Genomic DNA, 72,089 nt, shown 5'->3' with positions numbered 1-72,089 from the left:
GGCTCATTTCCTTTGCTCTAGTCTAATCACTCACCCAGGTTCCACATGCTCATGGTCTCAAGTAGCTGTTAGGACATGTGCTCTTTTCTGCCTCTCTAAACTATAAGCAAAATGTGTCAGGCTGTTACAGTAATTATCACTTGCTCTACCACAGTAGTAAATGTGCTTTGAAATTGCCAATCAAATATCGTTTTCTGCCTAGAATCACACCATGAGTCTGTGTGCACACAGGAATTGTTGTCAGAGATTTAATTTGTGTTGCTCTTGTTCTGTAAGACTTGCACTCGTAGGCAAGGGGCAGCTTGTTTTCTTGAACTGTGATGGTTAGCATTCAGCACAAATCACTATCTCACAGATGAGAGGCAAATGGTAACACATTTGAAAACAGCAGGGTAGATTTTCCTTCCACTCCTGCAATGGGTAAGGTAGTTCCTACATGTTCAAAACTCCAATTAATCCTTACCACAGGTGATCTTACATACATCTCTGCAGTCTTCATGCAGTTGTGCAAGCGTCCATGCAGATCTCTCTTGCACCTGACAATACACAGTCTCCAGAAACACACTCTTAGCACACAGGCAGCTGCTTCTCCTGCATTCCCATGCTTACTATTCAGCACTGTGTGGTATTTCTGATAGCAGTGTGTAACGCTAGCACATTCAACATCACTAAGGCTCATTTCCTTTCCTCTAGTCTAATCACTCACCCAGGTTCCACATGCTCATGGTCTCAAGTAGCTGTTAGGACATGTGCTCTTTTCTGCCTCTCTAAACTATAAGCAAAATGTGTCAGGCTGTTACAGTAATTATCACTTGCTCTACCACAGTAGTAAATGTGCTTTGAAATTGCCAATCAAATATTGTTTTCTGCCTAGAATCACACCATGAGTCTGTGTGCACACAGGAATTGCTGTCAGATATTTAATTTGTGTTGCTCTTGTTCTGTAAGACTTGCACTCGCAGGAAAGGGGCAGCTTGTTTTCTTGAACTGTGATGGTTAACATTCAGCACAAATCACTATCTCACAGATGAGAGGCAAATGGTAACACATTTGAAAACAACAGGGTAGATTTTCCTTCCACTCCTGCAATGGGTGAGGTAGTTCCTACATGTTCAAAACTCCAATTAACCCTTACCACAGGTGATCTTACATACATCTCTGCAGTCTTCATGCAGTTGTATAAGCGTCCATGCAGATCTCTCTTGCACCTGACAATACACAGTCTCCAGAAACACACTCTTAGCACACAGGCAGCTGCTTCTCCTGCATTCCCATGCTTACTATTCAGCACTGTGTGGTATTTCAGATAGCAGTGTGTAACGCTAACACATTCAACATCACCAAGGCTCATTTCCTTTGCTCTAGTCTAATCACTCACCCAGGTTCCACATGCTCATGGTCTCAAGTAGCTGTTAGGACATGTGCTCTTTTCTGCCACTCTAAACTATAAGGAAAATGTGTCAGGCTGTTACACGAATTATCACTTGCTCTACCACAGTGGTAAATGTGATTTAAAATTGCCAATCAAATATCGTTTTCTGCCTAGAATCACACCATGAGTGTGTGTGCACACAGGAATTGTTGTCAGAGATTTAATTCGTGTTGGTCTTGTTCTGTAAGACTTGCACTCGTAGGCAAGGGGCAGCTTGTTTTTTTTTTAACTGTGATGGTTAGCATTCAGCACAAATCACTATCTCACAGATGAGAGGCAAATGGTAACACATTTGAAACCAGCAGGGTAGATTTTCCTTCCACTCCTGCAATGGGTAAGGTAGTTCCTACATGTTCAAAACTCCAATTAATCCTTACCACAGGTGATCTTACATACATCTCTGCAGTCTTCATGCAGTTGTGCAAGCGTCCATGCAGATCTCTCTTGCACCTGACAATACACAGTCTCCAGAAACACACTCTTAGCACACAGGCATCTGCTTCTCCTGCATTCCCATGCTTACTATTCAGCACTGTGTGGTATTTCAGATAGCAGTGTGTAACGCTAACACATTCAACATCACCAAGGCTCATTTCCTTTGCTCTAGTCTAATCACTCACCCAGGTTCCACATGCTCATGGTCTCAAGTAGCTGTTAGGACATGTGCTCTTTTCTGCCTCTCTAAACTATAAGCAAAATGTGTCAGGCTGTTACAGTAATTATCACTTGCTCTACCACAGTAGTAAATGTGCTTTGAAATTGCCAATCAAATATTGTTTTCTGCCTAGAATCACACCATGAGTCTGTGTGCACACAGGAATTGCTGTCAGATATTTAATTCGTGTTGCTCTTGTTCTGTGAGACTTGCACTCGCAGGAAAGGGGCAGCTTGTTTTCTTGAACTGTGATGGTTAGCATTCAGCATAAATCACTGTCTCACAGATGAGAGGCAAATGGTAACACATTTGACAACAGGGTAGATTTTCCTTCCACTCCTGCAATGGGTGAGGTAGTTTCTACATGTTCAAAACTCCAATTAACCCTTACCACAGGTGATCTTACATACATCTCTGCAGTCTTCATGCAGTTGTGTAAGCGTCCATGCAGATCTCTCTTGCACCTGACAATACACAGTCTCCAGAAACACACTCTTAGCACACAGGCAGCTGCTTCTCCTGCATTCCCATGCTTACTATTTAGCACTGTGTGGTATTTCAGATAGCAGTGTGTAACGCTAACACATTCAACATCACCAAGGCTCATTTCCTTTGCTCTAGTCTAATCACTCACCCAGGTTCCTCATGGTCTCAAGTAGCTGTTAGGACATGTGCTCTTTTCTGCCTCTCTAAACTATAAGGAAAATGTGTCAGGCTGTTACAGTAATTATCACTTGCTCTACCACAGTGGTAAATGTGCTTTAAAATTGCCAATCAAATATCGTTTTCTGCCTAGAATCACACCATGAGTCTGTGTGCACACAGGAATTGTTGTCAGAGATTTAATTTGTGTTGCTCTTGTTCTGTAAGACTTGCACTCGTAGGCAAGGGGCAGCTTGTTTTCTTGAACTGTGATGGTTAGCATTCAGCACAAATCGCTATCTCACAGATGAGAGGCAAATGGTAACACATTTGAAAACAACAGGGTAGATTTTCCTTCCACTCCTGCAATGGGTAAGGTAGTTCCTACATGTTCAAAACTCCAATTAATCCTTACCACAGGTGATCTTACATACATCTCTGCAGTCTTCATGCAGTTGTGCAAGCGTCCATGCAGATCTCTCTTGCACCTGACAATACACAGTCTCCAGAAACACACTCTTAGCACACAGGCAGCTGCTTCTCCTGCATTCCCATGCTTACTATTCAGCACTGTGTGGTATTTCTGATAGCAGTGTGTAACGCTAGCACATTCAACATCACTAAGGCTCATTTCCTTTGCTCTAGTCTAATCACTCACCCAGGTTCCACATGCTCATGGTCTCAAGTAGCTGTTAGGACATGTGCTCTTTTCTGCCTCTCTAAACTATAAGCAAAATGTGTCAGGCTGTTACAGTAATTATCACTTGCTCTACCACAGTAGTAAATGTGCTTTGAAATTGCCAATCAAATATCGTTTTCTGCCTAGAATCACACCATGAGTCTGTGTGCACACAGGAATTGCTGTCAGATATTTAATTTGTGTTGATCTTGTTCTGTAAGACTTGCACTCGCAGGAAAGGGGCAGCTTGTTTTCTTGAACTGTGATGGTTAACATTCAGCACAAATCACTATCTCACAGATGATAGGCAAATGGTAACACATTTGAAAACAACAGGGTAGATTTTCCTTCCACTCCTGCAATGGGTGAGGTAGTTCCTACATGTTCAAAACTCCAATTAACCCTTACCACAGGTGATCTTACATACATCTCTGCAGTCTTCATGCAGTTGTGCAAGCGTCCATGCAGATCTCTCTTGCACCTGACAATACACAGTCTCCAGAAACACACTCTTAGCACACAGGCAGCTGCTTCTCCTGCATTCCAATGCTTACTATTCAGCACTGTGTGGTATTTCAGATAGCAGTGTGTAAAGCTAACACATTCAAAATCACCAAGGCTCATTTCCTTTGCTCTAGTCTAATCACTCACCCAGGTTCCACATGCTCATGGTCTCAAGTAGCTGTTAGGACAAGTGCTCTTTTCTGCCTATCTAAACTATAAGTGAAATGTGTCAGGCTGTTACAGTAATTATCACTTGCTCTACCATAGTAGTAAATGTGCTTTGAAATTGCCAATGAAATATTGTTTTCTGCCGAGTATCACACCATGAGTCTGTGTGCACACAGGAATTGTTGGCAGAGATTTAATTCGTGTTGCTCTTGTTCTGTAAGACTTGCACTCATAGGAAAGGGGCAGCTTGTTTTCTTGAACTGTGATGGTTAGCATTCAGCACAAATTACTATCTCACAGATGAGAGGCAAATGGTAACACATTTGAAAACAACAGGGTGAATTTTCCTTCCACTCTTGCAATGGGTGAGGTAGTTCCTACATGTTCAAAACTCCAATTAACCCTTACCACAGGTGATCTTACATACATCTCTGCAGTCTTCATGCAGTTGTGCAAGCGTCCATGCAGATCTCTCTTGCACCTGACAATACACAGTCTCCAGAAACACACTCTTAGCACACAGGCAGCTGGGTCTCCTGCATTCCCATGCTTACTATTCAGCACTGTGTGGTATTTCAGATAGCAGTGTGTAACGCTAACACATTCAACATCACCAAGGCTCATTTCCTTTGCTCTAGTCTAATCACTCACCCAGGTTCCACATGCTCATGGTCTCAAGTAGCTGTTAGGACATGTGCTCTTTTCTGCCTCTCTAAGCTATAAGGAAAATGTGTCAGGCTGTTACAGTAATTATCACTTGCTCTACCACAGTAGTAAATGTGCTTTGAAATTGCCAATCAAATATCGTTTTCTGCCTAGAATCACACCAAGAGTCTGTGTGCACACAGGAATTGTTGTCAGTAATTACCACAGGTAATCTTACATACATCTCTGCAGTCTTCATGCAGTTGTGTAAGCGTCCATGCAGATCTCTCTTGCACCTGAAAATACACAGTCTCTAGAAACACACTCTTAGCACACAGGCAGCTGCTTCTCCTGCATTCCCATGCTTACTATTCAGCACTGTGTGGTATTTCTGATAGCAGTGTGTAACGCTAGCACATTCAACATCACTATGGCTCATTTCCTTTGCTCTAGTCTAATCACTCACCCAGGTTCCACATGCTCAGGGTCTCAAGTAGCTGTTAGGACATGTGCTCTTTTCTGCCTAACTAAACTATAAGCAAAATGTGTCAGGCTGTTACAGTAATTATCACTTGCTCTACCATAGTAGTAAATGTTGTTTGAAATTGCCAATCAAATATCATTTTCTGCCGAGAATCACACCATGAGTCTGTGTGCACACGGGAATTGTTGTCAGAGATTTAATTCGTGTTGCTCTTGTTCTGTAAGCCTTGCACTCGTAGGAAAGGGGCAGCTTGTTTTCTTGAACTGTGATGGTTAGCGATCAGCACAAATCACTATCTCACAGATGAGAGGCAAATGGTAACACATTTGAAAACAACAGCGTAGGTTTTCCTTCCACTCTTGCAATGGGTGAGGTAGTTCCTACATGTTCAAAACTCCAATTAACCCTTACCACAGGTGATCTTACATACATCTCTGCAGTCTTCATGCAGTTGTGTAAGCGTCCATGCAGATCTCTCTTGCACCTGACAATACACAGTCTCTAGAAACACACTCTTAGCACACAGGCAGCTGCTTCTCCTGCATTCCCATGCTTACTATTCAGCACTGTGTGGTATTTCTGATAGCAGTGTGTAACGCTAGCACATTCAACATCACTATGGCTCATTTCCTTTGCTCTAGTCTAATCACTCACCCAGGTTCCACATGCTCAGGGTCTCACGTAGCTGTTAGGACATGTGCTCTTTTCTGCCTAACTAAACTATAAGCAAAATGTGTCAGGCTGTTACAGTAATTATCACTTGCTCTACCATAGTAGTAAATGTTGTTTGAAATTGCCAATCAAATATCATATTCTGCCGAGAATCACACCATGAGTCTGTGTGCACACGGGAATTGTTGTCAGAGATTTAATTCGTGTTGCTCTTGTTCTGTAAGCCTTGCACTCGTAGGAAAGGGGCAGCTTGTTTTCTTGAACTGTGATGGTTAGCGATCAGCACAAATCACTATCTCACAGATGAGAGGCAAATGGTAACACATTTGAAAACAACAGGGTAGATTTTCCTTCCACTCTTGCAATGGGTGAGGTAGTTCCTACATGTTCAAAACTCCAATTAACCCTTACCACAGGTGATCTTACATACATCTCTGCAGTCTTCATGCAGTTGTGTAAGCGTCCATGCAGATCTCTCTTGCACCTGACAATACACAGTCTCTAGAAACACACTCTTAGCACACAGGCAGCTGCTTCTCCTGCATTCCCATGCTTACTATTCAGCACTGTGTGGTATTTCTGATAGCAGTGTGTAACACTAACACATTCAACATCACCAAGGCTCATTTCCTTTGCTCAAGTCTAATCACTCACCCAGGTTCCACATGCTCATGGTCTCAAGTAGCTGCTAGGACATGTGCTCTTTTCTGCCTCTCTAAACTATAAGGAAAATGTGTCAGGCTGTTACAGTAATTATCACTTGCTCTACCACAGTAGTAAATGTGCTTTGAAATTGCCAATCAAATATCGTTTTCTGCCTAGAATCACACCAAGAGTCTGTGTGCACACAGGAATTGTTGTCAGTAATTACCACAGGTAATCTTACATACATCTCTGCAGTCTTCATGCAGTTGTGTAAGCGTCCATGCAGATCTCTCTTGCACCTGACAATACACAGTCTCTAGAAACACACTCTTAGCACACAGGCAGCTGCTTCTCCTGCATTCCCATGCTTACTATTCAGCACTGTGTGGTATTTCTGATAGCAGTGTGTAACGCTAGCACATTCAACATAACTATGGCTCATTTCCTTTGCTCTAGTCTAATCACTCACCCAGGTTCCACATGCTCAGGGTCTCAAGTAGCTGTTAGGACATGTGCTCTTTTCTGCCTAACTAAACTATAAGCAAAATGTGTCAGGCTGTTACAGTAATTATCACTTGCTCTACCATAGTAGTAAATGTTGTTTGAAATTGCCAATCAAATATCATTTTCTGCCGAGAATCACACCATGAGTCTGTGTGCACACGGGAATTGTTGTCAGAGATTTAATTCGTGTTGCTCTTGTTCTGTAAGCCTTGCACTCGTAGGAAAGGGGCAGCTTGTTTTCTTGAACTGTGATGGTTAGCGATCAGCACAAATCACTATCTCACAGATGAGAGGCAAATGGTAACACATTTGAAAACAACAGGGTAGATTTTCGTTCCACTCTTGCAATGGGTGAGGTAGTTCCTACATGTTCAAAACTCCAATTAACCCTTACCACAGGTGATCTTACATACATCTCTGCAGTCTTCATGCAGTTGTGTAAGCGTCCATGCAGATCTCTCTTGCACCTGACAATACACAGTCTCTAGAAACACACTCTTAGCACACAGGCAGCTGCTTCTCCTGCATTCCCATGCTTACTATTCAGCACTGTGTGGTATTTCTGATAGCAGTGTGTAACGCTAGCACATGTAACATCACTATGGCTCATTTCCTTTGCTCTAGTCTAATCACTCACCCAGGTTCCACATGCTCAGGGTCTCAAGTAGCTGTTAGGACATGTGCTCTTTTCTGCCTAACTAAACTATAAGCAAAATGTGTCAGGCTGTTACAGTAATTATCACTTGCTCTACCGCAGTAGTAAATGTGCTTTGAAATTGCCAATCAAATATTGTTTTCTGCCTAGAATCACACCAAGAGTCTGTGTGCACACAGGAATTGTTGTCAGATATTTAATTCGTGTTGATCTTGTTCTGTAAGACTTGCACTCGCAGGAAAGGGGCAGCTTGTTTTCTTGAACGGTGATGGTTAACATTCAGCACAAATCGCTATCTCACAGATGAGAGGCAAATGGTAACACATTTGAAAACAACAGGGTAGATTTTCCTTCCACTCCTGCAATGGGTGAGGTAGTTCCAACATGTTCAAAACTCCAACTAACCCTTACCACAGGTGATCTTACATACATCTCTGCAGTCTTCATGCAGTTGTGCAAGCGTCCATGCAGATCTCTCTTGCACCTGACAATACACAGTCTCCAGAAACACACTCTTAGCAAACAGGCAGCTGCTTCTCCTGCATTCCCATGCTTACTATTCAGCACTGTGTGGTATTTCAGATAGCAGTGTGTAACGCTAACACATTCAACATCACCAAGGCTCATTTCCTTTGCTCAAGTCTAATCACTCACCCAGGTTCCACATGCTCATGGTCTCAAGTAGCTGCTAGGACATGTGCTCTTTTCTGCCTCTCTAAACTATAAGGAAAATGTGTCAGGCTGTGACAGTAATTATCACTTGCTCTACCATAGTAGTAAATGTGCTTTGAAATTGCCAATCAAATATCGTTTTCTGCCGAGAATCACACCATGAGTCTGTGTGCACACGGGAATTGTTGTCAGAGATTTAATTCGTGTTGCTCTTGTTCTGTAAGACTTGCACTCGTAGGAAAGGGGCAGCTTGATTTCTTGAACTGTGACGGTTAGCGATCAGCACAAATCACTATCTCACAGATGAGAGGCAAATGGTAAAACATTTGAAAACAGCAGGGTAGATTTTCCTTCCACTCCTGCAATGGGTGAGGTAGTTCCTATATGTTCAAAACTCCAATTAATCCTTACCACAGGTGATCTTACATACATCTCTGCAGTCTTCATGCAGTTGTGCAAGCGTCCATGCAGATCTCTCTTGCACCTGACAATACACAGTCTGCAGAAACACACTCTTAGCACACAGGCAGCTGCTTCTCCTGCATTCCCATGCTTACTATTCAGCACTGTGTGGTATTTCAGATGGCAGTGTGTAACGCTAACACATTCAACATCACCAAGGCTCATTTCCTTTGCTCTAGTCTAATCACTCACCCAGTAGCTGTTAGGACATGTGCTCTTTTCTGCCTCTCTAAACTATAAGGAAAATGTGTCAGGCTGTTACAGTAATTATCACTTGCTCTACCACAGTAGTAAATGTGCTTTCAAATTGCCAATCAAATATCGTTTTCTGCCTAGAATCACACCATGAGTCTGTGTGCACACAGGAATTGTTGTCAGAGATTTAATTTGTGTTGCTCTTGTTCTGTAAGACTTGCATTCGTAGGAAAGGGGCAGCTTGTTTTCTTGAACTGTGATGGTTAGCATTCAACACAAATCACTATCTCACAGATGAGAGGCAAATGGTAACACATTTGAAAACAGCAGGGTAGATTTTCCTTCCACTCCTGCAATGGGTGAGGTAGTTCCTACATGTTCAAAACTCCAATTAATCCTTACCACAGGTGATCTTACATACATCTCTGCAGTCTTCATGCAGTTGTGCAAGCGTCCATGCAGATCTCTCTTGCACCTGACAATACACAGTCTCCAGAAACACACTCTTAGCACACAGGCAGCTGCTTCTCCTGCATTCCCATGCTTACTATTCAGCACTGTGAGGTATTTCAGATAGCAGTGTGTAACGCTAACACATTCAACATCACCAAGGCTCATTTCCTTTGCTCTAGTCTAATCACTCACCCAGGTTCCACATGCTCATGGTCTCAAGTAGCTGTTAGGACATGTGCTCTTTTCTGCCTCTCTAAACTATAAGGAAAATGTGTCAGGCTGTTACAGTAATTATCACTTGCTCTACCACAGTAGTAAATGTGCTTTGAAATTGCCAATGAAATATTGTTTTCTGCCTAGAATCACACCATGAGTCTGTGTGCACACACGAATTGTTGTCAGAGATTTAATTTGTGTTGCTCTTGTTCTGTAAGACTTGCACTCGTAGGAAAGGGGCAGCTTGTTTTCTTGAACTGTGATGGTTAGCATTCAGCACAAATCACTATCTCACAGATGAGAGGCAAATGGTAACACATTTGAAAACAGCATGGTAGATTTTCCTTCCACTCCTGCAATGGGTGAGGTAGTTCCTACATGTTCAAAACCCCAATTAATCCTTACCACAGGTGATCTTACATACATCTCTGCAGTCTTCATGCAGTTGTGCAAGCGTCCATGCAGATCTCTCTTGCACCTGACAATACACAGTCTCCAGAAACACACTCTTAGCACACTGGCAGCTGCTTCTCCTGCGTTCCCATGCTTACTATTCATTACTGTGAGGTATTTCAGATAGCAGTGTGTAACGCTAACACATTCAACATCACCAAGGCTCATTTCCTTTGCTCTAGTCTAATCACTCACCCAGGTTCCACATGCTCATGGTCTCAAGTAGCTGTTAGGACATGTGCTCTTTTCTGCCTCTCTAAACTATAAGGAAAATATGTCAGGCTGTTACAGTAATTATCACTTGCTCTACCACAGTAGTAAATGTGCTTTGCAATTGCCAATCAAATATCGTTTTCTGCCTAGAATCACACCATGAGTCTGTGTGCACACAGGAATTGTTGTCAGAGATTTAATTTGTGTTGCTCTTGTTCTGTAAGACGTGCACTCGTAGGAAAGGGGCAGCTTGTTTTCTTGAACTGTGATGGTTAGAATTCAGCACAAATCACTATCTCACAGATGAGAGGCAAATGGTAACACATTTGAAAACAACAGGGTACATTTTCCTTCCACTCCTGCAATGGGTGAGGTAGTTCCTACATGTTCAAAACTCCAATTAACCCTTACCACAGGTGATCTTACATACATCTCTGCAGTCTTCATGCAGTTGTGCAAGCGTCCATGCAGATCTCTCTTGCACCTGACAATACACAGTCTCCAGAAACACACTCTTAGCACACAGACAGCTGCTTCTCCTGCATTCCCATACTTACTATTCAGCACTGTGTGGTATTTCAGATAGAAGTGTGCAATGCTAACAAATTCAACATCACCAAGGCTCATTTCCTTTGCTCTTGTCTAATCACTCACCCAGGTTCCACATGCTCATGGTCTCAAGTAGCTGTTAGGACATGTGCTCTTTTCTGCCTCTCTAAACTATAAGCAAAATGTGTCAGGCTGTTACAGTAATTATCACTTGCTCTACCACAGTAGTAAATGTGCTTTGAAATTGCCAATCAAATATCGTTTTCCGCCTAGAATCACACCATGAGTCTGTGTGCACACAGGAATTGTTGTCAGAGATTTAATTTGTGTTGCTCTTGTTCTGTAAGACTTGCACTCGTAGGAAAGGGGCAGCTTGCTTTCTTGAACTGTGATGGTTAGCATTCAGCACAAATCACTATCTCACAGATGAGAGGCAAATGGTAACACATTTGAAAACAACAGGGTAGATTCTCCTTCCACTCCTGCAATGGGTGAGGTAGTTCCTACATGTTCAAAACTCCAATTAACCCTTACCACAGGTGATCTTACATGCATCTCTGCAGTCTTCATGCAGTTGTGTAAGCGTCCATGGAGATCTCTCTTGCACCTGACAATACACAGTCTCCAGAAACACACTCTTAGCACACAGGCAGCTGCGTCTCCTGCATTCCCATGCTTACTATTCAACACTGTGTGGTATTTCAGATAGCAGTGTGTAACGCTAACACATTCAACATCACCAAGGCTCATTTCCTTTGCTCTAGTCTAATCACTCACCCAGGTTCCACATGCTCATGGTCTCAAGTAGCTGTTAGGACATGTGCTCTTTTCTGCCTCTCTAAACTATAAGGAAAATGTGTCAGGCTATTACAGTATTTATCACTTGCTCTACCACAGTAGTAAATGTGCTTTGAAATTGCCAATCAAATATTGTTTTCTGCCTAGAATCACACCATGAGTCTGTGTGCACACAGGAATTGTTGTCAGAGATTTAATTTGTGTTGCTCTTGTTCTGTAAGACTTGCACTCATAGGAAAGGGGCAGCTTGTTTTCTTGAACTGTGATGGTTAGCATTCAGCACAAATCACTATTTCACAGATGAGAGGCAAATGGTAACACATTTGAAAACAGCAGGGTAGATTTTCCATCCACTCCTGCAATGGGTGAGGTAGTTCCTACATGTTCAAAACTCCAATTAACCCTTACCACAGGTGATCTTACATACATCTCTGCAATCTTCATGCAGTTGTGTAAGCGTCCATGCAGATCTCTCTTGCACCTGACAATACACAGTCTGCAGAAACACACTCTTAGCACACAGGCAGCTGCTTCTCCTGCATTCCCATGCTTACTATTCAGCACTGTGTGGTATTTCAGATGGCAGTGTGTAACGCTAACACATTCAACATCACCAAGGCTCATTTCCTTTGCTCTAGTCTAATCACTCACCCAGTAGCTGTTAGGACATGTGCTCTTTTCTGCCTCTCTAAACTATAAGGAAAATGTGTCAGGCTGTTACAGTAATTATCACTTGCTCTACCACAGTAGTAAATGTGCTTTGAAATTGCCAATCAAATATCGTTTTCTGCCTAGAATCACACCATGAGTCTGTGTGCACACAGGAATTGTTGTCAGAGATTTAATTTGTGTTGCTCTTGTTCTGTAAGACTTGCATTCGTAGGAAAGGGGCAGCTTGTTTTCTTGAACTGTGATGTTTAGCATTCAACACAAATCACTATCTCACAGATGAGAGGCAAATGGTAACACATTTGAAAACAGCAGGGTAGATTTTCCTTCCACTCCTGCAATGGGTGAGGTAGTTCCTACATGTTCAAAACTCCAATTAATCCTTACCACAGGTGATCTTACATACATCTCTGCAGTCTTCATGCAGTTGTGCAAGCGTCCATGCAGATCTCTCTTGCACCTGAAAATACACAGTCTCCAGAAAAACACTCTTAGCACACAGGCAGCTGCTTCTCCTGCATTCCCATGCTTACTATTCAGCACTGTGAGGTATTTCAGATAGCAGTGTGTAACGCTAACACATTCAACATCACCAAGGCTCATTTCCTTTGCTCTAGTCTAATCACTCACCCAGGTTCCACATGCTCATGGTCTCAAGTAGCTGTTAGGACATGTGCTCTTTTCTGCCTCTCTAAACTATAAGGAAAATGTGTCAGGCTGTTACAGTAATTATCACTTGCTCTACCACAGTAGTAAATGTGCTTTGAAATTGCCAATGAAATATTGTTTTCTGCCTAGAATCACACCATGAGTCTGTGTGCACACACGAATTGTTGTCAGAGATTTAATTTGTGTTGCTCTTGTTCTGTAAGACTTGCACTCGTAGGAAAGGGGCAGCTTGTTTTCTTGAACTGTGATGGTTAGCATTCAGCACAAATCACTATCTCACAGATGAGAGGCAAATGGTAACACATTTGAAAACAGCAGGGTAGATTTTCCTTCCACTCCTGCAATGGGTGAGGTAGTTCCTACATGTTCAAAACTCCAATTAATCCTTACCACAGGTGATCTTACATACATCTCTGCAGTCTTCATGCAGTTGTGCAAGCGTCCATGCAGATCTCTCTTGCACCTGACAATACACAGTCTCCAGAAACACACTCTTAGCACACTGGCAGCTGCTTCTCCTGCGTTCCCATGCTTACTATTCAGCACTGTGAGGTATTTCAGATAGCAGTGTGTAACGCTAACACATTCAACATCACCAAGGCTCATTTCCTTTGCTCTAGTCTAATCACTCACCCAGGTTCCACATGCTCATGGTCTCAAGTAGCTGTTAGGACATGTGCTCTTTTCTTCCTCTCTAAACTATAAGGAAAATATGTCAGGCTGTTACAGTAATTATCACTTGCTCTACCACAGTAGTAAATGTGCTTTGCAATTGCCAATCAAATATCGTTTTCTGCCTAGAATCACACCATGAGTCTGTGTGCACACAGGAATTGTTGTCAGCGATTTAATTTGTGTTGCTCTTGTTCTGTAAGACGTGCACTCGTAGGAAAGGGGCAGCTTGTTTTCTTGAACTGTGATGGTTAGAATTCAGCACAAATCACTATCTCACAGATGAGAGGCAAATGGTAACACATTTGAAAACAACAGGGTACATTTTCCTTCCACTCCTGCAATGGGTGAGGTAGTTCCTACATGTTCAAAACTCCAATTAACCCTTACCACAGGTGATCTTACATACATCTCTGCAGTCTTCATGCAGTTGTGCAAGCGTCCATGCAGATCTCTCTTGCACCTGACAATACACAGTCTCCAGAAACACACTCTTAGCACACAGACAGCTGCTTCTCCTGCATTCCCATACTTACTATTCAGCACTGTGTGGTATTTCAGATAGAAGTGTGCAATGCTAACAAATTCAACATCACCAAGGCTCATTTCCTTTGCTCTTGTCTAATCACTCACCCAGGTTCCACATGCTCATGGTCTCAAGTAGCTGTTAGGACATGTGCTCTTTTCTGCCTCTCTAAACTATAAGCAAAATGTGTCAGGCTGTTACAGTAATTATCACTTGCTCTACCACAGTAGTAAATGTGCTTTGAAATTGCCAATCAAATATCGTTTTCTGCCTAGAATCACACCATGAGTCTGTGTGCACACAGGAATTGTTGTCAGAGATTTAATTTGTGTTGCTCTTGTTCTGTAAGACTTGCACTCGTAGGAAAGGGGCAGCTTGTTTTCTTGAACTGTGATGGTTAGCATTCAGCACAAATCACTATCTCACAGATGAGAGGCAAATGGTAACACATTTGAAAACAACAGGGTACATTTTCCTTCCACTCCTGCAATGGGTGAGGTAGTTCCTACATGTTCAAAACTCCAATTAACCCTTACCACAGGTGAGCTTACATACATCTCTGCAGTCTTCATGCAGTTGTGCAAGCGTCCATGCAGATCTCTCTTGCACCTGACAATACACAGTCTCCAGAAACACACTCTTAGCACACAGACAGCTGCTTCTCCTGCATTCCCATACTTACTATTCAGCACTGTGTGGTATTTCAGATAGAAGTGTGCAATGGTAACACATTCAACATCACCAAGGCTCATTTCCTTTGCTCTTGTCTAATCACTCACCCAGGTTCCACATGCTCATGGTCTCAAGTAGCTGTTAGGACATGTGCTCTTTTCTGCCTCTCTAAACTATAAGCAAAATGTGTCAGGCTGTTACAGTAATTATCACTTGCTCTACCACAGTAGTAAATGTGCTTTGAAATTGCCAATCAAATATCGTTTTCCGCCTAGAATCACACCATGAGTCTGTGTGCACACAGGAATTGTTGTCAGAGATTTAATTTGTGTTGCTCTTGTTCTGTAAGACTTGCACTCGTAGGAAAGGGGCAGCTTGCTTTCTTGAACTGTGATGGTTAGCATTCAGCACAAATCACTATCTCACAGATGAGAGGCAAATGGTAACACATTTGAAAACAACAGGGTAGATTCTCCTTCCACTCCTGCAATGGGTGAGGTAGTTCCTACATGTTCAAAACTCCAATTAACCCTTACCACAGGTGATCTTACATGCATCTCTGCAGTCTTCATGCAGTTGTGTAAGCGTCCATGGAGATCTCTCTTGCACCTGACAATACACAGTCTCCAGAAACACACTCTTAGCACACAGGCAGCTGCGTCTCCTGCATTCCCATGCTTACTATTCAACACTGTGTGGTATTTCAGATAGCAGTGTGTAACGCTAACACATTCAACATCACCAAGGCTCATTTCCTTTGCTCTAGTCTAATCACTCACCCAGGTTCCACATGCTCATGGTCTCAAGTAGCTGTTAGGACATGTGCTCTTTTCTGCCTCTCTAAACTATAAGGAAAATGTGTCAGGCTATTACAGTAATTATCACTTGCTCTACCACAGTAGTAAATGTGCTTTGAAATTGCCAATCAAATATTGTTTTCTGCCTAGAATCACACCATGAGTCTGTGTGCACACAGGAATTGTTGTCAGAGATTTAATTTGTGTTGCTCTTGTTCTGTAAGACTTGCACTCATAGGAAAGGGGCAGCTTGTTTTCTTGAACTGTGATGGTTAGCATTCAGCACAAATCACTATCTCACAGATGAGAGGCAAATGGTAACACATTTGAAAACAGCAGGGTAGATTTTCCATCCACTCCTGCAATGGGTGAGGTAGTTCCTACATGTTCAAAACTCCAATTAACCCTTACCACAGGTGATCTTACATACATCTCTGCAATCTTCATGCAGTTGTGTAAGCGTCCATGCAGATCTCTCTTGCACCTGACAATACACAGTCTGCAGAAACACACTCTTAGCACACAGGCAGCTGCTTCTCCTGCATTCCCATGCTTACTATTCAGCACTGTGTGGTATTTCAGATGGCAGTGTGTAACGCTAACACATTCAACATCACCAAGGCTCATTTCCTTTGCTCTAGTCTAATCACTCACCCAGTAGCTGTTAGGACATGTGCTCTTTTCTGCCTCTCTAAACTATAAGGAAAATGTGTCAGGCTGTTACAGTAATTATCACTTGCTCTACCACAGTAGTAAATGTGCTTTGAAATTGACAATCAAATATCGTTTTCTGCCTAGAATCACACCATGAGTCTGTGTGCACACAGGAATTGTTGTCAGAGATTTAATTTGTGTTGCTCTTGTTCTGTAAGACTTGCATTCGTAGGAAAGGGGCAGCTTGTTTTCTTGAACTGTGATGTTTAGCATTCAACACAAATCACTATCTCACAGATGAGAGGCAAATGGTAACACATTTGAAAACAGCAGGGTAGATTTTCCTTCCACTCCTGCAATGGGTGAGGTAGTTCCTACATGTTCAAAACTCCAATTAATCCTTACCACAGGTGATCTTACATACATCTCTGCAGTCTTCATGCAGTTGTGCAAGCGTCCATGCAGATCTCTCTTGCACCTGACAATACACAGTCTCCAGAAACACACTCTTAGCACACAGGCAGCTGCTTCTCCTGCATTCCCATGCTTACTATTCAGCACTGTGAGGTATTTCAGATAGCAGTGTGTAACGCTAACACATTCAACATCACCAAGGCTCATTTCCTTTGCTCTAGTCTAATCACTCACCCAGGTTCCACATGCTCATGGTCTCAAGTAGCTGTTAGGACATGTGCTCTTTTCTGCCTCTCTAAACTATAAGGAAAATGTGTCAGGCTGTTACAGTAATTATCACTTGCTCTACCACAGTAGTAAATGTGCTTTGAAATTGCCAATGAAATATTGTTTTCTGCCTAGAATCACACCATGAGTCTGTGTGCACACAGGAATTTTTGTCAGAGATTTAATTTGTGTTGCTCTTGTTCTGTAAGACTTGCACTCGTAGGAAAGGGGCAGCTTGTTTTCTTGAACTGTGATGGTTAGCATTCAGCACAAATCACTATCTCACAGATGAGAGGCAAATGGTAACACTTTTGAAAACAGCAGGGTAGATTTTCCTTCCACTCCTGCAATGGGTGAGGTAGTTCCTACATGTTCAAAACTCCAATTAATCCTTACCACAGGTGATCTTACATACATCTCTGCAGTCTTCATGCAGTTGTGTAAGCGTCCATGCAGATCTCTCTTGCACCTGACAATACACAGTCTCCAGAAACACACTCTTAGCACACTGGCAGCTGCTTCTCCTGCGTTCCCATGCTTACTATTCAGCACTGTGAGGTATTTCAGATAGCAGTGTGTAACGCTAACACATTCAACATCACCAAGGCTCATTTCCTTTGCTCTAGTCTAATCACTCACCCAGGTTCCACATGCTCATGGTCTCAAGTAGCTGTTAGGACATGTGCTCTTTTCTGCCTCTCTAAACTATAAGGAAAATATGTCAGGCTGTTACAGTAATTATCACTTGCTCTACCACAGTAGTAAATGTGCTTTGAAATTGCCAATCAAATATCGTTTTCCGCCTAGAATCACACCATGAGTCTGTGTGCACACAGGAATTGTTGTCAGAGATTTAATTTGTGTTGCTCTTGTTCTGTAAGACTTGCACTCGTAGGAAAGGGGCAGCTTGCTTTCTTGAACTGTGATGGTTAGCATTCAGCACAAATCACTATCTCACAGATGAGAGGCAAATGGAAACACATTTGAAAACAACAGGGTAGATTCTCCTTCCACTCCTGCAATGGGTGAGGTAGTTCCTACATGTTCAAAACTCCAATTAACCCTTACCACAGGTGATCTTACATGCATCTCTGCAGTCTTCATGCAGTTGTGTAAGCGTCCATGGAGATCTCTCTTGCACCTGACAATACACAGTCTCCAGAAACACACTCTTAGCACACAGGCAGCTGCTTCTCCTGCATTCCCATGCTTACTATTCAACACTGTGTGGTATTTCAGATAGCAGTGTGTAACGCTAACACATTCAACATCACCAAGGCTCATTTCCTTTGCTCTAGTCTAATCACTCACCCAGGTTCCACATGCTCATGGTCTCAAGTAGCTGTTAGGACATGTGCTCTTTTCTGCCTTTCTAAACTATAAGGAAAATGTGTCAGGCTGATCCAGTAATTATCACTTGCTCTACCACAGTAGTAAATGTGCTTTGCAATTGCCAATCAAATATCGTTTTCTGCCTAGAATCACACCATGAGTCTGTGTGCACACAGGAATTGTTGTCAGAGATTTAATTTGTGTTGCTCTTGTTCTGTAAGACTTGCACTCGTAGGAAAGGGGCAGCTTGTTTTCTTGAACTGTGATGGTTAGCATTCAGCACAAATCACTATCTCACAGATGAGAGGCAAATGGTAACACATTTGAAAACAACAGGGTAGATTTTCCTTCCACTCCTGCAATGGGTGAGGTAGTTCCTACATGTTAAAAACTCCAATTAACCCTTACCGCAGGTGATCTTACATACATCTCTGCAGTCTTCATGCAGTTGTGTAAGCGTCCATGCAGATCTCTCTTGCACCTGACAATACACAGTCTCCAGAAACACACTCTTAGCACACAGACAGCTGCTTCTCCTGCATTCCCATGCTTACTATTCAGCACTGTGTGGTATTTCAGATGGCAGTGTGTAACGCTAACACATTCAACATCACCAAGGCTCATTTCCTTTGCTCTAGTCTAATCACTCACCCAGGTTCCACATGCTCATGGTCTCAAGTAGCTGTTAGGACATGTGCTCTTTTCTGCCTCTCTAAACTATAAGCAAAATGTGTCAGGCTGTTACAGTAATTATCACTTGCTCTACCACAGTAGTAAATGTGCTTTGAAATTGCCAATCAAATATCGTTTTCTGCCTAGAATCACACCAAGAGTCTGTGTGCACACAGGAATTGCTGTCAGATATTTAATTCGTGCTGCTCTTGTTCTGTAAGATTTGCACTCGTAGGAAAGGGGCAGCTTGTTTTCTTGAACTGTGATGGTTAGCATTCAGCACAAATCACTATCTCACAGATGAGAGGCAAATGGTAACACATTTGAAAACAGCAGGGTAGATTTTCCTTCCACTCCTGCAATGGGTGAGGTAGTTCCTACATGTTCAAAACTCCAATTAACCCTTACCACAGGTGATCTTACATACATCTCTGCAGTCTTCATGCAGTTGTGTAAGCGTCCATGCAGATCTCTCTTGCACCTGACAATACACAGTCTCCAGAAAAAAACTCTTAGCACACAGGCAGCTGCTTCTCCTGCATTCCCATGCTTACTATTCAACACTGTGTGGTATTTCAGATGGCAGTGTGTAACGCTAACACATTCAACATCACCAAGGCTCATTTCCTTTGCTCTAGTCTAATCACTCACCCAGTAGCTGTTAGGACATGTGCTCTTTTCTGCCTCTCTAAACTATAAGGAAAATGTGTCAGGCTGTTACAGTAATTATCACTTGCTCTACCACAGTAGTAAATGTGCTTTGAAATTGCCAATCAAATATCGTTTTCTGCCTAGAATCACACCATGAGTCTGTGTGCACACAGGAATTGTTGTCAGAGATTTAATTTGTGTTGCTCTTGTTCTGTAAGACTTGCACTCGTAGGAAAGGGGCAGCTTGTTTTCTTGAACTGTGATGGTTAGCATACAGCACAAATCACTATCTCACAGATGAGAGGCAAATGGTAACACATTTGAAAACAGCAGGGTAGATTTTCCTTCCACTCCTGCAATGGGTGAGGTAGTTCCTACATGTTCAAAACTCCAATTAATCCTTACCACAGGTGATCTTACATACATCTCTGCAGTCTTCATGCAGTTGTGCAAGCGTCCATGCAGATCTCTCTTGCACCTGACAATACACAGTCTCCAGAAACACACTCTTAGCACACAGGCAGCTGCTTCTCCTGCATTCCCATGCTTACTATTCAGCACTGTGAGGAATTTCAGATAGCAGTGTGTAACGCTAACACATTCAACATCACCAAGGCTCATTTCCTTTGCTCTAGTCTAATCACTCACCCAGGTTCCACATGCTCATGGTCTCAAGTAGCTGTTAGGACATGTGCTCTTTTCTGCCTCTCTAAACTATAAGGAAAATGTGTCAGGCTGTTACAGTAATTATCACTTGCTCTACCACAGTAGTAAATGTGCTTTGAAATTGCCAATCAAATATCGTTTTCTGCCTAGAATCACACCATGAGTCTGTGTGCACACAGGAATTGTTGTCAGAGATTTAATTTGTGTTGCTCTTGTTCTGTAAGACTTGCACTCGTAGGAAAGGGGCAGCTTGTTTTCTTGAACTGTGATGGTTAGTATTCAGCACAAATCACTATCTCACAGATGAGAGGCAAATGGTAACACATTTGAAAACAACAGGGTACATTTTCCTTCCACTCCTGCAATGGGTGAGGTAGTTCCTACATGTTCAAAACTCAAATTAACCCTTACCATAGGTGATCTTACATACATCTCTGCAGTCTTCATGCAGTTGTGCAAGCGTCCATGCAGATCTCTCTTGCACCTGACAATACACAGTCTCCAGAAACACACTCTTAGCACACAGACAGCTGCTTCTCCTGCATTCCCATACTTACTATTCAGCACTGTGTGGTATTTCAGATAGACGTGTGCAATGCTAACACATTCAACATCACCAAGGCTCATTTCCTTTGCTCTTGTCTAATCACTGACCCAGGTTCCACATGCTCATGGTCTCAAGTAGCTGTTAGGACATGTGCTCTTTTCTGCCTCTCTAAACTATAAGCAAAATGTGTCAGGCTGTTACAGTAATTATCACTTGCTCTACCACAGTAGTAAATGTGCTTTGAAATTGCCAATCAAATATCGTTTTCCGCCTAGAATCACACCATGAGTCTGTGTGCACACAGGAATTGTTGTCAGAGATTTAATTTGTGTTGCTCTTGTTCTGTAAGACTTGCACTCGTAGGAAAGGGGCAGCTTGCTTTCTTGAACTGTGATGGTTAGCATTCAGCACAAATCACTATCTCACAGATGAGAGGCAAATGGTAACACATTTGAAAACAACAGGGTAGATTTTCCTTCCACTCCTGCAATGGGTGAGGTAGTTCCTACATGTTCAAAACTCCAATTAACCCTTACCATAGGTGATCTTACATACATCTCTGCAGTCTTCATGCAGTTGTGTAAGCGTCCATGCAGATCTCTCTTGCACCTGACAATACACAGTCTCCAGAAACACACTCTTAGCACACAGGCAGCTGCTTCTCCTGCATTCCCATGCTTACTATTCAGCACTGTGTGTTATTTCAGATGGCAGTGTGTAACGCTAACACATTCAACATCACCAAGGCTCATTTCCTTTGCTCTAGTCTAATCACTCACCCAGGTTCCACATGCTCATGGTCTCAAGTAGCTGTTAGGACATGTGCTCTTTTCTGCCTCTCTAAACTATAAGGAAAATGTGTCAGGCTGTTACAGTAGTTATCACTTGCTCTACCACAGTAGTAAATGTGCTTTGAAATTGCCAATCAAATATCGTTTTCTGCCTAGAATCACACCATGAGTCTGTGTGCACACAGAAATTGTTGTCAGAGATTTAATTTGTGTTGCTCTTGTTCTGTAAGACTTGCACTCGTAGGAAAGGGGCAGCTTGTTTTCTTGAACTGTGATGGTTAGCATTCAGCACAAATCACTATCTCACAGATGAGAGGCAAATGGTAACACATTTAAAAACAGCAGGGTAGATTTTCCTTCCACTCCTGCAATGGGTGAGGTAGTTCCTACATGTTCAAAACTCCAATTAATCCTTACCACAGGTGATCTTACATACATCTCTGCAGTCTTCATGCAGTTGTTCAAGCGTCCATGCAGATCTCTCTTGCACCTGACAATACACAGTCTCCAGAAACACACTCTTAGCACACAGGCAGCTGCTTCTCCTGCATTCCCATGCTTACTATTCAGCACTGTGTGGTATTTCAGATGGCAGTGTGTAACGCTAACACATTCAACATCACCAAGGCTCATTTCCTTTGCTCTAGTCTAATCACTCACCCAGTAGCTGTTAGGACATGTGCTCTTTTCTGCCTCTCTAAACTATAAGGAAAATGTGTCAGGCTGTTACAGTAATTATCACTTGCTCTACCACAGTAGTTAATGTGCTTTGAAATTGCCAATCAAATATCGTTTTCTGCCTAGAATCACACCATGAGTCTGTGTGCACACAGGAATTGTTGTCAGAGATTTAATTCGTGTTGCTCTTGTTCTGTAAGACTTGCACTCGTAGGAAAGGGGCAGCTTGTTTTCTTGAACTGTGATGGTTAGCATACAGCACAAATCACTATCTCACAGATGAGAGGCAAATGGTAACACATTTGAAAACAGCAGGGTAGATTTTCCTTCCACTCCTGCAATGGGTGAGGTAGTTCCTACATGTTCAAAACTCCAATTAATCCTTACCACAGGTGATCTTACATACATCTCTGCAGTCTTCATGCAGTTGTGCAAGCGTCCATGCAGATCTCTCTTGCACCTGACAATACACAGTCTCCAGAAACACACTCTTAGCACACAGGCAGCTGCTTCTCCTGCATTCCCATGCTTACTATTCAGCACTGTGAGGAATTTCAGATAGCAGTGTGTAACGCTAACACATTCAACATCACCAAGGCTCATTTCCTTTGCTCTAGTCTAATCACTCACCCAGGTTCCACATGCTCATGGTCTCAAGTAGCTGTTAGGACATGTGCTCTTTTCTGCCTCTCTAAACTATAAGGAAAATGTGTCAGGCTGTTACAGTAATTATCACTTGCTCTACCACAGTAGTAAATGTGCTTTGAAATTGCCAATCAAATATCGTTTTCTGCCTAGAATCACACCATGAGTCTGTGTGCACACAGGAATTGTTGTCAGAGATTTAATTTGTGTTGCTCTTGTTCTGTAAGACTTGCACTCGTAGGAAAGGGGCAGCTTGTTTTCTTGAACTGTGATGGTTAGTATTCAGCACAAATCACTATCTCACAGATGAGAAGCAAATGGTAACACATTTGAAAACAACAGGGTACATTTTCCTTCCACTCCTGCAATGGGTGAGGTAGTTCCTACATGTTCAAAACTCAAATTAACCCTTACCATAGGTGATCTTACATACATCTCTGCAGTCTTCATGCAGTTGTGTAAGCGTCCATGGAGATCTCTCTTGCACCTGACAATACACAGTCTCCAGAAACACACTCTTAGCACACAGGCAGCTGCTTCTCCTGCATTCCCATGCTTACTATTCAACACTGTGTGGTATTTCAGATAGCAGTGTGTAACGCTAACACATTCAACATCACCAAGGCTCATTTCCTTTGCTCTAGTCTAATCACTCACCCAGGTTCCACATGCTCATGGTCTCAAGTAGCTGTTAGGACATGTGCTCTTTTCTGCCTTTCTAAACTATAAGGAAAATGTGTCAGGCTGATCCAGTAATTATCACTTGCTCTACCACAGTAGTAAATGTGCTTTGCAATTGCCAATCAAATATCGTTTTCCGCCTAGAATCACACCATGAGTCTGTGTGCACACAGGAATTGTTGTCAGAGATTTAATTTGTGTTGCTCTTGTTCTGTAAGACTTGCACTCGTAGGAAAGGGGCAGCTTGCTTTCTTGAACTGTGATGGTTAGCATTCAGCACAAATCACTATCTCACAGATGAGAGGCAAATGGTAACACATTTGAAAACAACAGGGTAGATTTTCCTTCCACTCCTGCAATGGGTGAGGTAGTTCCTACATGTTCAAAACTCCAATTAACCCTTACCATAGGTGATCTTACATACATCTCTGCAGTCTTCATGCAGTTGTGTAAGCGTCCATGCAGATCTCTCTTGCACCTGACAATACACAGTCTCCAGAAACACACTCTTAGCACACAGGCAGCTGCTTCTCCTGCATTCCCATGCTTACTATTCAGCACTGTGTGTTATTTCAGATGGCAGTGTGTAACGCTAACACATTCAACATCACCAAGGCTCATTTCCTTTGCTCTAGTCTAATCACTCACCCAGGTTCCACATGCTCATGGTCTCAAGTAGCTGTTAGGACATGTGCTCTTTTCTGCCTCTCTAAACTATAAGGAAAATGTGTCAGGCTGTTACAGTAGTTATCACTTGCTCTACCACAGTAGTAAATGTGCTTTGAAATTGCCAATCAAATATCGTTTTCTGCCTAGAATCACACCATGAGTCTGTGTGCACACAGAAATTGTTGTCAGAGATTTAATTTGTGTTGCTCTTGTTCTGTAAGACTTGCACTCGTAGGAAAGGGGCAGCTTGTTTCCTTGAACTGTGATGGTTAGCATTCAGCACAAATCACTATCTCACAGATGAGAGGCAAATGGTAACACATTTAAAAACAGCAGGGTAGATTTTCCTTCCACTCCTGCAATGGGTGAGGTAGTTCCTACATGTTCAAAACTCCAATTAATCCTTACCACAGGTGATCTTACATACATCTCTGCAGTCTTCATGCAGTTGTTCAAGCGTCCATGCAGATCTCTCTTGCACCTGACAATACACAGTCTCCAGAAACACACTCTTAGCACACAGGCAGCTGCTTCTCCTGCATTCCCATGCTTACTATTCAGCACTGTGTGGTATTTCAGATGGCAGTGTGTAACGCTAACACATTCAACATCACCAAGGCTCATTTCCTTTGCTCTAGTCTAATCACTCACCCAGTAGCTGTTAGGACATGTGCTCTTTTCTGCCTCTCTAAACTATAAGGAAAATGTGTCAGGCTGTTACAGTAATTATCACTTGCTCTACCACAGTAGTTAATGTGCTTTGAAATTGCCAATCAAATATCGTTTTCTGCCTAGAATCACACCATGAGTCTGTGTGCACACAGGAATTGTTGTCAGAGATTTAATTCGTGTTGCTCTTGTTCTGTAAGACTTGCACTCGTAGGAAAGGGGCAGCTTGTTTTCTTGAACTGTGATGGTTAGCATACAGCACAAATCACTATCTCACAGATGAGAGGCAAATGGTAACACATTTGAAAACAGCAGGGTAGATTTTCCTTCCACTCCTGCAATGGGTGAGGTAGTTCCTACATGTTCAAAACTCCAATTAATCCTTACCACAGGTGATCTTACATACATCTCTGCAGTCTTCATGCAGTTGTGCAAGCGTCCATGCAGATCTCTCTTGCACCTGACAATACACAGTCTCCAGAAACACACTCTTAGCACACAGGCAGCTGCTTCTCCTGCATTCCCATGCTTACTATTCAGCACTGTGAGGAATTTCAGATAGCAGTGTGTAACGCTAACACATTCAACATCACCAAGGCTCATTTCCTTTGCTCTAGTCTAATCACTCACCCAGGTTCCACATGCTCATGGTCTCAAGTAGCTGTTAGGACATGTGCTCTTTTCTGCCTCTCTAAACTATAAGGAAAATGTGTCAGGCTGTTACAGTAATTATCACTTGCTCTACCACAGTAGTAAATGTGCTTTGAAATTGCCAATCAAATATCGTTTTCTGCCTAGAATCACACCATGAGTCTGTGTGCACACAGGAATTGTTGTCAGAGATTTAATTTGTGTTGCTCTTGTTCTGTAAGACTTGCACTCGTAGGAAAGGGGCAGCTTGTTTTCTTGAACTGTGATGGTTAGTATTCAGCACAAATCACTATCTCACAGATGAGAAGCAAATGGTAACACATTTGAAAACAACAGGGTACATTTTCCTTCCACTCCTGCAATGGGTGAGGTAGTTCCTACATGTTCAAAACTCAAATTAACCCTTACCATAGGTGATCTTACATACATCTCTGCAGTCTTCATGCAGTTGTGTAAGCGTCCATGGAGATCTCTCTTGCACCTGACAATACACAGTCTCCAGAAACACACTCTTAGCACACAGGCAGCTGCTTCTCCTGCATTCCCATGCTTACTATTCAACACTGTGTGGTATTTCAGATAGCAGTGTGTAACGCTAACACATTCAACATCACCAAGGCTCATTTCCTTTGCTCTAGTCTAATCACTCACCCAGGTTCCACATGCTCATGGTCTCAAGTAGCTGTTAGGACATGTGCTCTTTTCTGCCTTTCTAAACTATAAGGAAAATGTGTCAGGCTGATCCAGTAATTATCACTTGCTCTACCACAGTAGTAAATGTGCTTTGCAATTGCCAATCAAATATCGTTTTCTGCCTAGAATCACACCATGAGTCTGTGTGCACACAGGAATTGTTGTCAGAGATTTAATTTGTGTTGCTCTTGTTCTGTAAGACTTGCACTCGTAGGAAAGGGGCAGCTTGTTTTCTTGAACTGTGATGGTTAGCATTCAGCACAAATCACTATCTCACAGATGAGAGGCAAATGGTAACACATTTGAAAACAACAGGGTAGATTTTCCTTCCACTCCTGCAATGGGTGAGGTAGTTCCTACATGTTAAAAACTCCAATTAACCCTTACCGCAGGTGATCTTACATACATCTCTGCAGTCTTCATGCAGTTGTGTAAGCGTCCATGCAGATCTCTCTTGCACCTGACAATACACAGTCTCCAGAAACACACTCTTAGCACACAGACAGCTGCTTCTCCTGCATTCCCATGCTTACTATTCAGCACTGTGTGGTATTTCAGATGGCAGTGTGTAACGCTAACACATTCAACATCACCAAGGCTCATTTCCTTTGCTCTAGTCTAATCACTCACCCAGGTTCCACATGCTCATGGTCTCAAGTAGCTGTTAGGACATGTGCTCTTTTCTGCCTCTCTAAACTATAAGCAAAATGTGTCAGGTTGTTACAGTAATTATCACTTGCTCTACCACAGTAGTAAATGTGCTTTGAAATTGCCAATCAAATATCGTTTTCTGCCTAGAATCACACCAAGAGTCTGTGTTCACACAGGAATTGCTGTCAGATATTTAATTCGTGCTGCTCTTGTTCTGTAAGATTTGCACTCGTAGGAAAGGGGCAGCTTGTTTTCTTGAACTGTGATGGTTAGCATTCAGCACAAATCACTATCTCACAGATGAGAGGCAAATGGTAACACATTTGAAAACAGCAGGGTAGATTTTCCTTCCACTCCTGCAATGGGTGAGGTAGTTCCTACATGTTCAAAACTCCAATTAACCCTTACCACAGGTGATCTTACATACATCTCTGCAGTCTTCATGCAGTTGTGTAAGCGTCCATGCAGATCTCTCTTGCACCTGACAATACACAGTCTCCAGAAAAAAACTCTTAGCACACAGGCAGCTGCTTCTCCTGCATTCCCATACTTACTATTCAGCACTGTGTGGTATTTCAGATAGACGTGTGCAATGCTAACACATTCAACATCACCAAGGCTCATTTCCTTTGCTCTTGTCTAATCACTGACCCAGGTTCCACATGCTCATGGTCTCAAGTAGCTGTTAGGACATGTGCTCTTTTCTGCCTCTCTAAACTATAAGCAAAATGTGTCAGGCTGTTACAGTAATTATCACTTGCTCTACCACAGTAGTAAATGTGCTTTGAAATTGCCAATCAAATATCGTTTTCCGCCTAGAATCACACCATGAGTCTGTGTGCACACAGGAATTGTTGTCAGAGATTTAATTTGTGTTGCTCTTGTTCTGTAAGACTTGCACTCGTAGGAAAGGGGCAGCTTGCTTTCTTGAACTGTGATGGTTAGCATTCAGCACAAATCACTATCTCACAGATGAGAGGCAAATGGTAACACATTTGAAAACAACAGGGTAGATTTTCCTTCCACTCCTGCAATGGGTGAGGTAGTTCCTACATGTTCAAAACTCCAATTAACCCTTACCATAGGTGATCTTACATACATCTCTGCAGTCTTCATGCAGTTGTGTAAGCGTCCATGCAGATCTCTCTTGCACCTGACAATACACAGTCTCCAGAAACACACTCTTAGCACACAGGCAGCTGCTTCTCCTGCATTCCCATGCTTACTATTCAGCACTGTGTGTTATTTCAGATGGCAGTGTGTAACGCTAACACATTCAACATCACCAAGGCTCATTTCCTTTGCTCTAGTCTAATCACTCACCCAGGTTCCACATGCTCATGGTCTCAAGTAGCTGTTAGGACATGTGCTCTTTTCTGCCTCTCTAAACTATAAGGAAAATGTGTCAGGCTGTTACAGTAGTTATCACTTGCTCTACCACAGTAGTAAATGTGCTTTGAAATTGCCAATCAAATATCGTTTTCTGCCTAGAATCACACCATGAGTCTGTGTGCACACAGAAATTGTTGTCAGAGATTTAATTTGTGTTGCTCTTGTTCTGTAAGACTTGCACTCGTAGGAAAGGGGCAGCTTGTTTTCTTGAACTGTGATGGTTAGCATTCAGCACAAATCACTATCTCACAGATGAGAGGCAAATGGTAACACATTTGAAAACAACAGGGTAGATTTTCCTTCCACTCCTGCAATGGGTGAGGTAGTTCCTACATGTTCAAAACTCCAATTGACCCTTACCAGAGGTGATCTTACATACATCTCTGCAGTCTTCATGCAGTTGTGTAAGCGTCCATGCAGATCTCTCTTGCACCTGACAATACACAGTCTCCAGAAACACACTCTTAGCACACAGGCAGCTGCTTCTCCTGCATTCCCATGCTTACTATTCAGCACTGTGTGGTATTTCAGATGGCAGTGTGTAACGCTAACACATTCAACATCACCAAGGCTCATTTCCTTTGCTCTAGTCTAATCACTCACCCAGTAGCTGTTAGGACATGTGCTCTTTTCTGCCTCTCTAAACTATAAGGAAAATGTGTCAGGCTGTTACAGTAATTATCACTTGCTCTACCACAGTAGTTAATGTGCTTTGAAATTGCCAATCAAATATCGTTTTCTGCCTAGAATCACACCATGAGTCTGTGTGCACACAGGAATTGTTGTCAGAGATTTAATTCGTGTTGCTCTTGTTCTGTAAGACTTGCACTCGTAGGAAAGGGGCAGCTTGTTTTCTTGAACTGTGATGGTTAGCATACAGCACAAATCACTATCTCCCAGATGAGAGGCAAATGGTAACACATTTGAAAACAGCAGGGTAGATTTTCCTTCCACTCCTGCAATGGGTGAGGTAGTTCCTACATGTTCAAAACTCCAATTAATCCTTACCACAGGTGATCTTACATACATCTCTGCAGTCTTCATGCAGTTGTGCAAGCGTCCATGCAGATCTCTCTTGCACCTGACAATACACAGTCTCCAGAAACACACTCTTAGCACACAGGCAGCTGCTTCTCCTGCATTCCCATGCTTACTATTCAGCACTGTGAGGAATTTCAGATAGCAGTGTGTAACGCTAACACATTCAACATCACCAAGGCTCATTTCCTTTGCTCTAGTCTAATCACTCACCCAGGTTCCACATGCTCATGGTCTCAAGTAGCTGTTAGGACATGTGCTCTTTTCTGCCTCTCTAAACTATAAGGAAAATGTGTCAGGCTGTTACAGTAATTATCACTTGCTCTACCACAGTAGTAAATGTGCTTTGAAATTGCCAATCAAATATCGTTTTCTGCCTAGAATCACACCATGAGTCTGTGTGCACACAGGAATTGTTGTCAGAGATTTAATTTGTGTTGCTCTTGTTCTGTAAGACTTGCACTCGTAGGAAAGGGGCAGCTTGTTTTCTTGAACTGTGATGGTTAGTATTCAGCACAAATCACTATCTCACAGATGAGAGGCAAATGGTAACACATTTGAAAACAACAGGGTACATTTTCCTTCCACTCCTGCAATGGGTGAGGTAGTTCCTACATGTTCAAAACTCAAATTAACCCTTACCATAGGTGATCTTACATACATCTCTGCAGTCTTCATGCAGTTGTGCAAGCGTCCATGCAGATCTCTCTTGCACCTGACAATACACAGTCTCCAGAAACACACTCTTAGCACACAGACAGCTGCTTCTCCTGCATTCCCATACTTACTATTCAGCACTGTGTGGTATTTCAGATAGAAGTGTGCAATGCTAACACATTCAACATCACCAAGGCTCATTTCCTTTGCTCTTGTCTAATCACTGACCCAGGTTCCACATGCTCATGGTCTCAAGTAGCTGTTAGGACATGTGCTCTTTTCTGCCTCTCTAAACTATAAGCAAAATGTGTCAGGCTGTTACAGTAATTATCACTTGCTCTACCACAGTAGTAAATGTGCTTTGAAATTGCCAATCAAATATCGTTTTCCGCCTAGAATCACACCATGAGTCTGTGTGCACACAGGAATTGTTGTCAGAGATTTAATTTGTGTTGCTCTTGTTCTGTAAGACTTGCACTCGTAGGAAAGGGGCAGCTTGCTTTCTTGAACTGTGATGGTTAGCATTCAGCACAAATCACTATCTCACAGATGAGAGGCAAATGGTAACACATTTGAAAACAACAGGGTAGATTTTCCTTCCACTCCTGCAATGGGTGAGGTAGTTCCTACATGTTCAAAACTCCAATTAACCCTTACCATAGGTGATCTTACATACATCTCTGCAGTCTTCATGCAGTTGTGTAAGCGTCCATGCAGATCTCTCTTGCACCTGACAATACACAGTCTCCAGAAACACACTCTTAGCACACAGGCAGCTGCTTCTCCTGCATTCCCATGCTTACTATTCAGCACTGTGTGTTATTTCAGATGGCAGTGTGTAACGCTAACACATTCAACATCACCAAGGCTCATTTCCTTTGCTCTAGTCTAATCACTCACCCAGGTTCCACATGCTCATGGTCTCAAGTAGCTGTTAGGACATGTGCTCTTTTCTGCCTCTCTAAACTATAAGGAAAATGTGTCAGGCTGTTACAGTAGTTATCACTTGCTCTACCACAGTAGTAAATGTGCTTTGAAATTGCCAATCAAATATCGTTTTCTGCCTAGAATCACACCATGAGTCTGTGTGCACACAGAAATTGTTGTCAGAGATTTAATTTGTGTTGCTCTTGTTCTGTAAGACTTGCACTCGTAGGAAAGGGGCAGCTTGTTTTCTTGAACTGTGATGGTTAGCATTCAGCACAAATCACTATCTCACAGATGAGAGGCAAATGGTAACACATTTAAAAACAGCAGGGTAGATTTTCCTTCCACTCCTGCAATGGGTGAGGTAGTTCCTACATGTTCAAAACTCCAATTAATCCTTACCACAGGTGATCTTACATACATCTCTGCAGTCTTCATGCAGTTGTTCAAGCGTCCATGCAGATCTCTCTTGCACCTGACAATACACAGTCTCCAGAAACACACTCTTAGCACACAGGCAGCTGCTTCTCCTGCATTCCCATGCTTACTATTCAGCACTGTGTGGTATTTCAGATGGTAGTGTGTAACGCTAACACATTCAACATCACCAAGGCTCATTTCCTTTGCTCTAGTCTAATCACTCATCCAGGTTCCACATGCTCATGGTCTCAAGTAGCTGTTAGGACATGTGCTCTTTTCTGCCTCTCTAAACTATAAGGAAAATGTGTCAGGCTGTTACAGTAATTATCACTTGCTCTACCACACTAGTAAATGTGCTTTGAAATTGCCAATCAAATATCGTTTTCTGCCTAGAATCACACCATGAGTCTGTGTGCACACAGGAATTGTTGTCAGAGATTTAATTTGTGTTGCTCTTGTTCTGTAAGACTTGCACTCGTAGGAAAGGGGTAGCTTGTTTTCTTGAACTGTGATGGTTAGCATACAGCACAAATCACTATCTCACAGATGAGAGGCAAATGGTAACACATTTGAAAACAGCAGGATAGATTTTCCTTCCACTCCTGCAATGGGTGAGGTAGTTCCTACATGTTCAAAACTCCAATTAATCCTTACCACAGGTGATCTTACATACATCTCTGCAGTCTTCATGCAGTTGTGCAAGCGTCCATGCAGATCTCTCTTGCACCTGACAATACACAGTCTCCAGAAACACACTCTTAGCACACAGGCAGCTGATTCTCCTGCATTCCCATGCTTACTATTCAGCACTGTGAGGAATTTCAGATAGCAGTGTGTAACGCTAACACATTCAACATCACCAAGGCTCATTTCCTTTGCTCTAGTCTAATCACTCACCCAGGTTCCACATGCTCATGGTCTCAAGTAGCTGTTAGGACATGTGCTCTTTTCTGCCTCTCTAAACTATAAGGAAAATGTGTCAGGCTGTTACAGTAATTATCACTTGCTCTACCACAGTAGTAAATGTGCTTTGAAATTGCCAATCAAATATCGTTTTCTGCCTAGAATCACACCATGAGTCTGTGTGCACACAGGAATTGTTGTCAGAGATTTAATTCGTGTTGCTCTTGTTCTGTAAGACTTGCACTCGTAGGAAAGGGGCAGCTTGTTTTCTTGAACTGTGATGGTTAGCATACAGCACAAATCACTATCTCACAGATGAGAGGCAAATGGTAACACATTTGAAAACAGCAGGGTAGATTTTCCTTCCACTCCTGCAATGGGTGAGGTAGTTCCTACATGTTCAAAACTCCAATTAATCCTTACCACAGGTGATCTTACATATATCTCTGCAGTCTTCATGCAGTTGTGCAAGCGTCCATGCAGATCTCTCTTGCACCTGACAATACACAGTCTCCAGAAACACACTCTTAGCACACAGGCAGCTGCTTCTCCTGCATTCCCATGCTTACTATTCAGCACTGTGAGGAATTTCAGATAGCAGTGTGTAACGCTAACACATTCAACATCACCAAGGCTCATTTCCTTTGCTCAAGTCTAATCACTCACCCAGGTTCCACATGCTCATGGTCTCAAGTAGCTGTTAGGACATGTGCTCTTTTCTGCCTCTCTAAACTATAAGGAAAATGTGTCAGGCTGTTACAGTAATTATCACTTGCTCTACCACAGTAGTAACTGTGCTTTGAAATTGCCAATCAAATATCGTTTTCTGCCTAGAATCACACCATGAGTCTGTGTGCACACAGGAATTGTTGTCAGAGATTTAATTTGTGTTGCTCTTGTTCTGTAAGACTTGCACTCGTAGGAAAGGGGCAGCTTGTTTTCTTGAACTGTGATGGTTAGTATTCAGCACAAATCACTATCTCACAGATGAGAGGCAAATGGTAACACATTTGAAAACAACAGGGTACATTTTCCTTCCACTCCTGCAATGGGTGAGGTAGTTCCTACATGTTCAAAACTCCAATTAACCCTTACCATAGGTGATCTTACATACATCTCTGCAGTCTTCATGCAGTTGTGCAAGCGTCCATGCAGATCTCTCTTGCACCTGACAATACACAGTCTCCAGAAACACACTCTTAGCACACAGACAGCTGCTTCTCCTGCATTCCCATACTTACTATTCAGCACTGTGTGGTATTTCAGATAGAAGTGTGCAATGCTAACACATTCAACATCACCAAGGCTCATTTCCTTTGCTCTTGTCTAATCACTCACCCAGGTTCCACATGCTCATGGTCTCAAGTAGCTGTTAGGACATGTGCTCTTTTCTGCCTCTCTAAACTATAAGCAAAATGTGTCAGGCTGTTACAGTAATTATCACTTGCTCTACCACAGTAGTAAATGTGCTTTGAAATTGCCAATCAAATATCGTTTTCCGCCTAGAATCACACCATGAGTCTGTGTGCACACAGGAATTGTTGTCAGAGATTTAATTTGTGTTGCTCTTGTTCTGTAAGACTTGCACTCGTAGGAAAGGGGCAGCTTGCTTTCTTGAACTGTGATGGTTAGCATTCAGCACAAATCACTATCTCACAGATGAGAGGCAAATGGTAAAACATTTGAAAACAACAGGGTAGATTTTCATTCCACTCCTGCAATGGGTGAGGTAGTTCCTACATGTTCAAAACTCCAATTAACCCTTACCACAGGTGATCTTACATACATCTCTGCAGTCTTCATGCAGTTGTGTAAGCGTCCATGCAGATCTCTCTTGCACCTGACAATACACAGTCTCCAGAAACACACTCTTAGCACACAGGCAGCTGCTTCTCCTGCATTCCCATGCTTACTATTCAGCACTGTGTGGTATTTCAGATAGCAGTGTGTAACGCTAACACATTCAACATCCCCAAGCCTCATTTCCTTTGCTCTATTCTAATCACTCACCCAGGTTCCACATGCTCATGGTCTCAAGTAGCTGTTAGGACATGTGCTCTTTTCTGCCTCTCTAAACTATAAGGAAAATGTGTCAGGCTGTTACAGTAATTATCACTTGCTCTACCACAGTAGTAAATGTGCTTTGAAATTGCCAATCAAATATTGTTTTCTGCCTAGAATCACACCATGAGTCTGTGTGCACACAGGAATTGTTGTCAGAGATTTAATTCGTGTTGCTCTTGTTCTGTAAGACTTGCACTCGTAGGAAAGGGGCAGCTTGTTTTCTTGAACTGTGATGGTTAGCATTCAGCACAAATCACTATCTCACAGATGAGAGGCAAATGGTAACACATTTAAAAACAGCAGGGTAGATTTTCCTTCCACTCCTGCAATGGGTGAGGTAGTTCCTACATGTTCAAAACTCCAATTAATCCTTACCACAGGTGATCTTACATACATCTCTGCAGTCTTCATGCAGTTGTGCAAGCGTCCATGCAGATCTCTCTTGCACCTGACAATACACAGTCTCCAGAAACACACTCTTAGCACACAGGCAGCTGCTTCTCCTGCATTCCAATGCTTACTATTCAGCACTGTGTGGTATTTCAGATAGAAGTGTGCAATGCTAACACATTCAACATCACCAAGGCTCATTTCCTTTGCTCTTGTCTAATCACTCACCCAGGTTCCACATGCTCATGGTCTCAATTAGCTGTTAGGACATGTGCTCTTTTCTGCCTCTCTAAACTATAAGGAAAATGTGTCAGGCTGTTACAGTAATTATCACTTGCTCTACCACACTAGTAAATGTGCTTTGAAATTGCCAATCAAATATCGTTTTCTGCCTAGAATCACACCATGAGTCTGTGTGCACACAGGAATTGTTGTCAGAGATTTAATTTGTGTTGCTCTTGTTCTGTAAGACTTGCACTCGTAGGAAAGGGGCAGCTTGTTTTCTTAAACTGTGATGGTTAGCATACAGCACAAATCACTATCTCACAGATGAGAGGCAAATGGTAACACATTTGAAAACAGCAGGGTAGATTTTCCTTCCACTCCTGCAATGGGTGAGGTAGTTCCTACATGTTCAAAACTCCAATTAATCCTTACCACAGGTGATCTTACATACATCTCTGCAGTCTTCATGCAGTTGTGCAAGCGTCCATGCAGATCTCTCTTGCACCTGACAATACACAGTCTCCAGAAACACACTCTTAGCACACAGGCAGCTGATTCTCCTGCATTCCCATGCTTACTATTCAGCACTGTGAGGAATTTCAGATAGCAGTGTGTAACGCTAACACATTCAACATCACCAAGGCTCATTTCCTTTGCTCTAGTCTAATCACTCACCCAGGTTCCACATGCTCATGGTCTCAAGTAGCTGTTAGGACATGTGCTCTTTTCTGCCTCTCTAAACTATAAGGAAAATGTGTGAGGCTGTTACAGTAATTATCACTTGCTCTACCACAGTAGTAAATGTGCTTTGAAATTGCCAATCAAATATCGTTTTCTGCCTAGAATCACACCATGAGTCTGTGTGCACACAGGAATTGTTGTCAGAGATTTAATTCGTGTTGCTCTTGTTCTGTAAGACTTGCACTCGTAGGAAAGGGGCAGCTTGTTTTCTTGAACTGTGATGGTTAGCATACAGCACAAATCACTATCTCACAGATGAGAGGCAAATGGTAACACATTTGAAAACAGCAGGGTAGATTTTCCTTCCACTCCTGCAATGGGTGAGGTAGTTCCTACATGTTCAAAACTCCAATTAATCCTTACCACAGGTGATCTTACATACATCTCTGCAGTCTTCATGCAGTTGTGCAAGCGTCCATGCAGATCTCTCTTGCACCTGACAATACACAGTCTCCAGAAACACACTCTTAGCACACAGGCAGCTGCTTCTCCTGCATTCCCATGCTTACTATTCAGCACTGTGAGGAATTTCAGATAGCAGTGTGTAACGCTAACACATTCAACATCACCAAGGCTCATTTCCTTTGCTCTAGTCTAATCACTCACCCAGGTTCCACATGCTCATGGTCTCAAGTAGCTGTTAGGACATGTGCTCTTTTCTGCCTCTCTAAACTATAAGGAAAATGTGTCAGGCTGTTACAGTAATTATCACTTGCTCTACCACAGTAGTAAATGTGCTTTGAAATTGCCAATCAAATATCGTTTTCTGCCTAGAATCACACCATGAGTCTGTGTGCACACAGGAATTGTTGTCAGAGATTTAATTTGTGTTGCTCTTGTTCTGTAAGACTTGCACTCGTAGGAAAGGGGCAGCTTGTTTTCTTGAACTGTGATGGTTAGTATTCAGCACAAATCACTATCTCACAGATGAGAGGCAAATGGTAACACATTTGAAAACAACAGGGTACATTTTCCTTCCACTCCTGCAATGGGTGAGGTAGTTCCTACATGTTCAAAACTCCAATTAACCCTTACCATAGGTGATCTTACATACATCTCTGCAGTCTTCATGCAGTTGTGCAAGCGTCCATGCAGATCTCTCTTGCACCTGACAATACACAGTCTCGAGAAACACACTCTTAGCACACAGACAGCTGCTTCTCCTGCATTCCCATACTTACTATTCAGCACTGTGTGGTATTTCAGATAGAAGTGTGCAATGCTAACACATTCAACATCACCAAGGCTCATTTCCTTTGCTCTTGTCTAATCACTCACCCAGGTTCCACATGCTCATGGTCTCAAGTAGCTGTTAGGACATGTGCTCTTTTCTGCCTCTCTAAACTATAAGCAAAATGTGTCAGGCTGTTACAGTAATTATCACTTGCTCTACCACAGTAGTAAATGTGCTTTGAAATTGCCAATCAAATATCGTTTTCCGCCTAGAATCACACCATGAGTCTGTGTGCACACAGGAATTGTTGTCAGAGATTTAATTTGTGTTGCTCTTGTTCTGTAAGACTTGCACTCGTAGGAAAGGGGCAGCTTGCTTTCTTGAACTGTGATGGTTAGCATTCAGCACAAATCACTATCTCACAGATGAGAGGCAAATGGTAACACATTTGAAAACAACAGGGTAGATTTTCCTTCCACTCCTGCAATGGGTGAGGTAGTTCCTACATGTTCAAAACTCCAATTAATCCTTACCACAGGTGATCTTACATACATCTCTGCAGTCTTCATGCAGTTGTGCAAGCGTCCATGCAGATCTCTCTTGCACCTGACAATACACAGTCTCCAGAAACACACTCTTAGCACACAGACAGCTGCTTCTCCTGCATTCCCATACTTACTATTCAGCATTGTGTGGTATTTCAGATAGCAGTGTGTAACGCTAGCACATTCAACATCACTAAGGCTCATTTCCTTTGCTCTAGTCTAATCACTCACCCAGGTTCCACATGCTCATGGTCTCAAGTAGCTGTTAGGACATGTGCTCTTTTCTGCCTCTCTAAACTATAAGCAAAATGTGTCAGGCTGTTACAGTAATTACAACTTGCTCTACCACAGTAGTAAATGTGCTTTGAAATTGCCAATCAAATATTGTTTTCTGCCTAGAATCACACCATGAGTCTGTGTGCGCACAGGAATTGTTGTCAGAGATTTAATTTGTGTTGCTCTTGTTCTGTAAGACTTGCACTCGTAGGAAAGGGGCAGCTTGTTTTCTTGAACTGTGATGGTTAGCATTCAGCACAAATCACTATCTCACAGATGAGAGGCAAATGGTAACACATTTGAAAACAACAGTGTAGATTTTCCTTCCACTCCTGCAATGGGTGAGGTAGTTCCTACATGTTCAAAACTCCAATTAACCCTTACCACAGGTGATCTTACATACATCTCTGCAGTCTTCATGCAGTTGTGTAAGCGCCCATGCAGATCTCTCTTGCACCTGACAATACACAGTTTCCAGAAACACACTCTTAGCACACAGGCAGCTGCTTCTCCTGCATTCCCATGCTTACTATTCAGCACTGTGTGGTATTTCAGATAGCAGTGTGTAACGCTAACACATTCAACATCACCAAGGCTCATTTCCTTTGCTCTAGTCTAATCACTCACCCAGGTTCCACATGCTCATGGTCTCAAGTAGCTGTTAGGACATGTGCTCTTTTCTGCCTCTCTAAACTATAAGGAAAATGTGTCAGGCTGTTACAGTAATTATCACTTGCTCTACCACAGTGGTAAATGTGCTTTAAAATTGCCAATCAAATATCGTTTTCTGCCTAGAATCACACCATGAGTCTGTGTGCACACAGGAATTGTTGTCAGAGATTTAATTTGTGTTGCTCTTGTTCTGTAAGACTTGCACTCGTAGGCAAGGGGCAGCTTGTTTTCTTGAACTGTGATGGTTAGCATTCAGCACAAATCACTATCTCACAGATGAGAGGCAAATGGTAACACATTTGAAAACAGCAGGGTAGATTTTCCTTCCACTCCTGCAATGGGTAAGGTAGTTCCTACATGTTCAAAACTCCAATTAATCCTTACCACAGGTGATCTTACATACATCTCTGCAGTCTTCATGCAGTTGTGCAAGCGTCCATGCAGATCTCTCTTGCACCTGACAATACACAGTCTCCTGAAACACACTCTTAGCACACAGGCAGCTGCTTCTCCTGCATTCCCATGCTTACTATTCAGCACTGTGTGGTATTTCAGATAGCAGTGTGTAACGCTAACACATTCAACATCACCAAGGCTCATTTTCTTTGCTCTAGTCTAATCACTCACCCAGGTTCCACATGCTCATGGTCTCATGTAGCTGTTAGGACATGTGCTCTTTTCTGCCTCTCTAAACTATAAGGAAAATGTGTCAGGCTGTTACAGTAATTATCACTTGCTCTACCAAAGTGGTAAATGTGCTTTGAAATTGCCAATCAAATATCGTTTTCTGCCTAGAATCACACCATGAGTCTGTGTGCACACAGGAATTGTTGTCCGAGATTTAATTTGTGTTGCTCTTGTTCTGTAAGACTTGCACTCGTAGGCAAGGGGCAGCTTGTTTTCTTGAACTGTGATGGTTAGCATTCAGCACAAATCACTATCTCACAGATGAGAGGCAAATGGTAACACATTTGAAAACAGCAGGGTAGATTTTCCTTCCACTCCTGCAATGGGTAAGGTAGTTCCTACATGTTCAAAACTCCAATTAATCCTTACCACAGGTGATCTTACATACATCTCTGCAGTCTTCATGCAGTTGTGCAAGCGTCCATGCAGATCTCTCTTGCACCTGACAATACACAGTCTCCAGAAACACACTCTTAGCACACAGGCAGCTGCTTCTCCTCCATTCCCATGCTTACTATTCAGCACTGTGTGGTATTTCTGATAGCAGTGTGTAACGCTAGCACATTCAACATCCCCAAGGCTCATTTCCTTTGCTCTAGTCTAATCACTCACCCAGGTTCCACATGCTCATGGTCTCAAGTAGCTGTTAGGACATGTGCTCTTTTCTGCCTCTCTAAACTATAAGCAAAATGTGTCAGGCTGTTACAGTAATTATCACTTGCTCTACCACAGTAGTAAATGTGCTTTGAAATTGCCAATCAAATATTGTTTTCTGCCTAGAATCACACCATGAGTCTGTGTGCACACAGGAATTGTTGTCAGAGATTTAATTCGTGTTGCTCTTGTTCTGTAAGACTTGCACTCGTAGGAAAGGGGCAGCTTGTTTTCTTGAACTGTGATGGTTAGCATTCAGCACAAATCACTATCTCACAGATGAGAGGCAAATGGTAACACATTTGAAAGCAGCAGGGTAGATTTTCCTTCCACTCCTGCAATGGGTGAGGTAGTTCCTACATGTTCAAAACTCCAATTAACCCTTACCACAGGTGATCTTACATACATCTCTGCAGTCTTCATGCAGTTGTGCAAGCGTCCATGCAGATCTCTCTTGCACCTGACAATACACAGTCTCCAGAAACACACTCTTAGCACACAGGCAGCTGCTTCTCCTGCATTCCCATGCTTACTATTCAGCACTGTGAGGAATTTCAGATAGCAGTGTGTAACGCTAACACATTCAACATCACCAAGGCTCATTTCCTTTGCTCTAGTCTTATCACTCACCCAGGTTCCACATGCTCATGGTCTCAAGTAGCTGTTAGGACATGTGCTCTTTTCTGCCTCTCTAAACTATAAGGAAAATGTGTCAGGCTGTTACAGTAATTATCACTTGCTCTACCACAGTAGTAAATGTGCTTTGAAATTGCCAATCAAATATCGTTTTCTGCCTAGAATCACACCATGAGTCTGTGTGCACACAGGAATTGTTGTCAGAGATTTAATTTGTGTTGCTCTTGTTCTGTAAGACTTGCACTCGTAGGAAAGGGGCAGCTTGTTTTCTTGAACTGTGATGGTTAGTATTCAGCACAAATCACTATCTCACAGATGAGAGGCAAATGATAACACATTTGAAAACAACAGGGTACATTTTCCTTCCACTCCTGCAATGGGTGAGGTAGTTCCTACATGTCCAAAACTCCAATTAACCCTTACCATAGGTGATCTTACATACATCTCTGCAGTCTTCATGCAGTTGTGCAAGCGTCCATGCAGATCTCTCTTGCACCTGACAATACACAGTCTCCAGAAACACACTCTTAGCACACAGACAGCTGCTTCTCCTGCATTCCCATACTTACTATTCAGCACTGTGTGGTATTTCAGATAGCAGTGTGTAACGCTAGCACATTCAACATCACTAAGGCTCATTTCCTTTGCTCTAGTCTAATCACTCACCCAGGTTCCACATGCTCATGGTCTCAAGTAGCTGTTAGGACATGTGCTCTTTTCTGCCTCTCTAAACTATAAGCAAAATGTGTCAGGCTGTTACAGTAATTACAACTTGCTCTACCACAGTAGTAAATGTGCTTTGAAATTGCCAATCAAATATTGTTTTCTGCCTAGAATCACACCATGAGTCTGTGTGCGCACAGGAATTGCTGTCAGATATTTAATTTGTGTTGCTCTTGTTCTGTAAGACTTGCACTCGCAGGAAAGGGGCAGCTTGTTTTCTTGAACTGTGATGGTTAACATTCAGCACAAATCACTATCTCACAGATGAGAGGCAAATGGTAACACATTTGACAACAACAGGGTAGATTTTCCTTCCACTCCTGAAATGGGTGAGGTAGTTCCTACATGTTCAAAACTCCAATTAACCCTTACCACAGGTGATCTTACATACATCTCTGCAGTCTTCATGCAGTTGTGTAAGCGTCCATGCAGATCTCTCTTGCACCTGACAATACACAGTCTCCAGAAACACACTCTTAGCACACAGGCAGCTGCTTCTCCTGCATTCCCATGCTTACTATTCAGCACTATGTGGTATTTCAGATAGCAGTGTGTAACGCTAACACATTCAACATCACCAAGGCTCATTTCCTTTGCTCTAGTCTAATCACTCACCCAGGTTCTACATGCTCATGGTCTCAAGTAGCTGTTAGGATATGTGCTCTTTTCTGCCTCTCTAAACTATAAGGAAAATGTGTCAGGCTGTTACAGTAATTATCACTTGCTCTACCACAGTAGTAAATGTGCTTTGAAATTGCCAATCAAATATCGTTTTCTGCCGAGAATCACACCATGAGTCTGTGTGCACACAGGAATTGTTGTCAGAGATTTAATTTGTGTTGCTCTTGTTCTGTAAGACTTGCACTCGTAGGAAAGGGGCAGCTTGTTTTCTTGAACTGTGATGGTAAGCATTCAGCACAAATCACTATCTCACAGATGAGAGGCAAATGGTAACACATTTGAAAACAGCAGGGTAGATTTTCCTTCCACTCCTGCAATGGGTAAGGTAGTTCCTACATGTTCAAAACTCCAATTAATCCTTACCACAGGTGATCTTACATACATCTCTGCAGTCTTCATGCAGTTGTGCAAGCGTCCATGCAGATCTCTCTTGCACCTGACAATACACAGTCTCCAGAAACACACTCTTAGCACACAGGCAGCTGCTTCTCCTGCATTCCCATGCTTACTATTCAGCACTGTGTGGTATTTCAGATAGCAGTGTGTAACGCTAACACATTCAACATCACCAAGGCTCATTTTCTTTGCTCTAGTCTAATCACTCACCCAGGTTCCACATGCTCATGGTCTCATGTAGCTGTTAGGACATGTGCTCTTTTCTGCCTCTCTAAACTATAAGGAAAATGTGTCAGGCTGTTACAGTAATTATCACTTGCTCTACCAAAGTGGTAAATGTGCTTTGAAATTGCCAATCAAATATCGTTTTCTGCCTAGAATCACACCATGAGTCTGTGTGCACACAGGAATTGTTGTCCGAGATTTAATTTGTGTTGCTCTTGTTCTGTAAGACTTGCACTCGTAGGCAAGGGGCAGCTTGTTTTCTTGAGCTGTGATGGTTAGCATTCAGCACAAATCACTATCTCACAGATGAGAGGCAAATGGTAACACATTTGAAAACAGCAGGGTAGATTTTCCTTCCACTCCTGCAATGGGTAAGGTAGTTCCTACATGTTCAAAACTCCAATTAATCCTTACCACAGGTGATCTTACATACATCTCTGCAGTCTTCATGCAGTTGTGCAAGCGTCCATGCAGATCTCTCTTGCACCTGACAATACACAATCTCCAGAAACACACTCTTAGCACACAGGCAGCTGCTTCTCCTCCATTCCCATGCTTACTATTCAGCACTGTGTGGTATTTCTGATAGCAGTGTGGAACGCTAGCACATTCAACATCCCCAAGGCTCATTTCCTTTGCTCTAGTCTAATCACTCACCCAGGTTCCACATGCTCATGGTCTCAAGTAGCTGTTAGGACATGTGCTCTTTTCTGCCTCTCTAAACTATAAGCAAAATGTGTCAGGCTGTTACAGTAATTATCACTTGCTCTACCACAGTAGTAAATGTGCTTTGAAATTGCCAATCAAATATTGTTTTCTGCCTAGAATCACACCATGAGTCTGTGTGCACACAGGAATTGTTGTCAGAGATTTAATTCGTGTTGCTCTTGTTCTGTAAGACTTGCACTCGTAGGAAAGGGGCAGCTTGTTTTCTTGAACTGTGATAGTTAGCATTCAGCACAAATCACTATCTCACAGATGAGAGGCAAATGGTAACACATTTGAAAGCAGCAGGGTAGATTTTCCTTCCACTCCTGCAATGGGTGAGGTAGTTCCTACATGTTCAAAACTCCAATTAACCCTTACCACAGGTGATCTTACATACATCTCTGCAGTCTTCATGCAGTTGTGCAAGCGTCCATGCAGATCTCTCTTGCACCTGACAATACACAGTCTCAAGAAACACACTCTTAGCACACAGGCAGCTGCTTCTCCTGCATTCCCATGCTTACTATTCAGAATTGTGTGGTATTTCAGATAGCAGTGTGTAACACTAACACATTCAACATCACCAAGGCTCATTTCCTTTGCTCTAGGCTAATCACTCACCCAGGTTCCACATGCTCATGGTCTCAAGTAGCTGTTAGGACATGTGCTCTTTTCTGCCTCTCTAAACTATAAGCAAAATGTGTTAGGCTGTTACAGTAATTATCACTTGCTCTACCACAGTAGTAAATGTGCTTTGAAATTGCCAATCAAATATCGTTTTCTGCCTAGAATCACACCATGAGTCTGTGTGCACACAGGAATTGCTGTCAGAGATTTAATTTGTGTTGCTCTTGTTCTGTAAGACTTGCACTCGTAGGAAAGGGGCAGCTTGTTTTCTTGAACTGTGATGGTTAGCATTCAGCACAAATCACTATCTCACAGATGAGAGGCAAATGGTAACACATTTGAAAACAACAGGGTACATTTTCCTTCCACTCCTGCAATGGGTGAGGTAGTTCCTACATGTTCAAAACTCCAATTAACCCTTACCATAGGTGATCTTACATACATCTCTGCAGTCTTCATGCAGTTGTGCAAGCGTCCATGCAGATCTCTCTTGCACCTGACAATACACAGTCTCCAGAAACACACTCTTAGCACACAGACAGCTGCTTCTCCTGCATTCCCATACTTACTATTCAGCACTGTGTGGTATTTCAGATAGAAGTGTGCAATGCTAACACATTCAACATCACCAAGGCTCATTTCCTTTGCTCTTGTCTAATCACTCACCCAGGTTCCACATGCTCATGGTCTCAAGTAGCTGTTAGGACATGTGCTCTTTTCTGCCTCTCTAAACTATAAGCAAAATGTGTCAGGCTGTTACAGTAATTATCACTTGCTCTACCACAGTAGTAAATGTGCTTTGAAATTGCCAATCAAATATCGTTTTCCGCCTAGAATCACACCATGAGTCTGTGTGCACACAGGAATTGTTGTCAGAGATTTAATTTGTGTTGCTCTTGTTCTGTAAGACTTGCACTCGTAGGAAAGGGGCAGCTTGCTTTCTTGAACTGTGATGGTTAGCATTCAGCACAAATCACTATCTCACAGATGAGAGGCAAATGGTAACACATTTGAAAACAACAGGGTAGATTTTCCTTCCACTCCTGCAATGGGTGAGGTAGTTCCTACATGTTCAAAACTCCAATTAACCCTTACCACAGGTGATCTTACATACATCTCTGCAGTCTTCATGCAGTTGTGCAAGCGTCCATGCAGATCTCTCTTGCACCTGACAATACACAGTCTCCAGAAACACACTCTTAGCACACAGACAGCTGCTTCTCCTGCATTCCCATACTTACTATTCAGCACTGTGTGGTATTTCAGATAGAAGTGTGCAATGCTAACACATTCAACATCACCAAGGCTCATTTCCTTTGCTCTTGTCTAATCACTCACCCAGGTTCCACATGCTCATGGTCTCAAGTAGCTGTTAGGACATGTGCTCTTTTCTGCCTCTCTAAACTATAAGCAAAATGTGTCAGGCTGTTACAGTAATTATCACTTGCTCTACCACAGTAGTAAATGTGCTTTGAAATTGCCAATCAAATATCGTTTTCCGCCTAGAATCACACCATGAGTCTGTGTGCACACAGGAATTGTTGTCAGAGATTTAATTTGTGTTGCTCTTGTTCTGTAAGACTTGCACTCGTAGGAAAGGGGCAGCTTGCTTTCTTGAACTGTGATGGTTAGCATTCAGCACAAATCACTATCTCACAGATGAGAGGCAAATGGTAACACATTTGAAAACAACAGGGTAGATTTTCCTTCCACTCCTGCAATGGGTGAGGTAGTTCCTACATGTTCAAAACTCCAATTAACCCTTACCACAGGTGATCTTACATACATCTCTGCAGTCTTCATGCAGTTGTGTAAGCGTCCATGCAGATCTCTCTTGCACCTGACAATACACAGTCTCCAGAAACACACTCTTAGCACACAGGCAGCTGCTTCTCCTGCATTCCCATGCTTACTATTCAGCACTGTGTGGTATTTCAGATAGCAGTGTGTAACGCTAACACATTCAACATCCCCAAGCCTCATTTCCTTTGCTCTATTCTAATCACTCACCCAGGTTCCACATGCTCATGGTCTCAAGTAGCTGTTAGGACATGTGCTCTTTTCTGCCTCTCTAAACTATAAGGAAAATGTGTCAGGCTGTTACAGTAATTATCACTTGCTCTACCACAGTAGTAAATGTGCTTTGAAATTGCCAATCAAATATCGTTTTCCGCCTAGAATCACACCATGAGTCTGTGTGCACACAGGAATTGTTGTCAAAGATTTAATTTGTGTTGCTCTTGTTCTGTAAGACTAGCACTCGTAGGAAAGGGGCAGCTTGTTTTCTTGAACTGTGATGGTTAGCATTCAGCAAAAATCACTATCTCACAGATGAGAGGCAAATGGTAACACATTTGAAAGCAGCAGGGTAGATTTTCCTTCCACTCCTGCAATTGGTGAGGTAGTTCCTACATGTTCAAAACTCTAATTAATCCTTACCACAGGTGATCTTACATACATCTCTGCAGTCTTCATGCAGTTGTGCAAGCGTCCAAACAGATCTCTCTTGCACCTGACAATACACAGTTTCCAGAAACACACTCTTAGCACACAGGCAGCTGCTTCTCCTGCATTCCCATGCTTACTATTCAGCACTGTGTGGTATTTCAGATAGCAGTGTGTAATGCTAACACATTCAACATCACCAAGGCTCATTTCCTTTGCTCTAGTCTAATCACTCACCCAGGTTCCACATGCTCATGGTCTCAAGTAGCTGTTAGGACATGTGCTCTTTTCTGCCTCTCTAAACTATAAGGAAAATGTGTCAGGCTGTTACAGTAATTATCACTTGCTCTACCACAGTGGTAAATGTGCTTTAAAATTGCCAATCAAATATCGTTTTCTGCCTAGAATCACACCATGAGTCTGTGTGCACACAGGAATTGTTGTCAGAGATTTAATTCGTGTTGCTCTTGTTCTGTAAGACTTGCACTCGTAGGCAAGGGGCAGCTTGTTTTCTTGAACTGTGATGGTTAGCATTCAGCACAAATCGCTATCTCACAGATGAGAGGCAAATGGTAACACATTTGAAAACAGCAGGGTAGATTTTCCTTCCACTCCTGCAATGGGTAAGGTAGTTCCTACATGTTCAAAACTCCAATTAATCCTTACCACAGGTGATCTTACATACATCTCTGCAGTCTTCATGCAGTTGTGCAAGCCTCCATGCAGATCTCTCTTGCACCTGACAATACACAGTCTCCAGAAACACACTCTTAGCACACAGGCAGCTGCTTCTCCTGCATTCCCATGCTTACTATTCAGCACTGTGTGGTATTTCAGATAGCAGTGTGTAACGCTAACACATTCAACATCACCAAGGCTCATTTTCTTTGCTCTAGTCTAATCACTCACCCAGGTTCCACATGCTCATGGTCTCATGTAGCTGTTAGGACATGTGCTCTTTTCTGCCTCTCTAAACTATAAGGAAAATGTGTCAGGCTGTTACAGTAATTATCACTTGCTCTACCAAAGTGGTAAATGTGCTTTGAAATTGCCAATCAAATATCGTTTTCTGCCTAGAATCACACCATGAGTCTGTGTGCACACAGGAATTGTTGTCAGAGATTTAATTTGTGTTGCTCTTGTTCTGTAAGACTTGCACTCGTAGGCAAGGGGCATCTTGTTTTCTTGAACTGTGATGGTTAGCATTCAGCACAAATCACTATCTCACAGATGAGAGGCAAATGGTAACACATTTGAAAACAGCAGGGTAGATTTTCCTTCCACTCCTGCAATGGGTAAGGTAGTTCCTACATGTTCAAAACTCCAATTAATCCTTACCACAGGTGATCTTACATACATCTCTGCAGTCTTCATGCAGTTGTGCAAGCGTCCATGCAGATCTCTCTTGCACCTGACAATACACAGTCTCCAGAAACACACTCTTAGCACACAGGCAGCTGCTTCTCCTCCATTCCCATGCTTACTATTCAGCACTGTGTGGTATTTCTGATAGCAGTGTGTAACGCTAACACATTCAACATCACCAAGGCTCATTTCCTTTGCTCTAGGCTAATCACTCACCCAGGTTCCACATGCTCATGGTCTCAAGTAGCTGTTAGGACATGTGCTATTTTCTGCCTCTCTAAACTATAAGCAAAATGTGTCAGGCTGTTACAGTAATTATCACTTGCTCTACCATAGTAGTAAATGTGCTTTGAAATTGCCAATCAAATATCGTTTTCTGCCTAGAATCACACCATGAGTCTGTGTGCACACAGGAATTGCTGTCAGAGATTTAATTTGTGTTGCTCTTGTTCTGTAAGACTTGCACTCGTAGGAAAGGGGCAGCTTGTTTTCTTGAACTGTGATGGTTAGCATTCAGCACAAATCACTATCTCACAGATGAGAGGCAAATGGTAACACATTTGAAAACAACAGGGTACATTTTCCTTCCACTCCTGCAATGGGTGAGGTAGTTCCTACATGTTCAAAACTCCAATTAACCCTTACCATAGGTGATCTTACATACATCTCTGCAGTCTTCATGCAGTTGTGCAAGCGTCCATGCAGATCTCTTTTGCACCTGACAATACACAGTCTCCAGAAACACACTCTTAGCACACAGGCAGCTGCTTCTCCTGCATTCCCATGCTTACTATTCAGCACTGTGTGGTATTTCAGATAGCAGTGTGTAACGCTAACACATTCAACATCCCCAAGCCTCATTTCCTTTGCTCTATTCTAATCACTCACCCAGGTTCCACATGCTCATGGTCTCAAGTAGCTGTTAGGACATGTGCTCTTTTCTGCCTCTCTAAACTATAAGGAAAATGTGTCAGGCTGTTACAGTAATTATCACTTGCTCTACCACAGTAGTAAATGTGCTTTGAAATTGCCAATCAAATATCGTTTTCCGCCTAGAATCACACCATGAGTCTGTGTGCACACAGGAATTGTTGTCAGAGATTTAATTTGTGTTGCTCTTGTTCTGTAAGACTTGCACTCGTAGGAAAGGGGCAGCTTGTTTTCTTGAACTGTGATGGTTAGCATTCAGCAAAAATCACTATCTCACAGATGAGAGGCAAATGGTAACACATTTGAAAGCAGCAGGGTAGATTTTCCTTCCACTCCTGCAATGGGTGAGGTAGTTCCTACATGTTCAAAACTCTAATTAATCCTTACCACAGGTGATCTTACATACATCTCTGCAGTCTTCATGCAGTTGTGCAAGCGTCCAAACAGATCTCTCTTGCACCTGACAATACACAGTTTCCAGAAACACACTCTTAGCACACAGGCAGCTGCTTCTCCTGCATTCCCATGCTTACTATTCAGCACTGTGTGGTATTTCAGATAGCAGTGTGTAACGCTAACACATTCAACATCACCAAGGCTCATTTCCTTTGCTCTAGTCTAATCACTCACCCAGGTTCCACATGCTCATGGTCTCAAGTAGCTGTTAGGACATGTGCTCTTTTCTGCCTCTCTAAACTATAAGAAAAATGTGTCAGGCTGTTACAGTAATTATCACTTGCTCTACCACAGTGGTAACTGTGCTTTAAAATTGCCAATCAAATATCGTTTTCTGCCTAGAATCACACCATGAGTCTGTGTGCACACAGGAATTGTTGTCAGAGATTTAATTTGTGTTGCTCTTGTTCTGTAAGACTTGCACTCGTAGGCAAGGGGCAGCTTGTTTTCTTGAACTGTGATGGTTAGCATTCAGCACAAATCACTATCTCACAGATGAGAGGCAAATGGTAACACATTTGAAAACAGCAGGGTAGATTTTCCTTCCACTCCTGCAATGGGTAAGGTAGTTCCTACATGTTCAAAACTCCAATTAATCCTTACCACAGGTGATCTTACATACATCTCTGCAGTCTTCATGCAGTTGTGCAAGCGTCCATGCAGATCTCTCTTGCACCTGACAATACACAGTCTCCAGAAACACACTCTTAGCACACAGGCAGCTGCTTCTCCTGCATTCCCATGCTTACTATTCAGCACTGTGTGGTATTTCAGATAGCAGTGTGTAACGCTAACACATTCAACATCACCAAGGCTCATTTTCTTTGCTCTAGTCTAATCACTCACCCAGGTTCCACATGCTCATGGTCTCATGTAGCTGTTAGGACATGTGCTCTTTTCTGCCTCTCTAAACTATAAGGAAAATGTGTCAGGCTGTTACAGTAATTATCACTTGCTCTACCAAAGTGGTAAATGTGCTTTGAAATTGCCAATCAAATATCGTTTTCTGCCTAGAATCACACCATGAGTCTGTGTGCACACAGGAATTGTTGTCAGAGATTTAATTTGTGTTGCTCTTGTTCTGTAAGACTTGCACTCGTAGGCAAGGGGCAGCTTGTTTTCTTGAACTGTGATGGTTAGCATTCAGCACAAATCACTATCTCACAGATGAGAGGCAAATGGTAACACATTTGAAAACAGCAGGGTAGATTTTCCTTCCACTCCTGCAATGGGTAAGGTAGTTCCTACATGTTCAAAACTCCAATTAATCCTTACCACAGGTGATCTTACATACATCTCTGCAGTCTTCATGCAGTTGTGCAAGCGTCCATGCAGATCTCTCTTGCACCTGACAATACACAGTCTCCAGAAACACACTCTTAGCACACAGGCAGCTGCTTCTCCTCCATTCCCATACTTACTATTCAGCACTGTGTGGTATTTCTGATAGCAGTGTGTAACGCTAACACATTCAACATCACCAAGGCTCATTTCCTTTGCTCTAGGCTAATCACTCACCCAGGTTCCACATGCTCATGGTCTCAAGTAGCTGTTAGGACATGTGCTCTTTTCTGCCTCTCTAAACTATAAGGAAAATGTGTCAGGCTGTTACAGTAATTATCACTTGCTCTACCACAGTAGTAAATGTGCTTTGAAATTGCCAATCAAATATCGTTTTCTGCCTAGAATCACACCATGAGTCTGTGTGCACACAGGAATTGCTGTCAGAGATTTAATTTGTGTTGCTCTTGTTCTGTAAGACTTGCACTCGTAGGAAAGGGGCAGCTTGTTTTCTTGAACTGTGATGGTTAGCATTCAGCACAAATCACTATCTCACAGATGAGAGGCAAATGGTAACACATTTGAAAACAACAGGGTACATTTTCCTTCCACTCCTGCAATGGGTGAGGTAGTTCCTACATGTTCAAAACTCCAATTAACCCTTACCATAGGTGATCTTACATACATCTCTGCAGTCTTCATGCAGTTGTGCAAGCGTCCATGCAGATCTCTCTTGCACCTGACAATACACAGTCTCCAGAAACACACTCTTAGCACACAGACAGCTGTTTCTCCTGCATTCCCATACTTACTATTCAGCACTGTGTGGTATTTCAGATAGAAGTGTGCAATGCTAACACATTCAACATCACCAAGGCTCATTTCCTTTGCTCTTGTCTAATCACTCACCCAGGTTCCACATGCTCATGGTCTCAAGTAGCTGTTAGGACATGTGCTCTTTTCTGCCTCTCTAAACTATAAGCAAAATGTGTCAGGCTGTTACAGTAATTATCACTTGCTCTACCACAGTAGTAAATGTGCTTTGAAATTGCCAATCAAATATCGTTTTCCGCCTAGAATCACACCATGAGTCTGTGTGCACACAGGAATTGTTGTCAGAGATTTAATTTGTGTTGCTCTTGTTCTGTAAGACTTGCACTCGTAGGAAAGGGGCAGCTTGCTTTCTTGAACTGTGATGGTTAGCATTCAGCACAAATCACTATCTCACAGATGAGAGGCAAATGGTAACACATTTGAAAACAACAGGGTAGATTTTCCTTCCACTCCTGCAATGGGTGAGGTAGTTCCTACATGTTCAAAACTCCAATTAACCCTTACCACAGGTGATATTACATACATCTCTGCAGTCTTCATGCAGTTGTGTAAGCGTCCATGCAGATCTCTCTTGCACCTGACAATACACAGTCTCCAGAAACACACTCTTAGCACACAGGCAGCTGCTTCTCCTGCATTCCCATGCTTACTATTCAGCACTGTGTGGTATTTCAGATAGCAGTGTGTAACGCTAACACATTCAACATCCCCAAGCCTCATTTCCTTTGCTCTATTCTAATCACTCACCCAGGTTCCACATGCTCATGGTCTCAAGTAGCTGTTAGGACATGTGCTCTTTTCTGCCTCTCTAAACTATAAGGAAAATGTGTCAGGCTGTTACAGTAATTATCACTTGCTCTACCACAGTAGTAAATGTGCTTTGAAATTGCCAATCAAATATCGTTTTCCGCCTAGAATCACACCATGAGTCTGTGTGCACACAGGAATTGTTGTCAGAGATTTAATTTGTGTTGCTCTTGTTCTGTAAGACTTGCACTCGTAGGAAAGGGGCAGCTTGTTTTCTTGAACTGTGATAGTTAGCATTCAGCAGAAATCACTATCTCACAGATGAGAGGCAAATGGTAACACATTTGAAAGCAGCAGGGTAGATTTTCCTTCCACTCCTGCAATGGGTGATGTAGTTCCTACATGTTCAAAACTCGAATTAATCCTTACCACAGGTGATCTTACATGCATCTCTGCAGTCTTCATGCAGTTGTGCAAGCGTCCAAACAGATCTCTCTTGCACCTGACAATACACAGTCTCCAGAAACACACTCTTAGCACACAGGCAGCTGCTTCTCCTGCATTCCCATACTTACTATTCAGCACTGTGTGGTATTTCAGATAGCAGTGTGTAACGCTAACACATTCAACATCACCAAGGCTCATTTCCTTTGCTCTAGGCTAATCACTCACCCAGGTTCCACATGCTCATGGTCTCAAGTAGCTGTTAGGACATGTGCTCTTTTCTGCCTCTCTAAACTATAAGGAAAATGTGTCAGGCTGTTACAGTAATTATCACTTGCTCTACCACAGTAGTAAATGTGCTTTGAAATTGCCAATCAAATATCGTTTTCCGCCTAGAATCACACCATGAGTCTGTGTGCACACAGGAATTGTTGTCAGAGATTTAATTTGTGTTGCTCTTGTTCTGTAAGACTTGCACTCGTAGGAAAGGGGCAGCTTGTTTTCTTGAACTGTGATGGTTAACATTCAGCACAAATCACTATCTCACAGATGAGAGGCAAATGGTAACACATTTGAAAACAACAGTGTAGATTTTCCTTCCACTCCTGCAATGGGTGAGGTAGTTCCTACATGTTCAAAACTCCAATAACCCTTACCACTGGTGATCTTACATACATCTCTGCAGTCTTCATGCAGTTGTGTAAGCGTCCATGCAGATCTCTCTTGCACCTGACAATACACAGTCTCCAGAAACACACTCTTAGCACACATGCAACTGCTTCTCCTGCATTCCCATGCTTGCTATTCAGCACTGTGTGGTATTTCAGATAGCAGTGTGTAACGCTAACACATTCAACATCACCATGGCTCATTTCCTTTGCTCTAGTCTAATCACTTACCCAGGTTCCAAATGCTCATGGTCTCATGTAGCTGTTAGGACATGTGCTCTTTTCTGCCTCTCTAAACTATAAGGAAAATGTGTCAGGCTGTTACAGTAATTATCACTTGCTCTACCAAAGTGGTAAATGTGCTTTGAAATTGCCAATCAAATATCGTTTTCTGCCTAGAATCACACCATGAGTCTGTGTGCACACAGGAATTGTTGTCAGAGATTTAATTTGTGTTGCTCTTGTTCTGTAAGACTTGCACTCGTAGGAAAGGGGCAGCTTGTTTTCTTGAACTGTGATGGTTAGCATTCAGCACAAATCACTATCTCACAGATGAGACGAAATGGTAACACATTTGAAAGCAACAGGGTAGATTTTCCTTCCACTCCTGCAATGGGTGAGGTAGTTCCTACATGTTCAAAACTCCAATTAACCCTTACCACAGGTGATCTTACAAACATCTTTGCAGTCTTCATGCAGTTGTGCAAGCGTCCATGCAGATCTCTCTTGCACCTGACATTACACAGTCTCCAGAAACACACTCTTAGCACACAGGCAGCTGCTTCTCCTGCATTCCCATGCTTACTATTCAGCACTGTGTGGTATTTCAGATAGCAGTGTGTAACGCTAGCACATTCAACATCACTAAGGCTCATTTCCTTTGCTCTATTCTAATCACTCACCCAGGTTCCACATGCTCATGGTCTCAAGTAGCTGTTAGGACATGTGCTCTTTTCTGCCTCTCTAAACTATAAGCAAAATGTGTCAGGCTGTTACAGTAATTACAACTTGCTCTACCACAGTAGTAAATGTGCTTTGAAATTGCCAATCAAATATTGTTTTCTGCCTAGAATCACACCATGAGTCTGTGTGCACACAGGAATTGCTGTCAGATATTTAATTTGTGTTGCTCTTGTTCTGTAAGACTTGCACTCGCAGGAAACGGGCAGCTTGTTTTCTTGAACTGTGATGGTTAACATTCAGCACAAATCACTATCTCACAGATGAGAGGCAAATGGTAACACATTTGAAAACAACAGGGTAGATTTTCCTTCCACTCCTGCAATGGGTGAGGTAGTTCCTACATGTTCAAAACTCCAATTAACCCTTACCACAGGTGATCTTACATACATCTCTGCAGTCTTCATGCAGTTGTGTAAGCGTCCATGCAGATCTCTCTTGCACCTGACAATACACAGTCTCCAGAAACACACTCTTAGCACACAGGCAGCTGCTTCTCCTGCATTCCCATGCTTACTATTCAGCACTGTGTGGTATTTCAGATAGCAGTGTGTAACGCTAACACATTCAACATCACCAGGGCTCATTTCCTTTGCTCTAGTCTAATCACTCACCCAGGTTCCACATGCTCATGGTCTCAAGTAGCTGTTAGGACATGTGCTCTTTTCTGCCTCTCTAAACTATAAGGAAAATGTGTCAGGCTGTTACAGTAATTATCACTTGCTCTACCACAGTAGTAAATGTGCTTTGAAATTGCCAATCAAATATCGTTTTCTGCCGAGAATCACACCATGAGTCTGTGTGCACACAGGAATTGTTGTCAGAGATTTAATTTGTGTTGCTCTTGTTCTGTAAGACTTGCACTCGTAGGAAAGGGGCAGCTTGTTTTCTTGAACTGTGATGGTTAGCATTCAGCACAAATCACTATCTCACAGATGAGAGGCAAATGGTAACACATTTGAAAACAACAGGGTAGATTTTCCTTCCACTCCTGCAATGGGTGAGGTAGTTCCTACATGTTCAAAACTCCAATTAACCCTTACCACAGGTGATCTTACATACATCTCTGCTGTCTTCATGCAGTTGTGTAAGCGTCCATGCAGATCTCTCTTGCACCTGACAATACACAGTCTCCAGAAACACACTCTTAGCACACAGGCAGCTGCTTCTCCTGCATTCCCATGCTTACTATTCAGCACTGTGTGGTATTTCAGATAGCAGTGTGTAACGCTAACACATTCAACATCACCAAGGCTCATTTCCTTTGCTCTAGGCTAATCACTCACCCAGGTTCCACATGCTCATGGTCTCAAGTAGCTGTTAGGACATGTGCTCTTTTCTGCCTCTCTAAACTATAAGCAAAATGTGTCAGGCTGTTACAGTAATTATCACTTGCTCTACCACAGTAGTAAATGTGCTTTGAAATTGCCAATCAAATATCGTTTTCTGCCTAGAATCACACCATGAGTCTGTGTGCACACAGGAATTGCTGTCAGAGATTTAATTCGTGTTGCTCTTGTTCTGTAAGACTTGCACTCGTAGGAAAGGGGCAGCTTGTTTTCTTGAACTGTGATGGTTAGCATTCAGCACAAATCACTATCTCACAGATGAGAGGCAAATGGTAACACATTTGAAAACAACAGTGTAGATTTTCCTTCCACTCCTGCAATGGGTGAGGTAGTTCCTACATGTTCAAAACTCCAATTAACCCTTACCACTGGTGATCTTACATACATCTCTGCAGTCTTCATGCAGTTGTGTAAGCGTCCATGCAGATCTCTCTTGCACCTGACAATACACAGTCTCCAGAAAACCACTCTTAGCACACAGGCAGCTGCTTCTCCTGCATTCCCATGCTTACTATTCAGCACTGTGTGGTATTTCAGATAGCAGTGTGTAACGCTAACACATTCAACATCACCAAGGCTCATTTCCTTTGCTCTAGTCTAATCACTCACCCAGGTTCCACATGCTCATGGTCTCATGTAGCTGTTAGGACATGTGCTCTTTTCTGCCTCTCTAAACTATAAGGAAAATGTGTCAGGCTGTTACAGTAATTATCACTTGCTCTACCAAAGTGGTAAATGTGCTTTGAAATTGCCAATCAAATATCGTTTTCTGCCTAGAATCACACCATGAGTCTGTGTGCACACAGGAATTGTTGTCAGAGATTTAATTTGTGTTGCTCTTGTTCTGTAAGACTTGCACTCGTAGGAAAGGGGCAGCTTGTTTTCTTGAACTGTGATGGTTAGCATTCAGCACAAATCACTATCTCACAGATGAGAGGCAAATGGTAACACATTTGAAAACAACAGGGTAGATTTTCCTTCCACTCCTGCAATGGGTGAGGTAGTTCCTACATGTTCAAAACTCCAATTAACCCTTACCACAGGTGATCTTACAAACATCTCTGCAGTCTTCATGCAGTTGTGCAAGCGTCCATGCAGATCTCTCTTGCACCTGACATTACACAGTCTCCAGAAACACACTCTTAGCACATAGGCAGCTGCTTCTCCTGCATTCCCATGCTTACTATTCAGCACTGTGTGGTATTTCAGATAGCAGTGTGTAACGCTAGCACATTCAACATCACTAAGGCTCATTTCCTTTGCTCTAGTCTAATCACTCACCCAGGTTCCACATGCTCATGGTCTCAAGTAGCTGTTAGGACATGTGTTTTTTTCTGCCTCTCTAAACTATAAGCAAAATGTGTCAGGCTGTTACAGTAATTACAACTTGCTCTACCACAGTAGTAAATGTGCTTTGAAATTGCCAATCAAATATTGTTTTCTGCCTAGAATCACACCATGAGTCTGTGTGCACACACGAATTGCTGTCAGATATTTAAATTGTGTTGCTCTTGTTCTGTAAGACTTGCACTCGCAGGAAAGGGGCAGCTTGTTTTCTTGAACTGTGATGGTTAACATTCAGCACAAATCACTATCTCACAGATGAGAGGCAAATGGTAACACATTTGAAAACAACAGGGTAGATTTTCCTTCCACTCCTGCAATGGGTGAGGTAGTTCCTACATGTTCAAAACTCCAATTAACCCTTACCACAGGTGATCTTACATACATCTCTGCAGTCTTCATGCAGTTGTGTAAGCGTCCATGCAGATCTCTCTTGCACCTGACAATACACAGTCTCCAGAAACACACTCTTAGCACACAGGCAGCTGCTTCTCCTGCATTCCCATGCTTACTATTGAGCACTGTGTGGTATTTCAGATAGCAGTGTGTAACGCTAACACATTCAACATCACCAAGGCTCATTTCCTTTGCTCTAGTCTAATCACTCACCCAGGTTCAACATGCTCATGGTCTCATGTAGCTGTTAGGACATGTGCTCTTTTCTGCCTCTCTAAACTATAAGGAAAATGTGTCAGGCTGTTACAGTGATTATCACTTGCTCTACCAAAGTGGTAAATGTGCTTTGAAATTGCCAATCAAATATCGTTTTCTGCCTAGAATCACACCATGAGTCTGTGCGCACACAGGAATTGTTGTCAGAGATTTAATTTGTGTTGCTGTTGTTCTGTAAGACTTGCACTCGTAGGAAAGGGGCAGCTTGATTTCTTGAACTGTGATGGTTAGCATTCAACACAAATCACTATCTCACAGATGAGAGGCAAATGGTAACACATTTGAAAACAACAGGGTAGATTTTCCTTCCACTCCTGCAATGGGTGAGGTAGTTCCTACATGTTCAAAACTCCAATTAACCCTTACCACAGGTGATCTTACATACATCTCTGCAGTCTTCATGCAGTTGTGCAAGCGTCCATGCAGATCTCTCTTGCACCTGACATTACACAGTCTCCAGAAACACACTCTTAGCACACAGGCAGCTGCTTCTCCTGCATTCCCATGCTTACTATTCAGCACTGTGTGGTATTTCAGATAGCAGTGTGTAACGCTAGCACATTCAACATCACTAAGGCTCATTTCCTTTGCGCTAGTCTAATCACTCACCCAGGTTCCACATGCTCATGGTCTCAAGTAGCTGTTAGGACATGTGCTCTTTTCTGCCTCTCTAAACTATAAGCAAAATGTGTCAGGCTGTTACAGTAATTATCACTTGCTCTACCACAGTAGTAAATGTGCTTTGAAATTGCCAATCAAATATTGTTTTCTGCCTAGAATCACACCATGAGTCTGTGTGCACACAGGAATTGTTGTCAGAGATTTAATTCGTGTTGCTCTTGTTCTGTAAGACTTGCACTCGTAGGCAAGGGGCAGCTTGTTTTCTTGAACTGTGATGGTTAGCATTCAGCACAAATCACCATCTCACAGATGAGAGGCAAATGGTAACACATTTGAAAACAGCAGGGTAGATTTTCCTTCCACTCCTGCAATGGGTAAGGTAGTTCCTACATGTTCAAAACTCCAATTAATCCTTACCACAGTTGATCTTACATACATCTCTGCAGTCTTCATGCAGTTGTGCAAGCGTCCATGCAGATCTCTCTTGCACCTGACAATACACAGTCTCCAGAAACACACTCTTAGCACACAGGCAGCTGCTTCTCCTGCATTCCCATGCTTACTATTCAGCACTGTGTGGTATTTCTGATAGCAGTGTGTAACGCTAGCACATTCAACATCACTAAGGCTCATTTCCTTTGCTCTAGTCTAATCACTCACCCAGGTTCCACATGCTCATGGTCTCAAGTAGCTGTTAGGACATGTGCTCTTTTCTGCCTCTCTAAACTATAAGCAAAATGTGTCAGGCTGTTACAGTAATTATCACTTGCTCTACCACAGTAGTAAATGTGCTTTGAAATTGCCAATCAAATATCGTTTTCTGCCTAGAATCACACCATGAGTCTGTGTGCACACAGGAATTGCTGTCAGATATTTAATTCATGTTGATCTTGTTCTGTAAGACTTGCACTCGCAGGAAAGGGGCAGCTTGTTTTCTTGAACTGTGATGGTTAGCATTCAGCACAAATCACTATCTCACAGATGAGAGGCAAATGGTAACACATTTGAAAACAACAGTGTAGATTTTCCTTCCACTCCTGCAATGGGTGAGGTAGTTCCTACATGTTCAAAACTCCAATTAACCCTTACCACTGGTGATCTTACATACATCTCTGCAGTCTTCATGCAGTTGTGTAAGCGTCCATGCAGATCTCTCTTGCACCTGACAATACACAGTCTCCAGAAACACACGCTTAGCACACAGGCAGCTGCTTCTCCTCCATTCCCATGCTTACTATTCAGCACTGTGTGGTATTTCAGATAGCAGTGTGTAACGCTAACACATTCAACATCACCAAGGCTCATTTCCTTTGCTCTAGTCTAATCACTCACCCAGGTTCCACATGCTCATGGTCTCAAGTAGCTGTTAGGACATGTGCTCTTTTCTGCCTCTCTAAACTATAAGGAAAATGTGTCAGGCTGTTACAGTAATTATCACTTGCTCTACCACAGTAGTAAATGTGCTTTGAAATTGCCAATCAAATATCGTTTTCTGCCGAGAATCACACCATGAGTCTGTGTGCACACAGGAATTGTTGTCAGAGATTTAATTTTTGTTGCTCTTGTTCTGTAAGACTTGCACTCGTAGGAAAGGGGCAGCTTGTTTTCTTGAACTGTGATGGTTAGCATTCAGCACAAATCACTATCTCACAGATGAGAGGCAAATGGTAACACATTTGACAACAGGGTAGATTTTCCTTCCACTCCTACAATGGGTTAGGTAGTTCCTACATGTTCAAAACTCCAATTAACCCTTACCACAGGTGATCTTACATACATCTCTGCAGTCTTCATGCAGTTGTGTAAGCGTCCATGCAGATCTCTCTTGCACCTGACAATACACAGTCTCCAGAAACACACTCTTAGCACACAGGCAGCTGCTTCTCCGGCATTCCCATGCTTACTATTCAGCACTGTGTGGTATTTCAGATAGCAGTGTGTAACGCTAACACATTCAACATCACCAAGGCTCATTTCCTTTGCTCTAGTCTAATCACTCACCCAGGTTCCACATGCTCATGGTCTCAAGTAGCTGTTAGGACATGTGCTCTTTTCTGCCTCTCTAAACTATAAGGAAAATGTATCAGGCTGTTACAGTAATTATCACTTGCTCTACCACAGTGGTAAATGTGCTTTAAAATTGCCAATCAAATATCGTTTTCTGCCTAGAATCACACCATGAGTCTGTGTGCACACAGGAATTGTTGTCAGAGATTTAATTCTTGTTGCTCTTGTTCTGTAAGACTTGCACTCGTAGGCAAGGGTCAGCTTGTTTTCTTGAACTGTGATGGTTAGCATTCAGCACAAATCACCATCTCACAGATGAGAGGCAAATGGTAACACATTTGAAAACAGCAGGGTAGATTTTCCTTCCACTCCTGCAATGGGTAAGGTAGTTCCTACATGTTCAAAACTCCAATTAATCCTTACCACAGTTGATCTTACATACATCTCTGCAGTCTTCATGCAGTTGTGCAAGCGTCCATGCAGATCTCTCTTGCACCTGACAATACACAGTCTCCAGAAACACACTCTTAGCACACAGGCAGCTGCTTCTCCTGCATTCCCATGCTTACTATTCAGCACTGTGTGGTATTTCTGATAGCAGTGTGTAACGCTAGCACATTCAACATCACTAAGGCTCATTTCCTTTGCTCTAGTCTAATCACTCACCCAGGTTCCACATGCTCATGGTCTCAAGTAGCTGTTAGGACATGTGCTCTTTTCTGCCTCTCTAAACTATAAGCAAAATGTGTCAGGCTGTTACAGTAATTATCACTTGCTCTACCACAGTAGTAAATGTGCTTTGAAATTGCCAATCAAATATCGTTTTCTGCCTAGAATCACACCATGAGTCTGTGTGCACACAGGAATTGCTGTCAGATATTTAATTCATGTTGATCTTGTTCTGTAAGACTTGCACTCGCAGGAAAGGGGCAGCTTGTTTTCTTGAACTGTGATGGTTAGCATTCAGCACAAATCACTATCTCACAGATGAGAGGCAAATGGTAACACATTTGAAAACAACAGTGTAGATTTTCCTTCCACTCCTGCAATGGGTGAGGTAGTTCCTACATGTTCAAAACTCCAATTAACCCTTACCACTGGTGATCTTACATACATCTCTGCAGTCTTCATGCAGTTGTGTAAGCGTCCATGCAGATCTCTCTTGCACCTGACAATACACAGTCTCCAGAAACACACTCTTAGCACACAGGCAGCTGCTTCTCCTGCATTCCCATGCTTACTATTCAGCACTGTGTGGTATTTCAGATAGCAGTGTGTAACGCTAACACATTCAACATCACCAAGGCTCATTTCCTTTGCTCTAGTCTAATCACTCACCCAGGTTCCACATGCTCATGGTCTCATGTAGCTGTTAGGACATGTGCTCTTTTCTGCCTCTCTAAACTATAAGGAAAATGTGTCAGGCTGTTACAATAATTATCACTTGCTCTACCAAAGTGGTAAATGTGCTTTGAAATTGCCAATCAAATATCGTTTTCTGCCTAGAATCACACCATGAGTCTGTGTGCACACAGGAATTGTTGTCAGAGATTTAATTTGTGTTGCTCTTGTTCTGTAAGACTTGCACTCGTAGGAAAGGGGCAGCTTGTTTTCTTGAACTGTGATGGTTAGCATTCAGCACAAATCACTATCTCACAGATGAGAGGCAAATGGTAACACATTTGAAAACAACAGGGTAGATTTTCCTTCCACTCCTGCAATGGGTGAGGTAGTTCCTACATGTTCAAAACTCCAATTAACCCTTACCACAGGTGATCTTACAAACATCTCTGCAGTCTTCATGCAGTTGTGCAAGCGTCTATGCAGATCTCTCTTGCACCTGACATTACACAGTCTCCAGAAACACACTCTTAGCACACAGGCAGCTGCTTCTCCTGCATTCCCATGCTTACTATTCAGCACTGTGTGGAATTTCAGATAGCAGTGTGTAACGCTAGCACATTCACTATCACTATGGCTCATTTCCTTTGCTCTAGTCTAATCACTCACCCAGGTTCCACATGCTCATGGTCTCAAGTAGCTGTTAGGACATGTGCTCTTTTCTGCCTCTCTAAACTATAAGCAAAATGTGTCAGGCTGTTACAGTAATTACAACTTGCTCTACCACAGTAGTAAATGTGCTTTGAAATTGCCAATCAAATATTGTTTTCTGCCTAGAATCACACCATGAGTCTGTGTGCACACAGGAATTGCTGTCAGATATTTAATGTGTGTTGCTCTTGTTCTGTAAGACTTGCACTCGCAGGAAAGGGGCAGCTTGTTTTCTTGAACTGTGATGGTTAACATTCAGCACAAATCACTATCTCACAGATGAGAGGCAAATGGTAACACATTTGAAAACAACAGGGTAGATTTTCCTTCCACTCCTGCAATGGGTGAGGTAGTTCCTACATGTTCAAAACTCCAATTAACCCTTACCACAGGTGATCTTACATACATCTCTGCAGTCTTCATGCAGTTGTGTAAGCGTCCATGCAGATCTCTCTTGCACCTGACAATACACAGTCTCCAGAAACACACTCTTAGCACACAGGCAGCTGCTTCTCCTGCATTCCCATGCTTACTATTCAGCACTGTGTGGTATTTCAGATAGCAGTGTGTAACGCTAACACATTCAACATCACCAAGGCTCATTTCCTTTGCTCTAGTCTAATCACTCACCCAGGTTCCACATGCTCATGGTCTCAAGTAGCTGTTAGGACATGTGCTCTTTTCTGCCTCTCTAAACTATAAGGAAAATGTGTCAGGCTGTTACAGTAATTATCACTTGCTCTACCACAGTAGTAAATGTGCTTTGAAATTGCCAATCAAATATCGTTTTCTGCCGAGAATCACACCATGAGTCTGTGTGCACACAGGAATTGTTGTCAGAGATTTAATTTGTGTTGCTCTTGTTCTGTAAGACTTGCACTCGTAGGAAAGGGGCAGCTTGTTTTCTTGAACTGTGATGGTTAGCATTCAGCACAAATCACTATCTCACAGATGAGAGGCAAATGGTAACACATTTGACAACAGGGTAGATTTTCCTTCCACTCCTGCAATGGGTGAGGTAGTTCCTACATGTTCAAAACTGCAATTAACCCTTACCACAGGTGATCTTACATACATCTCTGCAGTCTTCATGCAGTTGTGTAAGCGTCCATGCAGATCTCTCTTGCACCTGACAATACACAGTCTCCAGAAACACACTCTTAGCACACAGGCAGCTGCTTCTCCTGCATTCCCATGCTTACTATTCAGCACTGTGTGGTATTTCAGATAGCAGTGTGTAACGCTAACACATTCAACATCACCAAGGCTCATTTCCTTTGCTCTAGGCTAATCACTCACCCAGGTTCCACATGCTCATGGTCTCAAGTAGCTGTTAGGACATGTGCTCTTTTCTGCCTCTCTAAACTATAAGCAAAATGTGTCAGGCTGTTACAGTAATTATCACTTGCTCTACCACAGTAGTAAATGTGCTTTGAAATTGCCAATCAAATATCGTTTTCTGCCTAGAATCACACCATGAGTCTGTGTGCACACAGGAATTGCTGTCAGAGATTTAATTCGTGTTGCTCTTGTTCTGTAAGACTTGCACTCGTAGGAAAGGGGCAGCTTGTTTTCTTGAACTGTGATGGTTAGCATTCAGCACAAATCACTATCTCACAGATGAGAGGCAAATGGTAACACATTTGAAAACAACAGTGTAGATTTTCCTTCCACTCCTGCAATGGGTGAGGTAGTTCCTACATGTTCAAAACTCCAATTAACTCTTACCACTGGTGATCTTACATACATCTCTGCAGTCTTCATGCAGTTGTGTAAGCGTCCATGCAGATCTCTCTTGCACCTGACAATACACAGTCTCCAGAAACACACTCTTAGCACACAGGCAGCTGCTTCTCCTGCATTCCCATGCTTACTATTCAGCACTGTGTGGTATTTCAGATAGCAGTGTGTAACGCTAACACATTCAACATCACCAAGGCTCATTTCCTTTGCTCTAGTCTAATCACTCACCCAGGTTCCACATGCTCATGGTCTCAAGTAGCTGTTAGGACATGTGCTCTTTTCTGCCTCTCTAAACTATAAGGAAAATGTATCAGGCTGTTACAGTAATTATCACTTGCTCTACCACAGTGGTAAATGTGCTTTAAAATTGCCAATCAAATATTGTTTTCTGCCTAGAATCACACCATGAGTCTGTGTGCACACAGGAATTGCTGTCAGAGATTTAATTTGTGTTGCTCTTGTTCTGTAAGACTTGCACTCGCAGGAAAGGGGCAGCTTGTTTTCTTGAACTGTGATGGTTAACATTCAGCACAAATCACTATCTCACAGATGAGAGGCAAATGCTAACACATTTGACAACAGGGTAGATTTTCCTTCCACTCCTGCAATGGGTGAGGTAGTTCCTACATGTTCAAAACTCCAATTAACCCTTACCACAGGTGATCTTACATACATCTCTGCAGTCTTCATGCAGTTGTGTAAGCGTCCATGCAGATCTCTCTTGCACCTGACAATACACAGTCTCCAGAAACACACTCTTAGCACACAGGCAGCTGCTTCTCCTGCATTCCCATGCTTACTATTCAGCACTGTGTGGTATTTCAGATAGCAGTGTGTAACGCTAACACATTCAACATCACCAAGGCTCATTTCCTTTGCTCTAGTCTAATCACTCACCCAGGTTCCACATGCTCATGGTCTCAAGTAGCTGTTAGGACATGTGCTCTTTTCTGCCTCTCTAAACTATAAGGAAAATGTGTCAGGCTGTTACAGTAATTACAACTTGCTCTACCACAGTAGTAAATGTGCTTTGAAATTGCCAATCAAATATTGTTTTCTGCCTAGAATCACACCATGAGTCTGTGTGCACACAGGAATTGCTGTCAGATATTTAAATTGTGTTGCTCTTGTTCTGTAAGACTTGCACTCGCAGGAAAGGGGCAGCTTGTTTTCTTGAACTGTGATGGTTAACATTCAGCACAAATCACTATCTCACAGATGAGAGGCAAATGGTAACACATTTGAAAACAACAGGGTAGATTTTCCTTCCACTCCTGCAATGGGTGAGGTAGTTCCTACATGTTCAAAACTCCAATTAACCCTTACCACAGGTGATCTTACATACATCTCTGCAGTCTTCATGCAGTTTTGTAAGCGTCCATGCAGATCTCTCTTGCACCTGACAATACACAGTCTCCAGAAACACACTCTTAGCACACAGGCAGCTGCTTCTCCTGCATTCCCATGCTTACTATTCAGCACTGTGTGGTATTTCAGATAGCAGTGTGTAACGCTAACACGTTCAACATCACCAAGGCTCATTTCCTTTGCTCTAGTCTAATCACTCACCCAGTAGCTGTTAGGACATGTGCTCTTTTCTGCCTCTCTAAACTATAAGGAAAATGTGTCAGGCTGTTACAGTAATTATCACTTGCTCTACCACAGTAGTAAATGTGCTTTGAAATTGCCAATCAAATATCGTTTTCTGCCTAGAATCACACCATGAGTCTGTGTGCACACAGGAATTGTTGTCAGAGATTTAATTTGTGTTGCTCTTGTTCTGTAAGACTTGCACTCGTAGGAAAGGGGCAGCTTATTTTCTTGAACTGTGATGGTTAGCATTCAGCACAAATCACTATCTCACAGATGAGAGGCAAATGGTAACACATTTGAAAACAACAGGGTAGATTTTCCTTCCACTCCTGCAATGGGTGAGGTAGTTCCTACATTTTCAAAACTCCAATTAACCCTTACCACAGGTGATCTTACATACATCTCTGCAGTCTTCATGCAGTTGTGCAAGCGTCCATGCAGATCTCTCTTGCACCTGACAATACACAGTCTCCAGAAACACACTCTTAGCACACAGACAGCTGCTTCTCCTGCATTCCCATACTTACTATTCAGCACTGTGTGGTATTTCAGATAGAAGTGTGCAATGCTAACACATTCAACATCACCAAGGCTCATTTCCTTTGCTCTTGTCTAATCACTCACCCAGGTTCCACATGCTCATGGTCTCAAGTAGCTGTTAGGACATGTGCTCTCTTCTGCCTCTCTAAACTATAAGGAAAATGTGTCAGGCTGTTACAGTAATTATCACTTGCTCTACCACAGTAGTAAATGTGGTTTGAAATTGCCAATCAAATATCGTTTTCTGCCGAGAATCACACCATGAGTCTGTGTGCACACAGGAATTGTTGTCAGAGATTTAATTTGTGTTGCTCTTGTTCTGTAAGACTTGCACTCGTAGGAAAGGGGCAGCTTGTTTTCTTGAACTGTGATGGTTAGCATTCAGCACAAATCACTATCTCACAGATGAGAGGCAAATGGTAACTCATTTGAAAACAGCAGGGTAGATTTTACTTCCACTCCTGCAATGGGTAAGGTAGTTCCTACATGTTCAAAACTCCAATTAATCCTTACCACAGGTGATCTTACATACATCTCTGCAGTCTTCATGCAGTTGTGCAAGCGTCCATGCAGATCTCTCTTGCACCTGACAATACACAGTCTCCAGAAACACACTCTTAGCACACAGGCAGCTGCTTCTCCTGCATTCCCATGCTTACTATTCAGCACTGTGTGGTATTTCTGATAGCAGTGTGTAACGCTAACACATTCAACATCACCAAGGCTCATTTCCTTTGCTCTAGGCTAATCACTCACCCAGGTTCCACATGCTCATGGTCTCAAGTAGCTGTTAGGACATGTGCTCTTTTCTGCCTCTCTAAACTATAAGCAAAATGTGTCAGGCTGTTACAGTAATTATCACTTGCTCTACCACAGTAGTTAATGTGCTTTGAAATTGCCAATCAAATATCGTTTTCTGCCTAGAATCACACCATGAGTCTGTGTGCACACAGGAATTGCTGTCAGAGATTTAATTCGTGTTGCTCTTGTTCTGTAAGACTTGCACTCGTAGGAAAGGGTCAGCTTGTTTTCTTGAACTGTGATGGTTAGCATTCAGCACAAATCACTATCTCACAGATGAGAGGCAAATGGTAACACATTTGAAAACAACAGTGTAGAATTTCCTTCCACTCCTGCAATGGGTGAGGTAGTTCCTACATGTTCAAAACTCCAATTAACCCTTACCACTGCTGATCTTACATACATCTCTGCAGTCTTCATGCAGTTGTGTAAGCGTCCATGCAGATCTCTCTTGCACCTGACAATACACAGTCTCCAGAAACACACTCTTAGCACACAGGCAGCTGCTTCTCCTGCATTCCCATGCTTACTATTCAGCACTGTGTGGTATTTCAGATAGCAGTGTGTAACGCTAACACGTTCAACATCACCAAGGCTCATTTCCTTTGCTCTAGTCTAATCACTCACCCAGTAGCTGTTAGGACATGTGCTCTTTTCTGCCTCTCTAAACTATAAGGAAAATGTGTCAGGCTGTTACAGTAATTATCACTTGCTCTACCACAGTAGTAAATGTGCTTTGAAATTGCCAATCAAATATCGTTTTCTGCCTAGAATCACACCATGAGTTTGTGTGCACACAGGAATTGTTGTCAGAGATTTAATTTGTGTTGCTCTTGTTCTGTAAGACTTGCACTCGTAGGAAAGGGGCAGCTTGTTTTCTTGAACTGTGATGGTTAGCATTCAGCACAAATCACTATCTCACAGATGAGAGGCAAATGGTAACACATTTGAAAACAACAGGGTAGATTTTCCTTCCACTCCTGCAATGGGTGAGGTAGTTCCTACATTTTCAAAACTCCAATTAACCCTTACCACAGGTGATCTTACATACATCTCTGCAGTCTTCATGGAGTTGTGCAAGGTCCATGCAGATCTCTCTTGCACCTGTCAATACACAGTCTCCAGAAACACACTCTTAGCACACAGACAGCTGCTTCTCCTGCATTCCCATACTTACTATTCAGCACTGTGTGGTATTTCAGATAGAAGTGTGCAATGCTAACACATTCAACATCACCAAGGCTCATTTCCTTTGCTCTTGTCTAATCACTCACCCAGGTTCCACATGCTCATGGTCTCAAGTAGCTGTTAGGACATGTGCTCTTTTCTGCCTCTCTATAAGGAAAATGTGTCAGGCTGTTACAGTAATTATCACTTGCTCTACCACAGTAGTAAATGTGCTTTGAAATTGCCAATCAAATATCGTTTTCTGCCGAGAATCACACCATGAGTCTGTGTGCACACAGGAATTGTTGTCAGAGATTTAATTTGTGTTGCTCTTGTTCTGTAAGACTTGCACTCGTAGGAAAGGGGCAGCTTGTTTTCTTGAACTGTGATGGTTAGCATTCAGCACAAATCACTATTTCAGATGAGAGGCAAATGGTAACACATTTGAAAACAGCAGGGTAGATTTTCCTTCCACTCCTGCAATGGGTAAGGTAGTTCCTACATGTTCAAAACTCCAATTAATCCTTACCACAGGTGATCTTACATACATCTCTGCAGTCTTCATGCAGTTGTGCAAGCGTCCATGCAGATCTCTCTTGCACCTGACAATACACAGTCTCCAGAAACACACTCTTAGCACACAGGCAGCTGCTTCTCCTGCATTCCCATGCTTACTATTCAGCACTGTGTGGTATTTCTGATAGCAGTGTGTAACGCTAACACATTCAACATCACCAAGGCTCATTTCCTTTGCTCTAGGCTAATCACTCACCCAGGTTCCACATGCTCATGGTCTCAAGTAGCTGTTAGGACATGTGCTCTTTTCTGCCTCTCTAAACTATAAGCAAAATGTGTCAGGCTGTTACAGTAATTATCACTTGCTCTACCACAGTAGTAAATGTGCTTTGAAATTGCCAATCAAATATCGTTTTCTGCCTAGAATCACACCATGAGTCTGTGTGCACACAGGAATTGCTGTCAGAGATTTAATTCGTGTTGCTCTTGTTCTGTAAGACTTGCACTCGTAGGAAAGGGTCAGCTTGTTTTCTTGAACTGTGATGGTTAGCATTCAGCACAAATCACTATCTCACAGATGAGAGGCAAATGGTAACACATTTGAAAACAACAGTGTAGAATTTCCTTTCACTCCTGCAATGGGTGAGGTAGTTCCTACATGTTCAAAACTCCAATTAACCCTTACCACTGGTGATCTTACATACATCTCTGCAGTCTTCATGCAGTTGTGTAAGCGTCCATGCAGATCTCTCTTGCACCTGACAATACACAGTCTCCAGAAACACACTCTTAGCACACAGGCAGCTGCTTCACCTGCATTCCCATGCTTACTATTCAGCACTGTGTGGTATTTCAGATAGCAGTGTGTAACGCTAACACATTCAACATCACCAAGGCTCATTTCCTTTGCTCTAGTCTAATCACTCACCCAGGTTCCACATGCTCATGGTCCCATGTAGCTGTTAGGACATTTGCTCTTTTCTGCCTCTCTAAACTATAAGGAAAATGTGTCAGGCTGTTACAGTGATTATCACTTGCTCTACCAAAGTGGTAAATGTGCTTTGAAATTGCCAATCAAATATCGTTTTCTGCCTAGAATCACACCATGAGTCTGTGTGCACACAGGAATTGTTGTCAGAGATTTAATTTGTGTTGCTCTTGTTCTGTAAGACTTGCACTCGTAGGAAAGGGGCAGCTTGTTTTCTTGAACTGTGATGGTTAGCATTCAACACAAATCACTATCTCACAGATGAGAGGCAAATGGTAACACATTTGAAAACAACAGGGTAGATTTTCCTTCCACTCCTGCAATGGGTGAGGTAGTTCCTACATGTTCAAAACTCCAATTAACCCTTAACACAGGTGATCTTACATACATCTCTGCAGTCTTCATGCAGTTGTGCAAGCGTCCATGCAGATCTCTCTTGCACCTGACATTACACAGTCTCCAGAAACACACTCTTAGCACACAGGCAGCTGCTTCTCCTGCATTCCCATGCTTACTATTCAGCACTGTGTGGTATTTCAGATAGCAGTGTGTAACGCTAGCACATTCAACATCACTAAGGCTCATTTCCTTTTCTCTAGTCTAATCACTCACCCAGGTTCCACATGCTCATGGTCTCAAGTAGCTGTTAGGACATGTGCTCTTTTCTGCCTCTCTAAACTATAAGCAAAATGTGTCAGGCTGTTACAGTAATTATCACTTGCTCTACCACAGTAGTAAATGTGCTTTGAAATTGCCAATCAAATATTGTTTTCTGCCTAGAATCACACCATGAGTCTGTGTGCACACAGGAATTGCTGTCAGATATTTAATTCGTGTTGCTCTTGTTCTGTAAGACTTGCACTCGCAGGAAAGGGGCAGCTTGTTTTCTTGAACTGTGATGGTTAACATTCAGCACAAATCACTATCTCACAGATGAGAGGCAAATGGTAACACATTTGAAAACAACAGGGTAGATTTTCCTTCCAATCCTGCAATGGGTGAGGTAGTTCCTACATTTTCAAAACTCCAATTAACCCTTACCACAGGTGATCTTACATACATCTCTGCAGTCTTCATGCAGTTGTGTAAGCGTCCATGCAGATCTCTCTTGCACCTGACAATACACAGTCTCCAGAAACACACTCTTAGCACACAGGCAGCTGCTTCTCCTGCATTCCCATGCTTACTATTCAGCACTGTGTGGTATTTCAGATAGCAGTGTGTAACGCTAACACATTCAACATCACCAAGGCTCATTTCCTTTGCTCTAGTCTAATCACTCACCCAGGTTCCACATGCTCATGGTCTCAAGTAGCTGTTAGGACATGTGCTCTTTTCTGCCTCTCTAAACTATAAGGAAAATGTGTCAGGCTGTTACAGTAATTATCACTTGCTCTACCACAGTAGTAAATGTGCTTTGAAATTGCCAATCAAATATCGTTTTCTGCCGAGAATCACACCATGAGTCTGTTTGCACACAGGAATTGTTGTCAGAGATTTAATTTGTGTTGCTCTTGTTCTGTAAGACTTGCACTCGTAGGAAAGGGGCAGCTTGTTTTCTTGAACTGTGATGGTTAGCATTCAGCACAAATCACTATCTCACAGATGAGAGGCAAATGGTAACACATTTGACAACAGGGTAGATTTTCCTTCCACTCCTGCAATGGGTGAGGTAGTTCCTACATGTTCAAAACTCCAATTAACCCTTACCACAGGTGATCTTACATACATCTCTGCAGTCTTCATGCAGTTGTGTAAGCGTCCATGCAGATCTCTCTTGCACCTGACAATACACAGTCTCCAGAAACACACTCTTAGCACACAGGCAGCTGCTTCTCCTGCATTCCCATGCTTACTATTCAGCACTGTGTGGTATTTCAGATAGCAGTGTGTAACGCTAACACATTCAACATCACCAAGGCTCATTTCCTTTGCTCTAGTCTAATCACTCACCCAGGTTCCACATGCTCATGGTCTCAAGTAGCTGTTAGGACATGTGCTCTTTTCTGCCTCTCTAAACTATAAGGAAAATGTATCAGGCTGTTACAGTAATTATCACTTGCTCTACCACAGTGGTAAATGTGCTTTAAAATTGCCAATCAAATATCGTTTTCTGCCTAGAATCACACCATGAGTCTGTGTGCACACAGGAATTGTTGTCAGAGATTTAATTCGTGTTGCTCTTGTTCTGTAAGACTTGCACTCGTAGGCAAGGGGCAGCTTGTTTTCTTGAACTGTGATGGTTAGCATTCAGCACAAATCACTATCTCACAGATGAGAGGCAAATGGTAACACATTTGAAAACAGCAGGGTAGATTTTCCTTCCACTCCTGCAATGGGTAAGGTAGTTCCTACATGTTCAAAACTCCAATTAATCCTTACCACAGTTGATCTTACATACATCTCTGCAGTCTTCATGCAGTTGTGCAAGCGTCCATGCAGATCTCTCTTGCACCTGACAATACACAGTCTCCAGAAACACACTCTTAGCACACAGGTAGCTGCTTCTCCTGCATTCCCATGCTTACTATTCAGCACTGTGTGGTATTTCTGATAGCAGTGTGTAACGCTAGCACATTCAACATCACTAAGGCTCATTTCCTTTGCTCTAGTCTAATCACTCACCCAGGTTCCACATGCTCATGGTCTCAAGTAGCTGTTAGGACATGTGCTCTTTTCTGCCTCTCTAAACTATAAGCAAAATGTGTCAGGCTGTTACAGTAATTATCACTTGCTCTACCACAGTAGTAAATGTGCTTTGAAATTGCCAATC

This window comes from Triturus cristatus, chromosome 1_1 (genome assembly GCF_964204655.1).
Source record: "Triturus cristatus chromosome 1_1, aTriCri1.1, whole genome shotgun sequence".
Classification (NCBI taxonomy): Eukaryota; Metazoa; Chordata; class Amphibia; order Caudata; family Salamandridae; genus Triturus; species Triturus cristatus.
The sequence above is the reverse complement of the archived record's forward strand: the minus strand, read 5'-3'. Positions refer to the sequence as shown.